The sequence below is a fragment of the Artibeus jamaicensis genome, unplaced genomic scaffold (genome assembly GCF_021234435.1).
Source record: "Artibeus jamaicensis isolate MK-2021 breed Jamaican fruit bat unplaced genomic scaffold, CSHL_Jam_final contig_477, whole genome shotgun sequence".
Taxonomy (NCBI): Eukaryota; Metazoa; Chordata; class Mammalia; order Chiroptera; family Phyllostomidae; genus Artibeus; species Artibeus jamaicensis.
In genome coordinates, this window is record NW_026521854.1 from 3,019,392 (window position 1) to 3,080,339 (window position 60,948).

The window sequence follows — 60,948 nt, forward strand, 5'->3', positions numbered from 1 at the left end:
AGGAGCCAGCAGTGAGATGGACCGTGTAGGTCCCTGAAGCGGGAAGTAGCAGAGGGGACCACCATTGTCCCTCTCTGACTCCATCCCCACATACACCATCACAACCCAGTGACCTGGGTGGCCCTACCCTGGTGAACACCTAAGGCTCCTCTCCTCATACATAACAGCCACGAACAGATCAAAACATGGCTCAAGAGGAACTCAGAGACCCAGAGCCGATAAATCTAAGTGAACAAGAAATTGCCAACCTATCAGATGCACAGTTCAAAACACCGGTGATCAGGATGCTCACAGAACTGGTTGATTTAGTCACAAATTAGAGGAACATATGAAGGCTAAACTAATTGAAATGAAGGGAAATGCACAGGAAACCAATAGTGATGGAAAGGAAACTGGGACTCAAATCAAGGGAGTGGACCAGAAGGAAGAAAAAATGACCAAACAGAAAAATATGCAGAAACAAGAATTCAAAAAAATGAGGAGAGAGTCTAAGGAACTTCCAGGACATCTACAAACGTTCCAATTCGAATTATAGAGGTTCCAGAAGGGGAAGAGGAAGAACAACAAGTGGTAAACTTATTTCAACAAATAATAAAGGAGAACTTCCCAAATCTGGCAGAAGCAATAGACTTTCAGGAAATCCAGGAAGCTCAGAGAGTCCCAAAGAAGTTGGACCCAAGAAGGAACACACCAAGGCACATCATAATTACATTAGCCAAAATTAAAATGAAGGAGAGAATCCTAGAAGCAGCAAGAGATAAGGGGACGGTCAACTACAAAGGAGTTCCCATCAGACTGTCAGCGGATTTCTCCAAAGAGACCTTAAAGGCAAGAAGGGGCTGGAAAGAAGTATTCCAAGTCATGAAAGGCAAGGACCTACATCCAAGATTTCTCTATCCAGCAAAACTTTCATTTAGAATGGAAGGGCAGATAAAGTACTTCTCAGATAAGGTCAAGTTCAAGGAGTTCATCATCACCAAGCCCTTATTATATGAAATGTTAAAGGGATTTATCTAATAAAAAGAAGATGAAAAACACATATAGTAAAATGAGAGCAAACTCACAATTGTTAACGACCATACCTAAAACAAAAACAAAGTAAGTAAACAGCTAGAACGAGAACAGAACCACAGAAATGGAGATCACAGGGAGGGTTAGCAACAGGGGAGTGGGAGGAGGAGAAGGGGGGAGAAGGTACAGAAAATAAGTAGCATAGATGGTAGGTAGAAAATAGATATGAAGGAGGGCAAGAATAGTGTGGGAAATATAGAATCTAAAGAACTTATGACACTGGGACATAAACTAAAGGGGGGGGAGAATGGTGGGGGAGGGGTGCACAGGGTGGAGGGGAATGAAGGGGGGAATAGAACAACTGTAATGGCATAATCAATAAAATATATATTTAAAAATATTTTTTTAAAAACAGGTATACCTAAAAAAATTGGAATAATGTGAAAATCTTAATGAATATACTTGTGGACACCCATAATGCCTTTTTTTTTGTAGCACTGGGCTTCTCAAGGTTTTTATGGGCAAGGCATTATATTATAGTAGGCACTTCCAGTAGTGAAGGCCCTTGACAATAGAAATACCTGAGGACTCAGCAATGTCTAAATATCAACGGCCTCGGGCCCACGACTGAACACCATGGCCTGGTAGCCAGTGAGCCCCAAGTGCTGGCCGCATCCTGTGCTCCTTTCTTCTCCAGCACTTCTAGTGATGGTACCCATGGTTTCCTCTGTGACCCTAATAATGAAGCTCCATGGACCATTCACAACCTTTAGGCAGGAGGCAGGGTCCCAGGGCCAGCTGTCCTGTGCCACTCCCTCTTGTGAGTCCCCTCAAGCTCATGATGTGAGTAACATCTGGGACATCACAGGTGATGGTACTGAGAAGGCAAGCATGCTGGGAGGAGCCATCAGGAGGAAAGAATGTTCTGAACGGAAAGATGGGACCAAATCCCGAGCCTGTTATTCATCGTGGTAGAAAGACTCCACACAAGAAGGAATGTGATGTTTTAAGGCTCATGGTGCCCCAGTGAGCTCCAGTGACCAAAAGCCCCATTCACAGTGAATTTTCTCAGAGTCTTACTCTCACGATTGGTCTGATCCAGCTTTCCATGTTGAAGAGATTATTCTTACTGATTGGACTTGGGTAGATAACTTTCATTTATCGATGCTATCTTGAATTTCCACCTTGACCTCTATAACATAACACTTTTGTTTTTAAGATCAGCAAGTTTCTAAAAGACAAGTTTGCAAAGGATATCTTACAGTGAATGCTAATACAAGGATATTTTTTGTGGGTAGAATGAAATAATTCCTTTTCTCTGGTCCATTTCACCACTGAGCACCCAGTGGCTAAGTCAGCATGCCCAGAGGCTCTAGCACTAGTCCTGCAGGTCACTAACTAGTCCTGTAGGTCACTAACTGGTTGGGCAGGTCACTAACCAGTTGGACACATCCTTTGATCTGCCTGGTCTGCAGTTTCCTCATCAGTAAAATAAAAGGGTTGGGCCAGAGGACCTGTGTAGCCTGGGATATGACTGTTCCTATGCAGCCTCCAACGCCATTCAGGTATGCTTGCATGCTTTTTATATAAGATGAGACAGAGTTTTCACAGGTCTTTCTGCCTACCTGCCATGAAGAATCACTCATTTTCCTTTACATCTCACTATGCTACAGTGAAGATAAAAACCTGGCAAGCTGGTACAGGAAAGTGATGGCTGCCAGTGTGTTTCCCATGGCTGCCATAGGTTTTTAATTGCTGCATCTCTGTGCAATGGTAACTGAGTGAGAACAGTTGATCTGTGTTGAACCCTGAGCCCAGCACAGGGCCCGAAACAAAATGGGCCCACTGCGAGCCTGCAGCCCGGGGAACACAATGGCAGCCACAACCTTATTTTCACATTGGACACAATGTGGCTTTTCTGTGGCATTTTCTACACTAGAGTCTGTGTCTCTATATACATGTCAATGTATTCAGATATATGTGTGAATGCTTCATTTTTGGTTCACAATAAGATTGAGAGGAAGGTACAGAGAGTTCCCATATACCCCCTGACCCTACCCAGGCACAGCCTCCCCCGTTATTAACACCCCCCACCAGAGTGGTGCACTTGTCACAACCGAAGAACCTGCAGTGACACAGCATCGTCACCAAGAGTCCATAGTGGACATTGAGGTTCACTCTTTTGTGGAATGAATTTCATGGGTTATAACAAATGTGTCCACCAACATAGTATCATTCAGGGTAGTGTCACTGGCCTCAAAGTCCTATCCATTCCTCCCCTCTAACTCCTGACAACCACCGATTGACTTGCTCTCCCCATATTTAGGCTCTCCCAGAATGCCATATAGTTGGAACCATACAGGATGTAACCCTGTCAGATTTCGGATTCACTTCTTTCACATAGTTCTATGCATTTAAGCTTTCTTTGGGTCTTTTCATGGCTTGACAGCTCATTTCTTTTTAGTGCTGAAATACATCCTATTGTCTGGATGTACACAGTTTATTTATATACTTGCCTACCATAGCAATTAGACAAGAAGAAATAAATGGCACCCAAATTGGAAAGGAAGAAGTAAAACTGTCTTTTTTACAGATGGCACAATACTGTATGTACAGAAGCCTAAAGACTCTACCAAGAAACTGCTAGAACTGACAAATGAGTCCAGAAAAGTAGCAAGATACAAAATTTTTAATATTCAGAAATTAATCGCATTTTTGTATGTCAATAATGAACTAACAAAAAGGAAAATTAAGAAAATAACCCCATTCACAATTGTTTCAAAAAGAATAAAATACCTAGGAATAAACCTAACCAATGATGTAAAACACCTGTACCTAGAAAATTATAAGACACTGAAGAAAGAGGTAGAAGAAGATACAAATAAGTGGAAGCACAGACCATGTTCATGCATAGGAATTAACATCATTAAAATGTCCATGCCACCCAAAGCAATCTACAGATTCAGTGCAATTCTTATCAAGATTCTAATGATGTATCTCACAGAACTACAACAAAGATGTCAAAAATTTGTATGGAACCACAAAAGGCCCCACATAGCAATAGCAATCCTGGGAAAAAAGAACAAAGTTGGAGGAATCGTGCTACTTTATATCAAACTATACCCCGGCCAGATGGAGGCATAGGTAGACACTCTTTGCCTCCTTACACAATCATAAGAAGGATCACAACTAACCTCCAAACAAAAAAACACCCAGAACTGCCAGAAAATCAAACTGTATGGAAGTCTGACAACCGGGGATTTAAAGAAGCCATATTCATCCAGGTGGGTAGGAGAGGCAGAGACAGGGAGCTGGGGTGGCAAGGATGTGAGTGGCAGTGGAGAGGTGGCAGCAGCGGCCATTGGAATGGGCAGTCCCATGTTCACATGTGGTGGATAAAAAATCAGGAAACCTGAGAAGAGAGCAATCCCAGTCACAGGCCAGACCATGCAGCCCAGGGTTCCAGTGCTGGGAAAATAAAGCCTCATAATTTCTGGCTGTAAAAACCAGTGGGGATTGGAGAAGTGGAAAAAACTGCTGGTCTCTCAGAAGAGTCTGTTTAAAGGGCCCATATGGTCCCAGAATGTATGCAAACCCACCCACTCAGGGAAACCACCACCAGGATAGCAACTAGAAGGGCACCAGTCACATACAGGAAATGGGTGAAGTGACTGGAAACGGGGCAAGTGCAAGCAAGCCACCAGTTGTCAGGCAGTGGCACTGTCCTCTCTCTGAGCCCTCTTCCCCACACAGAGCCACAAAGAAGTGAAGCAGGTTGCCCTGCCCTGTCAGATATCTAAGGCTTCACCCCATACAACTTAACACGTGCACCAAGACAGGAAGTCAAAGCAGCTCTACCTAATACACAGAAACAAACACAGGGAGGCTGCCAAATTGAGGAGACAAAAAAATATGGCCCAAATACAAGAACAGAACAAACCCCCAGAAAAGAACTAAATGAAACACAGATAGCCAACCTATCAGATGCAGAATTCAAAACACTGGTAATAAAGATGCTCAGAGAACTCAATGACTATGACAAAAGCATAAGGGAAGAAATGAAGGTTACACTAAATGAAATAAAGAAAAATCCACAAGGAACCAACAGTGAATGGAAGGAAGCCATGGTTCAAATCAATGATTTGATACATAGGGAAGAAATAAACAATCAACCAGAACAGAATGAAGAAACAACCATTGAAAAAAAAGGAGGGGGGGAGGGAGAACAAGAAATGGACATCTCCAAAAGTGCCAATATCTGAATCATAGGTGTGTCAGAAAGACAGGTAGAAGAGCAAGAAATTGAAAATTCATTTGGAAAACTAATGAAATAAAACTTCCCTAATTTGGTGAAGGACACAGACATACAAATCTAGGAAGTGCAGACAGTCCCAAACAAGTTTGACCCAAAGAGGACCACAGCAAGGCACCTCATAATTAAAATGCCAAAGGTTATAGAGAAAATATTAAAAGCAGAAAGAGAAAAGCAGACCATTACCTACAAAGGAGTTCCCATAAGACTGTCAGTTGATTTCTCAAAAGAAACTTTGCAGGCAAGAAAGGACTGGCAAGAAGTATTCCAAGTGATGAAAAGCAAGAACCTACAACCTAGATGACTCTATCCACCAAAGTTATAATGTAGAATTGAAGGGAAGATGAAGTGCTTCCCAGACAAGGTAAAGCTGAAGGAGTTCATGATCACCAAGCCCTTATTATGTGAAATGTTAAAGGGACTTACTTAGGAAAAAGAAGCTCAGAACTATGAACATTAAAATGCCAATAAATTCACAACTATCAACAATTGAATCTAAAAAACAAAAACAAACTAAGCAAACAACTAGAACAGGAACAGAATCATAGATATGGAGATCGCATGGAGGATTATCATGGGAGGAAGAAAGGGAGAGAATGGGGGAAAAGGTACAGGGATTAAGAAGCATAATTGGTAAGTACAAAATAGACAGGAGAATATTAAGAACAGTATAGGAAATGGAAAAGCCAAAGACCTTATATGTACAACCCATGGACATGAACTAAGGGGTGGGGGATGGTGGGAGGGAAGGGAGATACCTGGCAGAGGGGACAAGGGAGGAAAATTGGGGCAACTACAATAGTATAGTCAACAAAATATACTTTAAAAAAGAAAAATAAACTATACTATAAGGCCATAGTAATCAAAACAGCATGGTACTGGGACGAAAACAGACACATAAATCAATGGAACAGAATAGAGAGCTCAGAAATAAACCTACACCTTTAAAGTCAGTTAACATTCAACAGAGGAGGCAAACACATACAATGAACTATGGATAATTAATTCAATAAATGGTGTTGGGGAAATTGGACAAATAACATGCAGAAAAATAAAGCTAGATCACCTTTTTACACCACACAGAAGAATACATTTGAAATGGATCAAAAACTTAAATGTTAGACCCTAAACGATAATAATCCTAGAAGAAAAAAACATAGGCAGTAAAATCTTGGACACTGCTCATAGCACTATTTTTTTATCTGATATATATCCTCAGGCAAGGTAAACGAAAGAAAAAATAAACAAATGGGACTACATCAATCTCATTACTGTTTTATCATTTGCATTTCTCTGGTGGCATATGATGTGGAGCATCTTTCCACCTGCTTATTTGCCATCCTTATATCTTCTTGGTGAGGTATCTGTCAAGGCCTTTGGCCTGCTTTAAAGCCAGATTGTGTGCCCTAGTGTTGAGTTTTAAATGTTCGTTGTATATTTTGAATAACAGTACAGTATCTGATAGGGTTTTTGCAAATATTTTCTCCCAATCTGTGGCTTATCTTTTCATTCTCTTGACCATGTTCCTTGTAGAGCAGAAACGTTTTATTTTGACAAAGTCCTGCTTATCAACTATTTCTTTCATGGATTGTGCTTTTGGTGTTATATCTAAGAAGTCATTGCCAAAATCAAGGCCAGTCATGTAGATTTCAGCCATTGTTATCTTCTCATTTTATAGTTTTGCATGCTGCATTTAGGCCTGTGATCCATTTAGCGTTAATTTTTGTGAAGCGTGTAAGGTTAATGTCTAGATCATTTGGCATATGGGTGTCTAGTTGTTCCAACACCACTGTGTTGCTGATGCGAACACCAGCCCGCAGTGTCCGTGTCATTGAGGATGAAATGAGACATTCACATGGACTACCGAGTCCAGTGGAGGAAAAGGGGCAGCATGGCTTTTCTCTCAAGGAGAGCAAAAGCCACAGCCCTTGCTGTGACTGGCCTTTATTGGGTTTCTCAGCACATTACTGATGGTTCTCATTTACTGTGCACAGATTGCTTTAGTTGGTTACCTTTTTACAGAAAATATAGGAGCTGATGCTGCTAATCACATCACAGAAGAGGGATATTTGCAAATGAAAAGGACAAAAGTGGTTGAACTGGTTACACTCACCCTTGGAAGGTTAGCATGGATTTTAGGGAGTTACTTTGCAGTAAATGTTTGCCACTGGGGGCTGGGCCCACGTCACACAGAACAATGTCCCACATCTTCCCCCTTGTTTTTAGTTAGGACTGCTATAGATCCCACAAAGCTTGCTACTTGCTGGTCTCTCACACGACCCTGAGAGAATAATTCACAAATTCATCAAAGTACACAGCATTATTACAATCAGTAAGCAACCAGCAGTTCCAAAGACCCACATTCTTAGATTAAGCCCATCAGTCATTGTCAGGCAGTAATGATCAAACAGATAACATTCAAAGAACTCTTGAAGGCCTATTTTGAGTCAGGGTCAGATAGCTAAAGGGCCACAAAACTTTGGGAAAACAAATTCATTTCAGGCTTAGACCCTTATAATTTAAATTGAGGGTACTAGCAGAGTAGGTTTCATAGTATTTTATGCTTTCTCTTAGGCCTGATTGCCCCAGGGAACCAGCCCTTTCCAGCACAGGCCATACCCACCTCCACATTGTTTCAGGCTTAGGTTGAGCAGGAAGTAAGGCAGCCAAGAGATTAAGAGACTTTTTGCAGACAGAAAGAGGACTCAGGCTACATCAGAGCTGAGGGGTGAGGATCCATTACCCTCTTTTTCCAAACAGCCCCCCAAGTCACTCCCTGAAGGCTTCCATGTGATCGTGCATGTCCTAGGTCTCCCTTCCCTTGAGGGATCTTACTCGACACTGGCTAACCAACCAAGCATTGTGGGTCAGGCAGGGTGAAGTAAAGTGGGCAGAGGCAGCACTCCTGCCAAGAAGATAAGCTTTGGCTCCTGAGTGGCTCAGGTCCTCATGGCAGAGCAGACCCAAATGAAGCAGGTCCCTTAGGCTCTGCTCTTATTCAGCCTTAGTCATGGGGGATTACAGTTTCTGAAACCAGGCAGGGCAGTTCCCAACATCTGATCTCCCTCCTTCTTCTATTGTAAATGCAATTGTAGCTTTTAAGCCTGTGAAACCTACTATTTGCTGTTCCCCAATGCGATCTCAAGAAAACAACCTCCATATATACATCATAAAACACAAATAAAGATTAAGACATAGGAGCATCCAAGGGCTGCTAGGACCCAAACTTGTAAATTCAGTCCACTGAAACAGTTTTTAGGGTTCAACCATTGAACATTATGGGGCACCGAGGGGGTGTTGCCCTCTGCAGGAGGCGCTTGAGCCTCAGCCCCTGTCATTGGGGCAGGCCCATCCTCCTTTGTTGGAGGACCCAGGCCAGTGAGTGATGGTGTGAGTGTCCATTTTCCTTCTGGTTGTTCGAGGTAAGCTGGGCCATCTGGTCTGTCAGTTGATTGGTTCTTGGCTTCAGGTGGCAGAGCTTGGCATCTGTCCCACTCATGATAAGGCTTTACTCTTTTGGCTGGTAGCCAGACAGGACCTGTAGGGATGGAAACACACACATACCCTCTTCCCCAAGTTAAGAGGTCTAGAGGGCCCTGCCAAGAGCCATCTCCCAGCGAATCTCTCTATAAAACCTGAGGATAAGATGACTTTGGCTCCTTCTTCTGGTAAGGTTTCTCAATTGGAGTACAGAGTGATTCATCACAACTTAGAAAATTATACGTGAACATGGCTAATAAAATCAAATTCTTGGGGGAAAGAACTCATGACTCCCCCTTTTTGTGTTTTTTAAGACAATTTCTAAAAGCATGATGAGCCCATTCTACAATTGGCTGACCAGTTGGATTTTAAGGTATTCCTGCTTTATGTTGGATACTCCAACGCTGAAGAAAAATGTGAATAGAATGTGCAAGGTATCCAGGGCCATTGTCAGTTTTAGTTTGCTGAGGCCATCCTAAATGTCTAAAGGCCTCAAGTCAATAGGCTTGTATATTTTTAGCAGATTCTCCTGTTAAAGCAGATGTATGTAGGGCACCAGAGTAAGTATCAAATAGAAATATGAACATATTTGAATTTTCCAAAGAAAGTGTAATGAGTGACATCTGTTTGCCAAATTATTTGAGAACTTAGTCCTTGAGGATTAACTCCTGTAGATGGGGATGCCTTGCTAAAGACTTGGCAATCAGGACATTCCTTAATAATTTGCTTAGCTTGGAAAGACAGGCCCCCTGCTATTTCTGCAAGATGCAAGGAGTTTAAGCAGCAAGTTAATTGCCCTGTTGTTCTCAGGACCTGGTAGCTCGTAGATGCAGAGTTTTCAAGAAAAGTGGGAAAGATGGGGGAGAGGTGCACTGAAAAAATGTTTTAGACAAAAATGGTTGCGCACCAAGGGCCTTTTGTGACTCGACTGACTAACCGTTCCCTCTGGGAGAATAGCCAGTTCTTCTCCAAGGAAACGATCAGTGTTTACAGGTACTGAGTTAAAAAGTGGTACTTAGTCTTCGGCTAGTTCTCCCCAGGAGACAGTATACCTATATTTTATTTTCACAATAAAGATCATGGTTCTGGCATAAACAAGGAAGATTCTTAATATTTCTTTAACATGTCACACCCCCCATCCCACTTATAGCATGCTTTAGATTGACAAATTTATGAACACATTCACAACTTTCAGAAACAGTTTTTTCTCTACTGGCAAATACATTTACTTTTTGAAATTGGAGTTTTGACCTGCCCCGTTTCTGACCTGGGCTGGTTCCCCCCTCTGTAGGCAACCTGGTGGCCCCCCACTCCTGGGAGGACACCATATTGATGCCAAACTTAGTGCGGACACCCGACTGGCATAGCGCACTGCAGACCAGAACTCCTGGGCTCCAGCCATCCTCCTGCCTCAGCCTCCTGAGTAGCTGGGACTACAGGTACATGCCACCGTGCCTGGCTGGTCGCAACTGCCCTGGCTTGTCAGGGACTGCACCTGGTGCCAGGTGCAGGGAAGGGTCTCCACCGACACTCACCAGGAAGGAAGGAAGGCGAGGGAAACCAATCTCCCCTCCGAGCCACTGCCTGTCCCCAGCAGAGAGACCCAGCCCCCACTCGACTTGCCTGGAGCATGCACACGCAGGCAGCTGCAGCCGTGATGCCATCTCTCATGCACACCAGGGCCGCTGCCAAGCCCACCGGGTGGGCCAAGACTCAGGGCCCCTGGTGGGAATCACAAGAAGGGCCTAGCTAGTGCACATCGGTTTCCTCTCTTCCATACTTCCAAAATGGAAGGATCCCTAATCTAGGAGACATTCAGTGGCCCCAAAAGGCTGCTCGACCTAAAACATTGCTCTTGTTCTGTAGTAGCCTGCCCAGAAGGGGGACTGCAGCTGAGTCAATAAGATCAGGAAGAGTAAGTAACTAAGTAACTGGGAAGTAAGAACAAAAGAATTTTGTATTAACTCCTACCAGCAGTTCCGCTTTCTTGCTTTTGTAAACTGCTTCTTGCTTACTGCCAAAAGTACTGGTCTGAGTGACAGACCTCCCCCTCACCCTGTATAAGCAATTGCTCTCCACTGATCGGGGCCCAGAATTTGGAGACTGCCTCCTCTGGGTCCACATACGTAAATAAAGTTCTACTCCGTACGCCCGAAAGTGGCTGAATTGTTTTCTGTAACAGTTCCTTAGAGAGCCCGTTCCCCATGCTTGAGAATTAGCAGAAACCTTCAAACAAATTTTTTAACAAATGAACCGTTTCTGAAATTCTGCCTGCCACAAGCACAGCAATTACAAAACCAGTCTCAATTTTGCTTTCTCTCCACCTGCACCTTTAAATCCTTACTCAGGCAGAAGGGGGGCAAAATAAAAACTGAGGGGCCCACAAGAGGAGGCTTAAAAGAAAGAATTTGCTGAGATGCTTATAAATTGTCCTGTAACTAGTTGATGTTTTTAAAGCTGATTAAAGGGAAAATCTTTGCTCTTTCTACAAAGCCTAGACCTAGTTGGTGGTTGTGCCACGGGGATCGGCTTGTGGGTGTTTTTACAGTGTTACCTCGAACATCCTTGCAGCTCTTAACTGCTCAACCCTTGCCCACAAGGTTGCAGCAAAAGCTTGGGAGAGGGAGCAAGGGTCCTGTTTACTAAAGAAGGTACAGCTGCAAAATGGTGGCAAGAGAGGGCGACCCAAGAAGAAAGATCCTTTCCCCTGAAATCATACACACCCTACGACATTCCCGAACAGCACTTGGTGTCATCGGTCCTTACCTGGGCTGATGCATGCACCCAAACCAACTTGGTGTGTCATCCATAACAATGATGGCTCATGGCCTCTGGGTCCCTGTTTGTGGGTGCCAGCTGATGTGGACACCGGCCCACAGTGTCTGCGTCATTATGGATGACATGAGACATCACACGGACTACCGAGTCTGGTGGAAGAAAAGGGACAGCATGGCTTTTTCTCTCAAGGGGGACAAAAGCCAGGGCCCTTGCTGTGACTGGCCTTTATTGGGTTTCTCAGCACATTACATGATGGTCCTCATTTACTATGCACAGGATGCTTTAGGTGGTTACCTTTTACAGAAAACAAAGGAGCCAATGCTGCTAATCACATCACAGAAGAGGGATATTTTCTAATGAAAAGGGCAAAAGTGGTTGAACCGGTTACACTGGTCTTTGGAAGGTTTAGCATGGATTTTAGGAAGTTACTTTGCAGTAAATATTTGCCACTGTGGGCTGGGCCCACATCATGCACAATGGTCTCCTACACATTGCTGTCACTTTCTCCCTGTAGTTCTGTTGATATTTGCATCATCGCCCTTGGTGCTCCTATGTTGGGTGCATATGTTTTTACAAATGTATCATCTTGTTGGACTGGCTCCTCTATCATTATGTAATACCCTTCATTTTTTATCTCAGTCTGTTTAAAGTCTAGTTTTTTTCTGCTGTAAGTATAGCTACATCCACTTTATTTTCATTTCCATTTGCATAAAATTTTTTCATCCCTACACTTTCGATCTGTGTCCTTGAGTCTGCTGTGAGTCTGCACAGGCAGCGTCCCAGCTGTACACATGATGTTGTCTTACACTGTTGCTCTTCACTGCTTCACACACAAAACTACACTGGGCACTGGCATATGTACAGGAGCCTGTTACTAAATTCAGTGAACAATGAGCCCTTTAAGGTTTTGAGCAAGTGAGTAATGTTCCCGGATGGGGCCCGGGCCTGCCGAGGGCCAGCTGCACTATGTGGGTTCTTGGACTTTGTGTGGGAAGGATTCCACAACACGAGTCCTCCTTTGTGAGGGTGTGTTTATTCAAGTTGGGGACAGTGAGACAAGGAAGGGCTCAGCATGGAGGAAGCAACAGGAGAGCCCAGGCTGGGCTGCCTTAGCTCCCTGGGAAGTCAGAGAAGAGGGGGCTTTGGGGACAGGTTCAGGGGGTTGGCCCTGGACAAGCTGCCAGCTGCCCGTTGCCTTAGAGTTTGGGAGACACCAGCCCCTGGGAAAAGAAGTGGGGGAAGACAAGGGAATGGCACAGGCTGCTTCCCAGAGGGGGCGTGCAGGCTGGGTCCTTTGCCTCGAGGCTTCTATCTCTTGCAGGTGGGAATCTCAGGGGAGGCCTCAGGAGACACTTCAGTGGAATATTTGCCAATCGTCCAGGTGTGCCCCTTTAGGGTCATGGTCTCCTCTGATTGGTAAGTGATGAGGCAGGTAGTGTTTAGTCATTGCAGTTGGTTCTGGCTTCATCCACCTGGTTTTGCCGCTTTTCTGAGCCTGAAGTTGAAACACAACTGAGGCCCAGATGTTGTCTCCAGGGAGGAAAGTCTGGGGAAGAGAGGTCACTCTGGGAGCCAGACCCTTGTTTTCCCAGTTTTGACCCCTGCCGGGCACTGGGACATTCGCCTGGTGACCATCAGCACCTGGCTGTAAACTGCTTGACCATCATGTTCAGCCATCTGTCTGTCTCAGTTTCCCTGTTCCACTCACCAGAGAAGTTTTCGAGCTTCTCACTGTCCTGTCTCAGTAAGATGGTGAGTCGGCCTCTGGAAGCAAGAGCAGGAGTCTCTCGGGTTGGTAGTGGTGCCGGGAGGGACAAGCGTCGAGATCTGGGAGATGTCCAGCAGGTGCCTGGACATTTAGGTCTGGAGCTCAGGAGAGAAGTTGGGGTGCTCCGGCCACATGCAGGAATTGTCTTTCCATGGGGCCAGCTGAAGGTGCAAAGACAGATCAGCACTAGAGCTGAGGAGGCAGCAGGGCCAAAGGTGGCAGCTCCCGGAGCAGCCAGCCATCCTGAAGCGGCCCAGAGGAACTGAAGCTGGTGGGGGGAGCCAAAGGAGGGCAGGGAAGTGGAAGCGAAGAGAGGGGAGTGGAAGTGGGAGCTATTAGCCAAGGGCTCAGAGTTCCAGTAAGGTGCACGCCCAAGGAGAGGCCATTGGGTTTAGAAACAAGGCACCGCTTCTCCGCCTCCACCTGCTATTCCCCCACCAGGCCTTCTTCCTGAGGCCACCACTGCCATCAGACAGATGGCCGTCACCTGCTCTACTGTCACACCCAGTCCCTGTTGATTCCACCTGTGTGCTCATCTGTCACACATACTCTGTTCCGGTCTCCCTGCCTTTCCCTCAGTCGCCCTCCTTCTGGACACTTTCACCGTGACACCAAGGGTCTGGCCCCCTCCGTGTTCATTCTCCACTCCGCCCATCCACTTCTGCCAGATGATTCTTCCCGACGCTGAGCGCCTTCCACTATGTGCTCTGTTAAAGACCCTTAATGACTCCCCATTACCTACCAGTTAAAGGTCAACCTCCTTACAATGGCAGTCTGGCAAGGGGACCCAACACCCCTTCGTTTTCCTGTCGGGAGTACTGGCCCACCTCTCCTCCCTCCCAGTGGCTGTCTCTTCTATTGGGTTGGCCAAAAATTTTGTTTCTTTTTTTCTATAAGTGGCTCTGGTAGCACTTAGTTGTCTCTAACTTCAGTCGAAACAATTTTGTTAGATTGTGTTGTGACAGCTGTCATGATCAATGTGCATTAAAAAAACTTATCAAAGTTGGAGAGTTTTTGTGTAGCCAAATTGAATATTAAAGATGGAAGAAAATAAGCAACATTTTTGACATATTATCCTTTGTTATTTCAAGAAAGATAAAAATGCAACTGAAATGCAAAAAAAGATTTATGCAGTGAATGGGGAAGGTGCTGTGACTGATTGAATATGTCCAAAGCGGCTTACAGAGTTGTGTGCTGGAGATTTCTCTCCGGATGATGCTTCGCAGGTGGGTAGACCCACTGAAGTTAATAGTGACCAAATCAAGACATTACTGAGAACAGTCAATGTTGTACCACGCAGGAGGTAGTGGCCACACTCAAAATACCCAAATCAATCAAGTTATTGGTGAAAAGGAAAAATGTGTTATTTTATGGAACAGACCATATAGACTTTTTGGTAGATCCAATACAACGCTGGGCTTGGAAAAGAGCCCTGATTACAGCATTTGTCTGCTTCAGGGGTATAGACTCCTACGTTTGCTGACTTCCAGCTAGCAACGTGATGTTGCCAAATGCAGATACGCATGCGAAGCTCCAGGGGGGGTTCCCAGGGGGTGGAGGGGCTGTACCAGTTCACCTCCAGAGTCATGAGCCATGGGATGAGATGGATGACCTGGCTAGTGGCATCATGTTACTCTTTGATTTCTACAAAGACTAACTGGAACTTTAAGAAAACACAAGCAGCACAGAGTCTGTGGGAAGGGCTAGGGCCTATGGAAGTCCCGCAGGCAATCTAAGGAGCACGCAACAACTCTACGGATGGAACTTTGTGACAGGGTCGGTCACAAAGGGGCTAATTGGTAAGTACATGAGAAGCAGGTATGAGGGCGGTGTGCACCAGGGCGTGCACATCACGCATTGCAGTGCGCCAGACTCAGGCGCCCATGCTGGAAAGAACAGCCGCTACTCTCCCTGGCACGAGGCGCAAAGCCAGGAGGCTCCAAGCCAGGAGGCTCCTGGGCGCTGTCTTGGCGCAGCGTGACCTCTCCAGGCTGGCTGCCAGGGCGCTCGGCTTCCATTTGAAAAGAGGACAGAAAGCAACCTTTCTGTCAATATCACAGATCCTGGTCCTTCCTGTGTGAGCCTGGAAGAGGCACAAGCCCCAAGAACCGGGTTTTTCTCTCCATCCTTCCTCTTCCTTCAGCATTCCCACCACAGAGCCCCACCACAGAGCCCCACCTCATCAAAGACCAAGGCTTTGTCTCTAGCTCTGTGTCACGGCTGGAGCAGCTCGTCAGAAATACCCCCACAAAACGCACACTTCTCCCTTCAAGGAACTGGCAACAGCTGAGAGGTGGAATCAGCGATTACTACTACAGGCCTTTAAGAAACTAGACTTGCTTTGTCCTGGTACATGGTGCACCCAGCGGGAAGCAGCAGTACATTAGCATTTAACAGGCGCAATCAGCCCCAAAGCTACCAGCACTACAATGTGTTGCAGATGCAGCCTTCAGGGATTTTGGAGGACAGGGCTTAGAATAAGAGGCCCTGGCTAAAAAAAAAAAAAGAAAAGAAACAGAAACCATATAAAAGGATATAGGCCAGCACAACACAAAATTTTGCAAACAGTACTGGGTTGAACATTTATCCCTTTGGAAAAGGAAATCAACCTTTTATTCAAAAATAAAATTCTGACCTACAAGGGGCTGAATCTCAAACCATGGTCTAAGCGGAAGAGCTTTCACAGGGGTGTGCACAGACAGGGGTGCACGCGGCCACGTGCGTGTACACGCAGGGCGGCAGGGCTGGCCAACCTGTGGCCCGGGATGGTGATGGATACGGCCCAACATGAAACCGTAAATTTACTTAAAACCTTTTTTTTTCTCATCAGTTTTCTTTAGTGTTTGTGCATTTAGTGTGTAGCCTAACACAACTCTTCTTCCAGTGTGGCCCAGAGATGCCAAAAGGTCGGCCCCCCCAGAGTGAGGACTGTACTCAGTCGCGTTGCTCGGCTGCAGACATCACCCCAGAGACACTGACCGCCGAGAGCACTCCATGGTGCTGTGAAGCTGGCCATCACTGGGACTGGGGAGAACACATTCCTGTTCAGCACTTCACAAGGACGGAGTGAAAATCCACAACTGCACTGCAGTCTGCACAAGGCAACAGTACACACTTCAGAGCAGGGCTCAGGGCAAGTGGGGGGAATTAATTCCCCCCCAACAAACGACCACTTGTATTTTAGCCTTTTATTTTAGCGTTCCTTCAGCCTCAGGGAGACCCTGTGGGGAAGGCAGGGCAGGCAGCCTCCCCAGCTTCCCAGACCAGCCGCTGCACCGCGAGAGGGACGTCAGGACCGGACCTGCAACTCTGAGCCCAGGACTCTGAAATCCACCCTCTACCTCCACTTCTTGCATCTGCCCACCCCAAGGAGTTTTCCCAGAGCAGCCGGCAGCTTTTCTATCAAAAACAAAATCCTGTAAGAAATAAACATTTTGCAACAAAGTATCAAGCTGAAGCAGACAAAAAGGAGTGGTTGGATAATTATTTTAGAATCCAATCTGTGGTTTTTCCATCCGCGGAACCTAACACTAACACTGACCATCTTTAAAGAGATGTAAACACTTCCCAAGGCGGCGTGGTCCCCGAGGGCTTTTGTATCCGAGTGAGACAGATGCTTGCTGCTACTGGTTCCACCACTGTAGGTGTTAACTCCGAGGTGGGACAGGCCGGCATCTGAGCCCCTGGCCCAGGAGAAAGGGCCCACTCTCCTGTCCCTGATGAGAGGCCCAGGACTGGGTGCAGGGTCCCAAGATGCCAACTGTCCCAGTGCCACCGGAGTTTTTCCCAGGGTTCCAGGAGCCAGGGCTGAACCTCAGAGAGACCCCCCGAGGAGTGTGCCTCCCCGTACACGCTGGGCTCCGAGAGGGAGTCCTCAGACCTTCCCCTCACAGCCTGGGAGCCCATGGAGTTTTCTCTGTGATCACGTGGCTCTTTCATAAGGCAGCCAGGCCTCAGGCTCTCAGCTGACCCAGACCCACGAGGCTGAAGATGCCCCAGGGGCATCCTGACTTGGGGACCGGGGCCCTCAGCAGCTGGGCCCTGGCTAGAGGGCTGGAACTGTCGCTGTGTGGGGAGAGGCTCTGTGGCAGGGGACAGACAAATGCCTAGATACACTGGCTGGGTTTTTAAAAATCTCTAAAACTGACAGGGAAACAGATCAGGAGTTCAGTCTGAACACACACACACAAGAGCCACTGAAGGGCCTGAGTCAGAAGGTAGAGGCAGCGAGAAGTCCTAGGGGAACAGGACTCATCCTGCCAAAGCAGCCAGATGCGGCCATTTCCAGGGCTTCTGAGAGCTGGCCCCGGAGGCTGCGTTCACGCCGGCAGGGAAGGAGACCGCCTCAGCAGGTGTAAGGCCACTGTCCTCCAGGGTGGTGCCTGTCACCAGCGTGTGTGCGTGCACACTGCAACAGAAAGCATCCCAGAGCCAGGACTCTGGTCCTGGAATTTTAAGGAAAGACAAAAGCTAAAGGCACATGAAGGTGACTGTATGTATAAAAGAAAGCAGCCGGAAGATACATATTATTTTGATTGTTTTTCAAGGTAAGCCCCCCCCCCCGTAAAAAGAAAAATTCAAAATATAAACTTATATTTATTGTTTTACATTCATTATTTTACATTCAAGTGAAACTTCCATTTGGGGGCTCACCACTTTGTAGGCCACTTTCAGCGATTACTTCGGTGCCTTTTGCCTTAATCCAGCAGGAGAGTTCAGCCCTCCATGTTTAAAAACAGCTCTGCGGTCCTGGCTGTCACACTGAGTCACACACACGCACAGGCACACACACACCCCAAAAACCTTCTATATAGAAAAATAAAGAATAAACGCCATCCATTTTATACTGCGTACTGGAACTTTTACATACGTAATTTTCTTTTTGCTTTAATGTTCTCAGTCACTGCACATCTTCTTCCCTCCCCGTGACCTGCGACTCGAGGGGAGGGGCAGGCCACGCCGAAGCAGAAAAGCTGCACTCCCCCGAGGGGAGGCAGTGCCCCCTTCTGAAGCCTCGCCCCACCTGCCACCACCTCGGGTGTCCCCACAAAGGGCCTGCGTGTAAGCGGCTGTCTCATCCGCCCCTCACTCAGGCACCAGGGAGCAGAAGGCCCACCCTGAAAACACCCTGCAAAAATGCTTTCGGGCGAGGGCCAGGCGGTGCAAGCAGGTGGGGAGAACCTTTTAAAAACACAAGATTCTGGACTCAGGGCCTTCGACCTGCTCCTTTAGTACGGCGCTCGACTCTCCAGCTTGCGCTTGGTGAGGAAGTATTTGAAAAACTCGTAGACGGACCAGGAGATGGCCGTGGAAGGCATCTGGTACAGCACTCGGGCCTGCATGCCCTTGAAGTAGCCGGGCAGGCCATTGAGCTGGTACACCGTCCGGAAAGCGTTGGCCATGCCCGACAGCCGGCCGCTGATGTTGGCCAGGTTCAGGGCCATGTTCTCCTGAGTGTTGAGAAGGGTCTTACAGACGTCCAAGGGAGTGGTGGCGGCCGCGGCCAGGGCCCCGGCCAGCCCGCCTGAGATGATGTGGGACTGCGGGTTGTAGCGTCGGTGAGGGTTGACCTGCTCCTGCAGGAACTCGTAGGTGATGAAGTGGATGGACTGGAAGGGAATGTTCATGGTCAGCTGCGTGGTGTAACTCCGGTAGAAGGCCCTCAAGCCCTCAGTCCTCCAAACTGTCCGGATGCAGCCGAGGGCCGACCGGTGTGGCGAGTTGTACATCTGCATGCGCTGCTTCACAACTGTTGGCGGGCCGCAGGGTGCAACCGAAGGCAGGCAGTCAAGGGGCAGGTGGTTGGTTTGGCCCCACCCCGTCGGAGTGAAATGGGCAGCCAAGCCATAAAGAGAAACAAGCAAGTTTAGACAGGCTGGTGACAGGTCCCAGAGCCAGCACACTCACAGCCCCGGCCTGAGACCACACAGGGCCAGCTCCAGGCAAGCCCGACCCCACATCAGAAGGGCTCTTCCCTACCGTTTTTCCAGCCTGAATCTCGTTTACGGTGGTCCCGAAACCAGGCCGCCACTTCCGATTCCCTGACCTGAACTTGGGGTTCCAGCTGCCTGGGGCATCGTACCCACCACAAACCTCAACCCCGCCCCAACCCCTCCTCTGTCCTAACACAGCTCCTGGTCACACGTCCTGTCTTGTCTGTTCTGGTCTCTGCCCCTGACAGTGTCATTAGCTTCTGTATCACAGTGCTCTTTGCCGGAGACACTAGAACTGAGTCACCTCCAGTGAAAACGCCCACTTTGTTAACACAAAAGTAACTATGGACCAGAGACCATGAGGCAAATGAAGGCCAACTGTGGTCCCCCACGCGCTGCCAAAACGAACCAATACAGCGTGTTTTTCTTTATTGTTAAAGAAATGAAGTCCTTAACTCAATATAATGTCAAGGAGAGGAGGTGGGAGTTAAACTTACTTCTCCTTTAAAATATGGAAGCAAAATTCTCGCCTGGATGACCTGGACTAAGTGGTCACTGACCAGGCCAGGGCCTGCATGAGTCACGTAAACACACTCACAGAGGAACCTGCCTCCCCACTGGCCCGTCACATCCCTGAAGGACAGGGCAAGTCCCCTGTCTACTAGGGCATGGGAGGCAGCTGGGCACCTGTAAGCAATTTTCACCTTAAGACAGAAACAGAAAAGCTTATAAGACTAAAAGTGCTGACATTTTTACTTCTGCTTCTCCCTTCTGGAAAGGGGCCATTTTAGGGGGGCAGGTGGAGAGAGCCCCTCCTCTCCAGAGACTACCCCCGCCGAAAGCCTGCCCAGGACCAGGTCCCAGAACTCTCAAGGTCCAGACCAGGCGGCCAAGGGCCTGGGGACACAGCAAGGCCGCCGGCGGCTGTCCTACTGCTCCCCAAATCCAAAAGGAACAAAAAGGATAACGTGCGAGGAGAAGGCTAAAACCAATCAGCCAAATGTTCCTTCACGAAGCAGAGGAGGATCCTAACAGTCTCGTCTCTAGGTTTGCCAGTGTTTGAAATTCACCGTAATAATCTCAAATTTCTGTTTAAAAAAGCAAACTGAATTTTGCCAGGACCCCCTAAATCTGTCTAGGGTTGAGAAAGGCTGACCAGGGCCAGAGGCGTGTGCGCGCCTGCACGTGCACAAAGATTTCAACGAGCGCAAAAGAATCCCCAGGAGCGCTCATTAACACAAACTCCAGGTCCCCACCCCCACTGGCGGATTTAGGCAGTCTGGGGTGGGACCTGAAAATCGGTCCCCTAACGTGCTCCCCGGAACGATGGCGGCTGCGACTCCCGGGCCGCACCATGCACGGCCCTGTTGAAGAGAACAGGGCCGCCCAAAGCTCAAAAGCTCGGGCCCCTTCTCAAAGCCTTTAATAAAGTGTGGTTAAAATAAATTCTCCTGCTTATTCTGCCCGGGGGCCAGGAATCCGCTCACCCGACCTCCTGTCCCCCACCCCCACCCCCACCCCTCCTGCCCCCTGACATCCCTCCTGCCACTCCCTGGGACCTTGGAACATTACCTTCTGCTGGATTCATTACTGCATCGTGGAGCAAAGTGGCCAGACTCCCAGCTACCCCTGCAAAACAAACTCCAGAAAATTACCTTCTGGGACCAGGCGCTCCGAGAAATCTCCTGGAACCTGAAAATCAGAACCCTGGCCACACCTTTCTAACAAGCAAAATTTGCAACTGACTCCATCTAGGGGAGCGTGGACTTTGCAAACCACTAAAGGGATCCCCTAAAGGGATCATGGAAATACTAGATAAAAGCGGGGAGGGAAGCACAGGTGCCGGTACCCATGTTTTCTCCTCGCAGAAACCTCATTTTCTCTCTGGCAGCCAATCCTAGGTCAAGGTTAGCCCTGCTCACCCCGGAGGCACACCCTGTGGCTTTTCCCACCCTCTGGGTGTTCATTCTAGCTCGTCCCTCGCTTCTGTCCAGAGACGGACTCACTCAGCGGTTACGCTGGCGCCTTCAGAGGGAATGACACCGTGTATACGGCCAAGAGGAAGAAAAGAAATCTTTAAGAAACTTCTTTAATAAAACCTAGGCACTTTGAAGCAAACGGGCATGGGAAGAGAGTGCCAGAACAACCTGCACATGGTAGATTTTCAGGGTTAATTTGCAAAGATGACTTGTCTGAGAGATGGCGGCCCAATCATCTGGCTTCAAGAACCAGGAATTTCAAAAGCCTGATTCAGCCTGGAAAAAACCCACAGAGGGTTTTTTCCCTCCGTGGATCACGTGCCCAGTAATTCAAGTAACCGCTAGAAGGAGAAAAGAACGAGGAGCAGCGGCTTCCAAAATATACCCCCCCAACACACACACACACTTGTGATTGTCCCCAGAAAGGTCAAAGTGCCACCACACTGCATGCCATGGTGAAGCAGTCACGGTGCAGGGCAGAGCTGGGTATAAACCAGGTGCCATCAAACCGCAGTCAAAGGGTCCCCAACCCAGGACCTAAACCATTCCACAGGCAGTTTCTGCCAACAGACAGCCATGGGCTCATGGGTGGCTTCACAGGGGCTCTTAGCGACCATCTCATTAAGTGCAACTAACGCCCAATTTTTTAAAAGCAAAACAAATGTCTGTAAATCAGCCAGGTACACTTATTATTTCCCAGGTTGGCTGATGGGAGGAATGCGTTTGCTTCTGAGCAGAACAGGAAGAGAAGGGGAAGAAAATTATTACTGGTCATATCCACCTCTCCGTGGCTAAATGACTAATTTTCTTCAAATAAGAACACTGTATCATCCCACCCATGGTCCCATTTCACACTCAAATGGAGACCAACAGAAGCCCAACCCCACAGGAGAAGCCTTAAAATAACTGCTCAGCTAGACCCGGGAAGACATGCCTGGGTCGGAGCTGCTCGCCAAACTCCAGCCCCCACCCACCTCCCTCAGAACCACCAGAGAAAACCCTTTCAGCCCTTGATCGCAGAGAGATGCAACTCAAACAAACAGAGGAGCGTGGGGCGAAATTCCCATATCCCCAGAAGCTTAAAGGCGGGAAAGGTCGTCTGCGCTGGAGCAAATCCTTTGTCAGCCATAAAACTTCTTGACCTTTTAAAGCTTAGTTAGATCTTGACGTTGTAGAGACCTGTTGAACCAGTTTTTAAATAGTCTCAAAGAAGCTGTCCAGATAACTTTTTTTTTTTTTTTGGAATCCAGCATTCAAAAGTTTTCGTTTCTATTCAGGGTGTTTTTTTCCTAGATATGATCATTATTAATGGCTTTAGAATGTTTTTTAAAAAAAAAGCAAAAAGAAAAAAAAGAAACGAAAAACCCACACAACAGTGAACACTGAAACCCCTCTGTCACCAGTCTCCCCCGGCTTCAGAAAGCGAAGCTGGGGGACGGAAAAGGCGTGTGTGTGAGTGAGTGTGTTTGGGTGTGTGCACACACGACTCTAGACTTCTTTATTCGTAAGCAAGCATGGCGGAGACGAGGCAGCAGACTGCTGGGTCACAGGGAGAAGACCCTGGGGAAGGGTCGGCTGAGGACAGAGCTCTCTAACTCCAGACAAACGCTTGCTAATACCGTTGGCTAGGTGGCTGTTTCCTTGGTGGTGGAAAACGGCACTTAAAGTCCTTTTCATGTTCTCATAGCAGGCAAAATACAGGGCGTGGGCCGGCCCTGCGCCCATCATCATCACGTTGAGGCCACGCAGGGGCCTCCAGAAGCCTTCAGTCCGAACGATTTTCTTCAGGGCTCCGTGGACGCTCGTGTACTGGGCTTTGGGATCTGGGTTCAAACTCTGCATTCGTGTCTGCAGGGGGGGCGAGAGAACAAGAAACACGTGGGTGTTAATGAGGGCACTGAGGAGGGCAGACCCAGAGAGAGTGAGAGAAAACAGTCCATTTTCACAGTTTCACAGAATTTCTTGGTGAAGAAAACACTGAGTCCTTCCCGATCGCTCACTCCTTCCTGGGGCCTCTCTCCTGGACACAAACACACCCACAGGGATTTTGTTACACCTAGCAAAGGGGGGAAAGAGGAGGGGCAAGGGGCTGGGTTTGGAGGAGGAAGACCTCACAGGGGCCCGTGTGGCTCAGCTGGTTGGAGCAAGACTGAAAGGTCATGGGTTTGACTGCCAGTCTGGGTACATGCCCAGGCTGTGGGTTCCATCCTGGTCAGGGTGCGTATGAGAAGTCGACCAATCCATATTTCTTTCTTTCTCTCTAAAAAGCAATGGGGAAAAAAATGTCCTCAGGTGACTGCTGATGAGCCCCTTACCCCTTCTAGGCTTCGAGATCCTCAATTTAAAAAGAAGTCACAGGGGTGTAAAGTGCAGCATAAAGAACAGAGCCAATAATACTATAATAAAACTATATATATTATGCCAGGTGGGTAACTGGAAATATCGGGGGGACCACTTCATAAATTATATGTGTCTAGCCCTACGCTGTACACCTGAAACTATATAATACTGGATGTCAACTGGAATGGATAAATTTTTTTCTAAAAGACAGAGTTTTCATGGGCATCAAATAAAACAGTGCATATGAAAATCCCCAATAAACTCAGAGACCTAATCAACTGTAAGAACCTCGCACTATTATCACCCCCCCAGGGCTGCCACTCTGGTTCTGCGGCCTCCCTCACAGATCTGGGACTCCAAGCTCGGGAAGCGCCTGCTCAGCGACCCTGAGATCTCCCCACAACGCTTGTGCTTGGGGCTGGCATGTTCGCTGTAAGTATTTTTGCCATGAACATCTTTGTCACCAGCACAACTAACTGGCCATGAGGCAATTTTGCCATAAAAGCTAAAACTAACAAAAAATAAAGCAGGGACATTAACATGAACACAATGAAACATGAAAAATTAAAAAGACTATTGCAAACACTGAAAACACAAGTGTCTTTGAAGTCTTTAGTATGGTATGTTTATTGACTGGTTGATTCATCTCCTCATTCAGCATTATGCTTTTTCTTTCTCACTACAATTTCTTCCTTCATCGAGGCACATATGCGTTTCCGCAGAATCGATAATGTTCTTGGAGACTGTTGTGAATGAGGCAGCAACCTCTGATATTTGCACAGCTTGATAAACTGTTGGTGTTGAGGGGTGGGAGGGCTGAACATGGCCCCTGAAGTGTCTTGTGAACTGATACGTCATCATTTTTTAGAACAGGATGTGATCTGGCTTTACACATAATTTTGGAATCTGCTCTGGCACGTGCCAGTCACCATCCTGTGCCATCGCCCACTATTTTAAGACCACCACATCTACTGGTCACTGTATAAACCATAAGGAGGGCTGAGATTTATGTAATCTGAAATTGGGAGTAACTCGGAGAACTTCGTAGACGGAAAAGTGAAACCACACTCACAAGTAGCTTAATTACAGGCATGAAGTCTGACTCATTGTTAACCGTACTGTCAACTAGGTGTGCCAGTGAAAATGTTTATGGCAAAAATACCTGGAACCACCCTCAAATACTTTTTACACTTTTGTCTTCACAAGGCAGCATCTAAATATAAACAGCCCTGTTCTTAATTTTTCCATATGCAGCCTTGACTCCCTGCGGCAGAGACCCGGCTCTCCCCACCTCCGTGAGTGTAACCACGCTTCCCAGGTGCTGGAGTCCACGTGACACTTAATCTCACATGTTGCCCTGGTGAGGCCACGCTACTATGCACACAGGCTCCAAGTGTGGTCAAACGCTAGGGGTCGCTGGGAAGGTTACTGTTTAGACTTTGGGTAAAGCGGGTTCCCCTCCACAGGGCAGGCGGGCCACCCCTGAAAGCCTGAAGGGGAGAACACTGAGGTGCCTCCCCACCACGCCCCCGAAAGGAAGAAAGAATTCTGCCTCTAGGCAGCCCCTGCACTTGAGCAGCAACACCAGCCCTTCCCTGGGTCTCCGGCCAGCCTGCCCTGCAGGTTTTGGACCTGCCAGTCTCCACCGTCACTAAATAAAGGCCCGTCCGGGTTCCTGTACTTTTAAATTATGACCTCCATCCAGCCTGTGCAGTGAGAAAGGCGCCCAGGTTGTGTGAGGAGGGGTCAGGGAGGGGGGACATGGGGAGGGCAGAGTATGTGGAGGGGCACGTGGTGCCAAGCCAGTGTCATCCACCTGAATTCTAGCTTTAGCACTTTGAGTAGGTTCCTTAATCAGGGCAGGCGGGGTGGGGGGGAGAGTGGTGTGAAGTAATCCCCAGAGAGCCGTTGGCAGGCTGCAGTAACGATGGGAAACACCTGCTATGGACAGGCAGCCAACAATGACCAAACTCCCTCCCTCTACATACGCAAAAGCCTCAGGAGGCTCTCTCTCTTATAGAGCTGCTCCCGTAAACTCACAAGAAAAAGCTGACTGATTTCTCACCTCCCCTTTTTACACTTAGGAGTGAGGCAGATGGAGGAGATGTTACTGAAGCAAAGCGCACCACCCTCCTACGGGGAAGAGGGTATGGTATCTCAGCACGCTCGGGGGACTCCTCCATCCTCGGCAGTGGGCAGACCGTGTTTAATGACACACACCTAAAACAGAGGCCAGAGGCCCGTGAGTGCGGAGGACCCAGTCAAGGCCCACCTGGGCCCATCACAGCCGTGGTGGCCGGGTTTGGGGGCAGAGCCTCTTTAGTCTGCGGTACCTTCATTTCTCCCACCTGCCTGCAGGGAGCACCCGCTCAGGGTCGGACACCAGGACACAGACAGGAGAAGTGGATGGGGACAGAGGAGAATGACACAGGCCATCCAGAGTGCCAAGAAGGAGCTCAGAGGAACGACTGGGAGGGACCAAGCTGCACCATTACGATCACAGTAGCCTTTCAGCAGAGAGGCCAAGAGGGGCCGGAGGCAGCTGGGTGAGGAGTGAGGCACAAGAGGCCAGAGCCAGAAAGGAAACCATCAGCTCAGTTTCTTGTTTTCCCTTCCATGACTCTGCCAATACAACGTACAACTGAGAGCTGGGCACTTTGTATCCACCTGTGGACCTGAGCAGAAGAAAACACGAGGGGTAGATGGAGAAAACCCAAGTGTTCACCAGTGGATGGAGGAATGAATAGCAAAGCATGGTCCATCCACACAACGGAGGTCCATCCGGCCTTACAAAGGAAGGGCATTCTGTCACCTACTCAGTGACATGACGCTCAGTGAAAAGGGGCAAATACTGTCCGATTCCACTTACTCGAGTGCAGTGAAACTCACAGAGACAGCAGAAGGGCAGGTGCCAGGGGCTGAGGAGACGGGGAGAGGGCAGTTTAAAGGGGGCAAAGGTGTGGCTTTGCTGCTGGCAGAGTTCTACAGACGGATGGTGGTGATGGGAGCACAACACGGCGAACGGGCTCAGGGACACCGAACTGCACACTTCACACGGTTAGGATGGTACCTGTGATGGAATGTGCATTGTACCACAATGTTCATTAAAAGCCAGGGAGAAGGTAGAGAAGAGGAAAAATAAAATAAATGAAGTAGGATCCACAGAGAGAGGGCAGAGCTGGGAAAGAAACGATAACAAACAAACAAACAAACAGTCCTGGGTTTCAGTTCCTGCCCAAGAGCTAGCTGCACAGCTCTGCCACTTCCCTATAATAAATTCCCCCTCTCTTGCATGTTAACTCCCCTCTTAAAAAGTCGCAGTGCACATGGGTGCAGTAAAGGCTCCCACAGGCCCTTCAGGAAAGCAGCCCATTGAACTCGGTTTAACAAGGCCCTTCTTAAATGTTTGTGTCTTTAGCAATGGAAGCCCTGGCTCATTGAATAACCAGTTCCACCTTGCAGAATGTACTTGAGAAAACACAGCTGTAGCCAACGGTGGGCCAGGGAAGCAGGAAGTGCAGCGCTCAGCTACAGGTGTCATGAGAAGGACCCCCGCAGCCCCCGCAGAGCAGTCCGCAGGAGCAAGAGCAGCGGGAGGACGAGGCCTGAGAAGGCGGTGGACAGAGGCAGTGGGAGCCCTTGCTGCGTTGTCATGTCACCCCACACAGGTTGCATAACTGCTGCCCGCCCTCAAAAGGGATGGAGGAAGGTGCCCTGGCCCAGAAACCAGGAAGACCCAGGTCTGTGGCTGCATCTGCCACTCACTGTGGGACCTCACTGAGCAGGTCCCTTCCGGCTCCAGAACAGTGACGCCACGCCACCCATACAAACTCTGTATCTGCACTGAACTGGCCGGGATAGAGTAGGGTTGGCAAGCCAGTCCTCAGACTCTCTCCTAGGAAGACCAAACACAACCAGCCAGCCTTGCTGGCCCGTCCGGGTATTGAGGGGAGGAGGGGGAGAGGATGGAAAATGTGCATGCTGTCCCAGGTGAGCTTGCAGGATCAAATGACGGGAGCCCAGAGGGCCTTGGGCACAAAGCACATCTAGCTCAGTGCCTACCTTTTCAGATGGGGCACTGGGGCCCGAGCAGGAAAGCCACTTGCCCGAGATCATACGGATAAGGAGGCACGGATCTGGGATCTGGGATCTAGGATCTGGGCCAGGACCAGAGCAGAAAAGCAAAGGGAGCAAGCTGAGCCTGGCAGGGAGACCTCAGACCTCCTCTGATGGCACCCTGGCCGAACCAGCCCCGCCCCAACTCTGCAACCTAACTCCACCACAGTCTAACCCCACCCCCACCTGGACAAGGCTGGGGATTCCCAACCGTCCTTTCTGAAACTTCTCAACATAACAAACAAATAAACTTCCACCAAGATGGAGGCCTTCTCACACCAATTTTAAAAACAACAAAGTTTTAGCAACAAAAACGCAGCCAAACCACAGAAAATTGAACTAAACAGAAGTCTGACAACAACGAACCCTTCAGCCAAACCGGTAACAGGGGCAGAGCCAGCACCAGAGCGGGGTCGGGCAGGAAAGATCCACTGGACCGACCTGGGCACGCGACCCAGGTGCACCAGCAGCCGTGGGTGAATCCCAGGTGTGGAGAAGCGAGCAGACCCACTGAGGGCTGACTCCAGTCACACATTCGTGCACAGATAAACCGGTGAAGGAGCGTAGCGGTGAGACAGACCGTGCAGGCCCCAGTGGCAGGAAGCTGCAGAGGGGGCTGCCATTGTCCCTCTCTGACCCCGCCCCCACATACAGCATCACAAACCAGCCACCTGTGTGGCCCCACCCTGGTGAACAATCTAAGGTTCCACTCCTCATATGTAATAGACATGAACAGATCAAAACATGGCTCAAGAACAACTCAGAGCCCCAGAGCCAATAACTCTAAGTGATGAAGAAATAGCCAAACTTTCAGATGCACAGTTCAAAACACCAGTGATCAGGATGCTCACAGAACTGGTTGATTTTAGTCACAAATTAGAGGAACATATGAAGGCTACACTAATTGAAATGAAGGGAAATGCACAGGAAAGCAATAGCGATAGAAAGGAAACTGGGACTCAAATCAAAGGAATGGACCAGAAAGAGGGAAAAAAATGACCAAACAGAAAAGGATAAAGAAACAAGAATTCAAAAAAATGAGGAGAGGCTTAGGAACCTCCAGGACATCTTTATACATTCCAACATCTGAATTATAGGGGTACCAGAAGGGGAAGAGGAACAGCTACAAGTGGAAAACTTATTTGAACAAATAATTAAGGAGAACTTCCCCAATCTGTCAAAGGATATAGACTTCCAGGAAATCCAGGAAGCTCAGAGAGTCCCAAAGAAGTTGGACCCAAGAAGGAACACACCAAAGCACATCATAATTACATTAGCCAAGAGTAAAATGAAGGAGAGAATCCCAGAAGCAGCAAGAGATAAGTGGACAGTCACCTACAAAGGAGTTCCCATCAGACTGTCAGCAGATTTCTCAAAAGAGACCTTACAGGCAAGAAGGGGCTAGAAAGAAGTATTCCAAGTCATGAAATCCAAAGACCTACAACCAAGATTGATCTATCCAGTAAAGCTTTCATTTAGAATGGAAGGGCAGAGAAAGTGCTTCTCAGATAAGATCAAATTCAAGGAGTTCATCATCACCAAGCCATTATTATATGAAATGTTAAAGGGACTTATCTAAGAAGAAGAAGATAAAAAAGATGAATAGTGAAAGGACAGCAAACTCACAGTTATTAAGAACCACACCTAAAACAAAAGCAAACTAAGAGGACAGCTAGATCAGGAGCAGAGCCACAGAAATGGAGATCACATGGAAGGTTAGCAACAGGGGAGTGGGAGGAGGAGAAGGGGGAGAAGGTACAGAAAATAAGTAGCATAGACAGTAGATAGAAAATAGATAGGGGGGAGGGCAAGAATAGTAGGGGATACATAGAATCTAAAGAACTTAAGACAGGTGGGCATAAACTAAAGGGGGGAATGGTGGGGGAGGGGGTGTGCAGGGTGGAGGGGAATGAAGGGGGAACTAGAACAACTGTAATGGCATAATCAATAAAATATTTTTTTAAAAAAACAATAGTATAAAAGACTTCCCGTGCCCAAAGTACAATCCAGGTGGCACTTCAAGGACAAGGAGAAGGCAGCGCAAAATCTGCCCACTGACCCATTCAAAAGCATCTGTGTAGGGCCTACTCTGGGGCAGATAAACAGGGAGCTCGGGCTGGAGTGAGGCTTCCAGGTCCCCTGTGAACAAGCGAATACCCGGTGCAGCCAGAGGCGCAGCTTCCCCCACCCACCCCCACCCCCTGCAGCCCAGAAGGCTGGCCAGCAGTTCTGTTCCAGACTTTCTCCCAGAGAGAGGAAAGACGGTCCAGGCTCCTAGACAGTGCTACAAAGATGCCAAATAATGTTAGCACCTGCCACCCAGTATCTTGATTTCAGAATCAGAAATCAAGTTGATAAGCTTAATTCTACCCTGTCCGCCAGCTGTTGCCAAGCAGCACGGAGTCACTAAGTCAAACCACAGTAAATGTCTAAGCCAGACAGCAGGGCCCCACCCAGGGTCACTGCCTCTCCTGAGCCCTGCAGCTGGAGCTCTCCCGGGGCCCATCCACCACGGCACTGTGTGCCCGTTGCACTGGGGTCTGCTGATGCGCCCCAGCCCCACCCACGACCACCCAGGGCAGGCAGCGCAGGGCCAGAGAGCCCATTCCGACGAGGCCTCACTCGATGAGACACCACCCACAGATTACAGCTAAGCTGGGAGGAAGAGGCATTTTTGGCACAGTGCTTTGTGGGAGAAGACCGTTTTCTGGAAGAAAGCCACGGGCCTCACTGAGGGCTTGGAGAGCCTGTCTCAGGCCCCAGAATCCTTGGAGGCACAAAACCACATCAAGGAGAACCAGGCACAGAAAAACTTCCAGCACTCAAGTTCAAAACCACCTGCGCTGACTCGGAACCTGCATCCGATAACACTCATTACAGAAGATGGACTCCTCGTGGTCCTTCCAACAGTCATGGCCTGGCCCTTGAAGACACAGGCAGAAGTCACCCAACACAAGGCATCCAGCCTCATCCCCACACACACACAGCAGCCAGGAAGGAAGGGCGCCATGCAAGAAGTCCTCGAAGGGGGGCCGGCGCTCCCAGCACACTGCAGCACCACCAAGGGTATTCACAAGTTTAAATGTGCCAGTCACGTCTCTTTACATCTCCCAAACTGGCAACAATGTGCACGAAGAGAATACACTTTGCCTTTCTCTTCCTTTAACCAAAAGGAAAACCTGATCCTCTTGAAGTTTCAGAATCAGCAAGAGAAAAATGATTCCTCAAAAACAGTCCTTACCCCCCAGTAAAAGGGAGGTGCTGGGGGATGATTATGGCAGGTATGCAGGGCAGCTCCAGGCCTAGGCGTGTGGGACGCCCCTGCTGAGCCATGCTCTTAGAGTAAGCAAAGGGCCAACTCAACAAAGGATCAGCTGAAGGGCTGTACAGAGAAAGGACGAGAGGTAGCAGGTAAATAGTACCAGCGCCAATTTCCTCCACTCTTCTAGGGGTCCCGGAAACCGCTGAGTTTTCAGGTCACCCTGATGCTGGGAGGGTGGGAGGGAGTGGCTCACACAAAAGAGAACAGACCATCAAGGTGTCTCAGCCTTTTCACCTGTGTCCCCCACAGGGCCAGACGTCAGAAGTCACTATTGGAGAAGCCCACTCCAAGACACATCATTATTAAAATGCCAAAGGTTAAAGATAAAGAGAGAATCTTAAAAGCAGCAAGAGAAAAGCAGTTCATTACCTACAAGGGAGCTCCCATAAGGCTGTCAGCTGATTTCTCAAAAGGAACTTTGCAGGCTAGAAGGGATTGGCAAGAAGTATTCAAAGCCATGAAAATCAGAGACTTACAACCAAGATCGCTGTACCCAGAAAAGCTATCATTTAGAATCAAAGGACAGATAAAGAGCTTCCCAGACAAGAAAAAACTAAAGGAGTTCATCATCACCAAACCATTATTATATAAAACGTTAAAGGGACTTGTCTAAGAAAAACAAGATCAAAACTATGAACAATAAAATGGCAATAAATATATACCTGTCAACAACTGAATCTAAATAACAAAATAAGCAAACAAACAAAAAAAACCAGAGACAGAATCATGGATACTGAGAGCATTTTGATGGTTGCCAGATGGGAGTGGGGTGTGGGGGATGGGTGAAGAGGAAAGGGGATTAAGAAGTACAAACTGGTAGTCACAGAATAGCTATGGGGGTGTACAGCACAGTACAGGAAAGGGGGAAGCCAAAGAACTTATACACATGACCCATGGACACGAACAACGGTGGGGGGACTGCCTGAGTGGAGGGTGCTGGGTGGAGGGGAGCACGGGGGCAAAATCAGGACAACTGTAATAGCATAATCAATGAAAGATAATAAAACAAAAAAAGAAGTCACACTGACCCTTCTGAACAGACCAGCCACACTCTCACATTCCTGTCACCCGCGGTCTCTGAGGTCGGGCCTGGACGGCACAGGGTTCACACCTGTCATGAACACTCTCCACACACAACCCTGAAACCTTCACGGCCCATTAGGAGCAGGCATCAGGGAACACTGCTGTTTCTAGTGACAAAATGACAAAGCGAAGAGCCTTCATCATGAATTTGGCAGAAGACACAGAGTCCATCCAACACAACCAGAATCAAGTTCCTCGACCCCCTGCCCCAGGAAAGAAGCCACAACAGCACCAAACACCACTCCTGGGAAGAGGCCTCAGTGGGAGGAGTCAGACCCCAGACCACAGGCAAGCCGGGAGGGTGGCAGAGGAGGGGCATTGGAGCTGCCCCAGACAAAGGGAAGACATTGCAATAGATAAGGAATGGAGCTATTGTTTATACCACTGGGTTTTTTTCACTGTGTACGTGTGTGACTTTGGAGCCCCCCAAAAGGCAAAGAGAGCACAGAGAAGAAGGGAGCAACTCCGGCCGAGGGGGGATGTGAATGTGCTGATGGGTATGAAAACAGGGCAGAGTGTTTCGGGAGGTGTGTGGGGCGCAGAGGTGAGGCACGGATGGACGGGGAGCCCTGGACTCCAGAGGGTGGCTGAGCATGAGATGATCAATAAAAGTCTTCTGGGAGAAAGGCAGGTTGGGGCTGGACTACGGGAGGCGCTGCACAACTTGCTAAGGAGTTTGGAATTTACTTAATGGTCAAGTGTTTTCCGTGGTTACCTAATGCACAGGACGCCGGGAGCCCAGAAGAGCTGAGCAGGGAGCACGACCAATGGGCTCCCTGCGTCAGGGAGAAGGGAGCCGGCCTCCACCCTCCACCGCACAAGCCCTCCCCACAGGTCTCTTCAGAGCTGTGGCTGCCTGCAAGGCCACTGTGACGCCCTGGAGGTCTCCATCGCCACCCTTGGGCAGCAGCTCACCACCCTGCCTGCGGTTGAACCGTTTCCACATTCTTTATCCTAGGAGCTAAACCTGGTCACTCCTCCCCTTCTCTAGAAAATTCTACAGCAGAAGGAGGGAAGGATGAAAGACTGTGCCTGGCTCAGGCCCAATGTACCCAGGACACACTCAGTGTGAGGCCCACCCAGAGGATTAAACTCTTTCAGCTCTATAGGTGGGCAAATTCCCGAGCTCCCCAGTCACAGAGATACGTGACATGGGTGAGATGGGTGACCTCACTGCGAGACCGAAGGACAGGCGGAGCTGGGCTGGAGGCGTAACAGAACCTTGCAAGAGCAGCGGGGACCTTGGTCCTAGGGTCTAGTCCCACAGACTGGCAACTCACAGACTGTGTGACCTTAGGCAAGCCAACCTGCTCCTTGGAGCTCCAATGCTTCTATTCACAAAACATCTATAATTAAAATAATCACATAAGCAGCTAACTATCCCCATTTACCAACAAGGAAACTGAAGCATAGAGGGGATAAGCAACTTGCCCCAAGGTCACCAAGTGCAGACAGAATTTAGAAGCTGGGCATCTGGCTCCAGAGCCAGGCCCTAAAGCACAAGGCAACACAGCCCCTCACCAAAGGGTGGACTGGAAGGGGTCACAGGAGATCTCCAACCTCTTCTACGACCCACTAAGGCACTTGCACACCACCCCCTGCATACTTTCTGAAGAGGGAGTAGGCTGGACTATATCAAAGTCAGCTAGACTCCCAAGTTGATTAGCTCCTGATGGGGCCTGTCTACCTGGCCCCTTCCAGCAGTGTGCACTTAACTTAGTGACAGTCACAGGCACAGTGCCATGGAGGTCACAGCTTCACTGCTTCCCGACCCTAGTCATCAGCCTGGCCACTGGTCCCAGATGAAACTGGCTGATTCAACACACATCCGTTCTCTCTCCTTGAAAAGTGCACGAACCATCTGCCCACCCAGAGTGAACCATTTGCCCATCGATGCAGGCCTGGCACTCCATCAGTACTCAAAGGCTAAGACCGAATATTTCAACAGCCAGACTGGCTCGAATTCACTGCTAGTGACCTGGCCTTCCCGGGCCTCCGGACGCAGCAGCCTCGTCCACGGCATTGGCTTCTAAACACCCCACCAACAGGTGAGGGCACGATGTCAGAGGCAGAACTGAAAAGATCTCCTTCTCAAAAGCACTGCATTTTCCTGGCATATAGGTAAACTCGCGACAGCATCATCACGCCACATGGAAGAACAAGCTTTCATACAAGAGTCTACAAAGAAGTGCCCTAGAAGAATATGAAGCCACCCCGAGCACCAGGATACTTCCAGATGAAGAATAGAGTCCGGGAATGTTCCAATCCTCCACACGACAGCTGTTCCCTGCTCCCTACTGCACCCCGGCAACTCTGCCCCCATCTAACTTGCATGTGGGGCTTCCTGTGGGCTTCCGTTTGCTTTCAGAGTTCTGCCACCCTCCTAGCCTCTTAGCCCCTGCTTTGCTTTGCTTTGCTAGTGAGCAGTTAGGTGCCCTGTCCACGTTCCCAGAGCGGGTCACCACTGAGCCAGGATCCTAGAGCGCTGCAACTCCCAGACCCTGCCCACTGGACTGTCCTTCAACCACAGTTTGCTGAATATCCCAGCCACGGATCTCTAAGAAACCTCATTCCCACCTACCCACCCGATGCTCAGACAGTCCCCTGGGCTCCGAAGTCCATCCATTCACTCAACAATTACTTATTGACTTTCTGCTTCATGGCTGAGGCCGCTTTAGGACCTGGACATGAAGGTGGCCTCGGTCCTCAACCACCTCATGTTTTGCAGCTGGGTGCATGTGGAGAAGTCACTAGGTGAACTGTGGCTCCCTCACCTGTGAAAACTCTCATCTCATGTGCTAACTTCGGTGAATGAATGACAAAGCAGACCAACCACCCAGCCACGTCAAGCAGCTGGTACAATACAGTATAGTATAGTACAGCAAGTGCTCCACAGACGTTTATCATCATCGTGATTATTTCCAGACAGGCTCCTGTATGTCCTCTAAACCACCACCTATGTTAATACAAATGGCTCTGAAATACTGAGAACCACCACCAAAACCAGCTTGCTGTTGCCTAGCAAGTGTGGGCTTTTCCCCCTGCTTGCTGATAAATGGCCATGCGACACAAAGGATCTCATTACAGGTTTGAACTGAATCGCTAGATTGCAAACAGGACGGGCGCTAAACCCCACAGTGGCCCCCAGGGTTCCAGAGGCAGCTACCAGCCACAGGGCGCTGCTCCTACTCCTACCTTTGCACCTTTGCACGTTAGCAGGCCTGTTGTTGGACCTCTTGGAGCCTGTCTCTTTATCAGTAAATGCATAATTGCACCTATTTCCTCAAGGCTCCACTTAGGAGGATTAAAGGAAACAATGAATGAAAAGCCCCTTGCCTGGGAGCTGGCACACGCCTGCTGTTGCTTTTATTTATGGTTTGGTGGGGGGGTTTGCATAAACAATGACCTCCTATGATGTGTCAGGCTGACTCTAATTCCTTCATAAAACCCCTTCCCCGGGGACCAGGCCTGCTTGGGAGCGAGCCCCCAGCAACCGGCACACCGAGACTTTGGACGACTACAGCCACTGCCACCACCTCTTGAGCAGCCCCTTTTGACAGGAGGGACACTGAGGCCCGGGAAAGGGAGCGGACTTGCCCACAGCAGCCCCACAAAGGACTCTGTCCCCCCATCCCTTCCCAGAGTCACCTCTCTTCCCTCCGTTGTCTAAATGAGTGCGCCAGCTGCTTACCTTGAACCTGCTTGTGTAACAAAGGAAACTGAGACAGCTAGAGAGGTCGGGGGAAAAAGTCACCTGTGCCAAGGTCACACAGGCACAAGGGGCCCAAGATGACAGTGCTGCAGAAGCTCGCTCACCTGGTCTGACTGCTCAGCGCCAAGGGCAGTTCTGCAGACACTGAACTGGTGCCAGGCTGAGGCCGGACAGGGACCTAAATACCAAGGTTCCCTGATACAGCTGACTGGCGTCCGTTCCCATGAGGTCCCGCTGTTCAAGGGCTCACTGGCCTCTAAACTGTCAGAAACAGCCAGATGGGGCTGAACGCAGCCTGGGCACGCGGAGCCCTCCGCTCCCTTCCCCACGCTCCCCTCACCCGGCAGGACTGGATGTTTCCAAGAAGCGTGGCTCACTTTCCCGACAGGGACGATCCCCCGAAATGTGCACCGAAATGTATGCGAGCACGACAGAATGGACAGCCCTGTTCTAAGTGCCAGAGACCCGACCTGCCGTCAACTCTGCCTCCGAATCCCCGCGGAATTCCAAGCAGCCCTTCCACCTGGCCGGGCATCAACAGGAATGTCCACTGGTAGGTATACGCATGAGGGCAGGGGACTTCTGTTTCGTTCCCCCATATGGGACAATTGTCAATATTTGTTGAACAAATAAATGGAGTTAATAGGCTGTCTCTAAGAAAGTCCTTATTGGCTTCTAGCATTCTAAATCTATGAAACCAGTAAAGAAGCCTTCGAAAAAAGTGTGTGCAGGTATGTTTTATTTGGAGGGAACTAGATCTATATATCCACACATCAGCTTTAAAACACCTGCATAAAAATACCCCCTCTTTTAGAAAAAATTGGAACCCTTGTGCACTGTTGGTGGGAAGGTCAAAGGGCGCAACCCCTACAGAAAACAGTATGGACGGTCCTTGAAAAATTAAACGGAGAATTACCATAGGACCCAGCAACCCCACTTCTGGCTACACATGGAAAAGAACTGGAAGTGGGGACTCAGAGACAGCGGCACACCCATGTTTACAGCAGAGGGATTCACAACAGTCAAAAGGTGAAGGCAACCCAAGTGTCCATCCGCGGGCGAATGCACAAAATGGGGTAGATACGTACAGTGCAGTATTATTCAGCCTCAAAAAGGAAGTCTGACACCTACTTAGGCCCACGCCAGCCATGATCCAAAAAGCCGGGCATTATATGATTCTACTTATTCACAGAAAGTTAGAATGGGGGGGGGGGTGGGGCACCAGGGTCAGGGGCAGCGGGGAAGGGGACTGTTGTTAATGGGCAGAGTTTCAGGTTGAGAAGATAAAAAACGTTCTGGAGATTGGCTGCCCAACCATGTAAATGTGCTTATTAACAGTACTTAACTGCATACTTGAAAGAGGTGAAGAGAGTAAACCCTCAAACAATCCTAAAGCTAAGCAGCAGTGCCTTCCACATGCATTTCATAGTCTGAAACCCTGTCACAATCAAATAACTTCCTCGGTGTCCTTTATCTCCTCAGCGTGTGCCTGTTTTCGGCGAAGGCAGCTGGGGGGGCGGGGGTGGCCCCAAATGCGCCACGCGATCCCCTGGACACAGCAATATTTCTGGCTGCAGATCCTTCCTCGGAAGGAAGCACCTGGAAGGTCAGCCCGGGGGCTCTTGGTTGGAAAGTCACACTTGAACGGGAAGCAGAAATGCTTAAGATGCAGACTTTGAATCCTTGCCCTTTCCCACATACTGGCCCCGCACCCCTACGATACTCGCTGCTGTGCCACCCCAGAGGTATTTTCCCAGAACCGGGACTCCAGCTGCTCAGGCGGGGAGGTAGCTGCCCAAAACCAGCCAAGTGGGAGAGGCCACCAGAGCCAGGGAGCAGAGGAGCCCGAGCGCCAGGGGTGACAGCGCCCCTGGAACCTACGCAGACAGGCCCAGGGAGCTGGGCCACTCAGAGGGCCCAGGCACGGCTGGTTCTCAAGTCAAGTGTGGTCCTGCCGGCTTCTGCAAGCCTGGCGCCCGCACCCTGCACAGGGCCACACCTTCTGAGGCAGGCCCCACTATTAGCCTATTATCCACAGGAAAAGGACTTTTCAAAGCAGCCCTGTCGCCAGCCTTCTATTGCTCATTCCTCTACTCGTAATTACATCGGGTAATGTGTCTGCAGGCCTGTCTCCCATTAAAGTCTGAGAAACACACAGAAAAGGGCGGCCTTGCCCATCAGTGGTCTCAGTCCCTGCACGGCGCCCGAGCTCACACAGGCATTGCAACAACGGTCCAGGGCTCGGACACGCTCTAAACTTCTCCCACAGGCATTTACAAAGCCGGCCCTGGGAGCCCCTTCTCCAAACGGCTCTCCGCCTGGCACAGATCCGACTTCTGAAGTCTGGTGCGCCTGCGCATTTTCTGGGGTCTACCACCCGGGTACAGCCAGGGACGTAAGCCCCATCAGGGCCGGCTCCAGCGCTCAGGGAACACTAGTGCACTCAGGGGATGTCCAGGCAAATCTCCCAGACGTTTCCAAAGCCGGATTCCCCATGCACACGACTGGACGATGTGCGCGGAGGGCCTGGTCACAGCGGGAGGGACATTCTCCTGCTTTGTTCACACACCTTTCCTATCAGACAATGACAGGAAAGACGATAGAACACCAGAAACCCCAGGCCCGATATTCCCAGGGTCTGTGGGGAAAGACCCCAAAAGGAAGCATGTAAAGAGTCACTTTTTCAGACTCTGGGGTCCACTTGCCTGTACAAATGTTTCCAGGTACAAATTATTTCACAAGCTTTCTGGGGAGTCGTTTTTTAAGTTTTACTGGAAGCCAACAGGAAGGGCAGGAGCCCTCAATCCTGAGCGAGATCTCATGCTGACTCAAACCCTTGACCTGGAAACAGGAGCTGGGGTGTACGATCTAAACCGCAGCCACCTGATGACGGATTTCGGAAGAGAGGGTGCCCGGACGCAGGGGGGCGCTACAGCTCAGTAGCCTGAAGTCGGTAAAGCAGGGTCATTCCACCCGAAGTTCTCCCGACTCCGTAAGGTGTCAGCACATCTTCAGGGGTGCTGGGAGTGAGCAGAGTGAGCCCAGGTCCTTGCCTACGAGGAGTCTTTAATCTAGTTGGGGTGGAATGAGCAAACCAAAAATCATACAAATAAATAATGGAGAACTCTAAATGACCTGAAGCAAAGCAGGTGGAGGGGCTGCAACAGCAACGGCAGGGGACCTGGCTAGGTCAGATTCGGGGAGGGGCCCGGAAGTGACTTTGAAATGGAGACCTGCAGGCTGGGGGCAGCAGGGCAGGTGAAGCGTGGGAGCCAAGGGGCTCCTGGGGGCACAGGTAGGGCACGTGGGATGCGGACAGAGGCCTGAGGAGGCTGGTGTCTCTGGCAGCCTGCTGAGTCCCAGGAGGTGAGCTTGGGAAGGGCCGAAGGACATGGAGACCACGCTGAGCCCTAAAGACCGTGGCCTTTGAACCGTGTGTCTGTCTGTCTGTCTGGTCCTGGCCTCCCACCTTGGATTCGTGAACGGAGAAGGAAGGTGGGAAGCAATGAGGGGAGGGACCAAGAGGTTTCTCACTGTGAAACCTAAGGGAGCAAAAACCGAGGGAGCGATGGTGTTCCTGTCACCAGGAGGGGAGATGCTGCTGCTGCAAGCCTCCCCCCGCCTGTCACTCCCACCACCGCTTCCCCAAAACTCTGGGGCACCCGGCCCAACCCCATCTGTGCTGCAGCGGCAACACTGGGTGTCCGACCTTGGCCATGCCGGCTGACCCCCTCGATGACTCAGCTTCCTGGAAGAACACTTGTAAAAGGTCCTCCGTCAGGAAGGAGTCAGAGAGCTATAAACAGGGCCTTCCAGAAGCATCTGCTCCCAGCTCCCGTAGATTCCAGGGTGGGGCTCTGGCCAGTCAGCATTTCTGGAATTGCCTGAATGAATGGTCTGCAGCCTTTAAGTGCTGCGGTTGAAGGTTTCAAAAACTTAAACAAATGGCTATTTCCAGTCAGGCACTTTGAGGTGCAGGGTCCCAAATGGTGTATCAGCAGCTGGGTCCTCTCCCTGCTCCTCAGCCCCAGGTAGAGTTGCAGGCAGGGGTCTGCCCAGCTTCCTCCCAGGGAAAAAAGGTGCCTATAAGTCTGTACTACACACTCAAAGTTGTAATTATTTCTAGAAGAGCTCCATTTGTCCCCTAAACCAAAATCGAAAGAGGGTGTCTCAGCTCTGCCCGGGTGGCTCAGTTGGTTGGAGCACTGTCCCATACACCAAAGGGCTGCAGGTTCGATGCCCGGTCAGCACTCATAGCTAGGTTGGGGTTTCAATCCCTGGTCAGAGTGTGTACGGGAGGCAATCTATGGATGCTTCTCTCTCACATTCACGTTTCTCTTCTCTCTCCCCTCCTCTCTCTCTCTCTAAAAAAAATCAATAAATATATCCTCAAGTGAGAATTAAAAAGAAGAAGAAGAAGGCGCCCCAAAGGTATACTCCACGGGGAAATAGGGAGCGAACAGTGCAGAACTGGAAACTTCCTGGGAGACCGTTCCTTCCTGGGAGTTTGAGTTCAATGTTGCCATTCCACAGATGCAGAACCCGAGCCTCAGGCCAGCCTAGTGCTCCTCCCAGGGCCGCTCGGCCGCCAGGTCTCTGGGCCTCTGAACCTGACTACAATTCACCCTTCAGTGGAAACCAAGTGTGATGCACGAGTTCACACAGAAACGGTCGCTCTGGCCTTGCTTCTCCAAGTCCCCCTCCCGGCCCTCCGCACCCGGGAACCCTGCGCTGCGGTTCTTAGGCCGACAAAGCCTCTTCCCGTCCCCTTCAACTCTGGCTGCTCAGAGATCAGGTATCTGTTTTCAGTTTAAAGCGGCTTCTGGTAATGGCCCAGCTTGTGGTAACTTTCCGTTTTTAGGATCTGAAAGAGAATTTCAGAAACTGTCTTATGATTGGATTATCAGAAAATACGAAAGACCCTTGGAAGAGACACTCCAGGGAGGTTTATTAAAGCTAACTCTTTCCCAATCCCAGGAGAAGCGTCCCTGGCCAGCCCCCTCTCCAAAGCCCTGGTGAACAGCACTAATTCCAAGGATAAGTGGACCCTGGGGCCACCTAGGACTGTACCAGCTCCCACCCCATCACAACAGACCGGGTATCAACCTTCTTCTCCACCTTCCTCCAAAACCGGAAAGACTCGTTTTAGAAGCAAATAAGGAGCGAACAGCCATTTTAACTTGTCCATGTATTTCTGGTTGTTACTCTGTTGTTTTTACGTTTCTGCAGCTGGTATTCTCGAAGCTGTCCTGGCTAACTAGGCACCTTCCGTCATTTCCAAAGCCAGGCTAGTTGGCCTGTCACCCTTCCTGGCCTGCGTAATACGTGATGTGCATTAACTCAGTGATTGAGAAGTCCGGATACAAGGGGAAAAATTTAAACCCAATTACAGTACAGGAGAGCCCTCTAGTCTCACACACACATTAGGTGTTTAACCCTTTCATTGACAACCCCTCTCCCCTAACGGGGCGTTTTCTGTGGTTCACTTAAACCAGATCAAATCTTTCTCTTCTGTTCTGTCCGGGTAACAGCTCAGTATTGTCTGACGACACTGGAAAAGGCCCACACACGTCCTCCCCAAAGCACCCGGCAAACAGATTTAGTAACGAGGACCTCCTGTGCCCCTGAGCCCGCCGACACAGACGCGGAGGGCTGGCCCGGGGTCAGCCCGTTCTCGCCCATGTCACCAGACTGGCCTTTGGGAGGAGCGGGACTCAGTTTCCCCAAGCTGTAAGATCCAGGAGCACCTGTCTGAACCCAGGACTGATATAGGAGCCAGGAGGAAAATCTACAAAAGCCCAGTTTCAGGCCCTTTATCTCAATCGGTGGAGACCGATGGATAAGCTCAGGGGGCCGAGGCCTCTCCCTTTCATAGGAGGGTCCACCAGAGACAGAGCTGAGCGTCCAGAACAGTGCCACGGCTCCAGCTCCACCCCTGTCCTTGGGAAAGCACAGTGATCACCTACGCAGTCCGTCAGCTCTCCTGCTTGTCACCCTGTAAACTGATGTGGGGGGGGTAAAGGTCATGCAGTCAGCACCTGAACCTCCACAAATCACACAGCTGCACTTCCGGCGGGCATGCGCCACTCACGTCAACCGTTAATAGGGACAAATTATGAGCAGAAAGGCCTTTGACACAACAGCTCTCTCCCCTTTCTCTTCACCCCACTTTCCTCTGGTCTTGGGCTCAGCGGTGAGTGTCCCCACCCAGGGCAGAGGCCAGGCTTGTCTGGGAGCCAACACACAGTGGTCTGGTGGCCAAACAGGGAGTTCAGGACGGGGAGAGAAGGAGAGATGCCAGAAAAGGAGGGCAGGTCCCCCCGGAGGCCCCGGTGCGGTGACCCCAAACCACAGAACTTTCTCAACTGATTCTGTGGTCAGAAGACTCAGAGCAAAACCCCAAAACTAGACTGTTGTGGGGTGCGGGTATCCTGATGATTGGGGTCAGGCCGTGGCATTCTGGGGGACAGAGAGAATCACTCAGCTTTGTATGAACATCCACGTCCCCCTCCATCCAGATGTGGACGGTGGGATGTCATTTCCCCGAGGAGCCCTTCCTGGACCCCTTCCTGAGGTTCTGGTCCTGTGGGGACAGGCTCGTCGCTGCCCTCCCCGCCAGATGGACACCTCCGTGGGAAGAGGCCTCAGAGGCGCTGACTGCCTGGCTCCCTAGTGCCGGCTACAAGTTGTCCCACCACTTCACCCCACTCCTTGGTTAACTGAGTCATTCAGTGAAGACCAGGGGATGAAGTTGCATTTCTGCAAACACCTTTTAACTCTGCCTGAGTAGAGAGATTTCTCTGAATCAGGCCAACACAAGCCCACATCCAGCAAACGAGCCGTGGAGACAGTGACTAAGGAAAGGCGGGCTTCCTTCTTCTGTTAAAACACACGCCGGGCTTGCCCCCGCCCTCACACACCCGCACAAACAGGGCCATCTCTGTCCTTTGGAGAGGCTTCCCCACCTCTCCAGCCTGACTTCCCGGATCTGACCATCAGCCGGCCAACCGGCTCCCTTAATCCAGGATCTGGCCGCACCGGTCATCTGCGGGACACCCTCTATTCCAGGGGAGTGGAACAGCGAGAGTCCCAGGCAGTGCCTGGCTGGCGAGCTTCCCGTGGGTGGCCATGTCCCCCCTGCACTTTCCTCTCAGGCTGCCAGGCCCGGGCCAAGGCCAGGCGCCAGCAAACATCTCAATGTGGGCGGCATGAGGAAAGGAAGACCAGGGACCCCAGGACAAAGGCATCTGTGTCCTACCACCTTCCCCTCATACTTTGCTACGTCAGCATTATGAGCAAACAAGGAAAACAGAGACGGGCAGGACCAAGGTGGGACTGTCCCCAGCCTCGTGTGCCTGGTACTCAAAGGGGCAGACTCATTCGACAAGTATAGGTGAACATACAATAATAACCCTACCGGAGGCGCCTGGGCCCTAACTGCTCTGGGCACACTGCCGTCCTCCTGACGGTGGCCCAGTCCTTCACCAGCCTCATCACAGCGGCTGTGTCCACTCCTCCCATTGCTGTCCCACACTGCCAACTGTCAATGGACTTCTGAGCATGCTCGCAGCGTAACTTGCTGATTACCCAACATATGGGAGGCACTGTGTAAGGACAGAGGGCGAGTGCCCAAGGCCACACAGCTGCAGTGACTCCTCCGGTCCCTGGAAGGGGAGCCTCTATTTTCCATTCCAATGAGCTATCCTCATCCCTCTAACAGGATCCAATTGGATAAAAAATACCACGGCCTGGCACCTAACCAAAGCTTTATAATTTTGAAGTTGTGTTCACTGCAAACCTGGCTGCATTTTCTTCCTAGATGTAGTAAGTGGGCCTGAAAGAGGGGCAAGACAGGCACTGTTACGCTTCCCTACTGAAGAAGAGAAAACTGCAGCCCAGCAGACCAAGCTCTGATTTACTGCTCTTCCCAGCAGGTTATTTTATGCTGTGATCTGGAAAGAAATTTTCAGGCCAGTCCAAACTCAAATCATTACACTGAGTCCAAAACTGAACCCTAAAAAAATGAGGAGGTGCAATAGCAGAGAAGCCCAGCAAAGCCAAAAATACTCTATGGCAGTAACCACTTGTCATCATCCCTTTGCCCTCCATACTGGAGTATTTGACCAAGAAACTCCTGCTGATACGTTAGAGCCCTAGGTTCCATGCCCTGCTCTGATTTCTGACTGGCACTCCCTCCACTCCAGACCCTCCCTTCCAAGAATGCAAGGTGGGGCCCCATGCTCTCCTCTCTCAGAACCCAGCTCCAGGGTTCTGCCTTCATTAACATCTGACTTCGCACCCCAACACCTCATTTGCTTGCTCCTACCCAATTCCCTTCTTCCATTCTTCCCTTTCAGCTCTGGTGTAGCAGAAAGAGGCTTGAGTTGGCCAATGCATGTTATTTTGCTGAAGCTGTTTTCCCGTCTATGAAATGAGACAGCCTCTTCCCACCTTCAAAGGAGAAGAGGATAAAATGACAGAACATAGGTTGAAACAATCCAAAAAGTTGCAATACACAATTGCAACAGCAACATTCATGCTTACCCAGGCATTCAAGTAATACCACTTCCAGAAATGATGATAGAAGCTAATACTGAGTGCTTATCATGTACCTGACACTATTCTTTACTCCCTAGGTGTGTCATAATTAATTCCCATAGCAGCAGGTGGGTACTGTTATTATCCCTGTTTCACAGGTGAGAAAAATAAGGTACAGAGAGGTTTTGGCAACCTGGCCAGGCGCTACCCCAGGCAGCCTGGCCTCAGAAGTTGCACAGCTGCCCCGAACCATTCTGAGTTGCTGAGCATGCTGCCTCTGTCATCCGCTAGGCATCGGAAAGCTGATGAAAGCCACCCACAAACGTGATCCCACCTGGGCTTGTCAACAGCCCCATCAAGCAGGCAAACAGATGACAGTATTGTAGGAGACTGACAGTCATCTATCAGACACAGAGACACCGGCCCAGAGGAGTAGCTCACCCAAGCTTTCAAAGCTGGTTAATGGGGGGACCTGGACTTAAATTCCTGGGCCTTTTGCTCCCTCTGCCCAGTCTGGAGACCTTTCTAGAGGCTACCACACCAGCACCAGCCTGATCCGCACATGGCCCCCCCACACCAACCCCTGTCCCCCAGGGCAGCCTTCACAGCCACACCACAGGGCAAAAGCTGCGGCTGCCGGGGGTGGGAGGGCAGGGGGGCAGGGCTGTCAGGTCAGGGGCTTCTGGCAGCCAGACCCCAGAGGCCGCAGATTTCTGAGCCTCCCACCGGGTGTGCCTGATGGGTGCAGAGGCTGGTGGCCCCAGAGGAAGTCCTCTCAGTGACACAAAGCAGGCCCCCAACCTGACCCATGATGGCCAGACGTTTCCTAAACCTATTGTGCAGCAATTGCTTCAACAGAGCTGCTGCTGGGATTTCTCTCTATTTCAACATGTTTTGTTTTCTCTTCCGAGAGAAAGTATGAATGTGAAACCACAACACCTTGTAGTAACCAGACAACGGCCCTTCCTGCCTGTCTGGGATTACGGGTAGGGTCAGAGATGTTTGCAAAGTCATCCTCTATGAACCAACTTTGGCTTCCAGAGTGACTAACAACCTCAGGAGTGAGGAAGGGGTGGGCAGCTGTAGAACTGAGAGCCCCTGTCTGTGCCGGGACGGGGCAGGGCAGGGCGGGGTGGGGGGGGGGAGGTTGGCGACCAAAGACTGTCCAGTCGAGAACCCCTGAGGGATGGGGTTCCAGCAGGCTCCAGACCTGACGGCAGCCCGAGCACCCCAGGGTCCAGACAGCTCCGGCCTTGCACCCGCTGAAAAGTAAATACCAAGTTGTGCCTTTCTTTTCTTTTAAAGGACCTAGTTCTCTCACCTAAGCTCAGGGTCTAATTACAGGGAGCACACCCTGGGAGCAGGGACTTACTTGTGTTGCGGGCGTCTAGCACGAAGCCCAGCAGGAGGGGACTCAGTGCCTGTGCGGGGAACGCAGTGGGTGGACTCACTCTCTCATCAGGACACAACTTGGGGGTTCGACCACGAAAAAGGGACAAACTGAAGGGCAGAAAAATCCTTTTGTGGCCAAGACACATCATGGAATCAACAAAAACAACACAACAAGTAAAAATGAGCATTCGTTTAACAGCAGTTTTAAAGCATTTTTCTTCACATCTCCGGAAAACAACTCAGCCCTACCCACAGAATACCTTCCTGTGACTGGCTCTGGGGACCGGCTGTGTCCGAGAGTGGGTGGGGGGACATCTGTGGCAGTTCAGGACTTACGCCGAAGGCAGCAGGGACAGCGGGGGAGCAGCAGGCAGGGAGACTGAGCCCCACTGTGAACTGCAGACCCGGGGCTGCTCCCTGCCCCCAGGCTATGCTACACCCTGAAGAAGGGGCTGGATTTTCCTGGAACGGGACCCCAGGTTGATAACGAACACCATGAGCTGGCACCTACCTACAGCCTGACGCTTTTTAAAGGCGGAAAGTTGTGTTCCCGGCGGACCTGGTGCAGCTCCGTCCTGCATGCAGTAAGTGGGCAGGACTGGCACCAGCGCTCTGACCTTGAGGTTCGCCCTTTTCCATCTCACGGCACACGCACGCTAACCTCTAAAATCTTGCAGCACCCCAAAACAATTGTATATTTTTGGCTGATCTGACCAAAACATGGGTATAATTCTGATTCATTCACACCAGATGGCTATGGTTCTCTTGGCTGTTGTCATTTTTTTATTTGACACTCTAAGGGGAAGAGGTCAGGGCCCCTGACTAAATAGTCAGGTACTGCATGTTTGGAAACTTCTTGTAGCACATTGGCTAAAACTCGCCGCTCCAGCCTGTTTGAGGAGAGGAAACCTCAGCTGCCAGGAAGCTGGAGGGCTCTGGGGCCGCAGTGAGCGGGCCCGCTCTGGCACCATCTGTGGTGCCTGAGCGACCAAACACTTTACTGAGCAACTGCGGTGCCCGCGGCCGTTTCTGGCGAGGGAAATGCCCCAGGGAGAACAAGACTGCAAACACTCCTTCTGCCCACTGACAGCTTACTGGGGAAGGAGGGGAGCGACACCATAAACAACATCAGTAACATTACAGACACCAACAAAACAGGTAAACAAAATCAATAACGCAAGCATAAGTGAAATTTAAACCAACAATACTAATAATGACTGTCAGTGAATGGCGCCATCCTCCAGAAGGCGGTAAGTGCGGTGGAGGACGACAAAGCCGCGCCAGGCCGCCGGCAGCAGGGGTGGGGGCAGGCGTGCTGCGGCGAAGCTGGGCAGTCGCGGAGGCAGCAGTGGGGACAGGGAGAAAACAACAAATTCAAAAGGTGTTACAGAGGCAGCCAGGTCCGGGAGGCACGTGGGGAGGGGAGGGGGAGGGCGGGGAGAAACTGAAGACGCCCGCCCACCAAGTGTCCGAGGCGGCCCGGGCCCGGCGCAGGCCCAGCGCAGGTCAGGGTGTCCACACCGGACGGGTCGAGTGGCAGTAAAGTGGACACGTCCGCCAGGCAACCGGATACCCAGCTCCCACAGAGACTGGACCAGACGCCCGTCTGCGAGTTATCAGGACCCAGGCGAAAACTGAGACGTGTGTCCTGGGGAAGAAAAGAGGGTGGAGGGCAGCGCTCTGAGGAGGCCCAGAGGCTGCAAAGGGACCCAGAGTCCAGGGGAAGCAGAGAGGCGCAGGGCCCCGAGGCTCCCCTCACAGAGAGGTGTCTGGGCCAGCGCAGCAGAGGGGCCAGGAGAACAATGACTAAGCTCATCTTGGAGATGTGGAGCGGTGGGCACACAGGCCAGGGGCCTGGGGGCGACAAGGGAGGGAGACCCAGTGTCGATCTTTCTGTAACATCTATTATTTTGATGACAAAAAATAAAATAAAAAGAGCAATAAGCTTTTGTCTGTTTCCAGGAAGAAAGAGGGTGGCCCTTGGGGCACGTGGGGCCAAGGTGAGCTGCCTGTGGTTTGTTTGTCCATTTCAGATGGGACACATAAATGACTTGGACCAAGATTAATGATTTTAAGGAGGAACCAGTGGGGCAGGGCGAGGCAAAAGATACTGGAAGCGGGTGCCTCAAGAGAGAGAGAGACGACCAAAACCGCTACCTCCGTGGGCATTTATGGAGAAGGTGTGCACCCAGACTCTGCGTGTGTTGCCTCATTTAGTTCTCCCAACAACCCTGCCGGGCGGGCGTTGGCATCAATGCGTTCGCTTTTCACACAAGAAAACTGAGCTCCCATGCACTGCCCTTCCCTACCCCCAACGTCATGCAAGAGGAAGAAAGCACCATCTTACCTTCTATAGGAGGAGGGGTGGGGGTCAGAGGGCAGTGACAGGAAGATGACTCTGTTGCGTCTCCCGGTTCATTTATTAACTAGGAAGCAAGATGCCACACAGCCAAGGCTGAAAAAAGTGGAGGGGGTGGGGCTTCAAAAGCAAGAACAAGGTCTGAGGCCGCTGTGGGGGAGGACGGAAGCTTGACTAGAACCCCTGGAGGGCCGGACAGAGGGCCTGAGGCCCGGGCACACGGTCACTGACAGTCTGTTCCGGGTTGGGGTCTGGGCCGGCCGATGTTGGAAAAAGCAAAGAGAGAATCGGCGGGCCCGTGGGAGCAGTGATGGGCCAGAGCCCAGGCCCGATGAGGCTGACAGGACAGGGTGGGAGGGAGAACCCAGCCCAGGGTAACAGCAAGAAGGCTGTGACCCGGCTTTGAGGTGTCCGAATTCAAGATTTTAGAGGCGGGAAGGCTCTGGGTTAGCACAGGCCCAGGAGTTAAAGAATGTCCACCTGAGGGGTGGGGAGATCAGAAGGGTCTGAATGAGTTGGGGTGACCGAGAGGAAATGACCGGACGAGTGGGGAAGCACTCTGCACCACACCACGGTGCGCAGAGAATGGAGAGAGACTGCACCACATGGGTGACAAGGGCGATGACGCCACCCTGAGAGCATTCGCTGAAGGCAGGCACTGTGCTAAAAGCTTTGAGGATGCAGCCCTCACAGCCACTCTGGGACATCGCCGCCCTCTTTCCCCCTTTTTACAGCTGGGGAAACCAGGTGAGGAGACCTAAGTGGGAACTGGGACCCGGTCCGGGCCGTGTGGCTCAGGGTCCACGCTTGGACCATTCAACCTCCTGCCTCTCGGCCGGAGGACTCAGGCCACACTCTCAGGTGGGTGGGTGACAGGAAAGTGAAAGTGGATGGCAGGAGCCCCAAAGGCAAAGGACAGGTTCATAGGAGGATGGTGGAGTAACAGAGAGAAGGGAGTGGTCCCACTCCCACCCTGTCGTGGACCAAAAGGCTCCTGAGTTGATGGGAACCCCCCCCCTTGGACTTTCATCCGAGGGGGAGACAGAAGGACCACTCAGAGCAGTGGGTGGGGACCTCGTTTCCAGGGAGTTCTTGGTAAAGGGAGGTGCAGTGGGAAACAAGGGAAGGAGAAAGCATCGGAAAGGACAGGAAAGCAAGAAAACTAGTACCTGCACTTCACAGATAAGGAAATTAAAACTCAGAAAAGCTGAGTGTCCTACCCAACCAGGAAGTCAAAGACTGGGCTCTGAATCTCTCCAAGGTAGTTCTCCGATGGTGAGAAATTCCAACCCAGAAGGCATTAGAGGAAAGGATTACAGTTAAACCAGACAAAGTGATAGGCACATCCCTTCTATGAAAAGTGCACGCTGTGAACATTCAAAGTGGGGGAGGGGAGGGGAAGAGAAGGGGGAGGCACAGGGAAGGGGGGGGGAAGGTGGACTCCGGGTGAGGCAGAGCTCCCCAGCCTCCCAGAGCTCCAGCAAATATGCCTGTGGCCAGCACCCAGGGGACCAGATTCCAACTTGTGGAAGATGAAAAACAAGCACAAAGAAGATTCTTTGAGAGGGAAAGGTTGGGTATTAGGGGAGCTAGGAAAAGACACAGAAGAAAGTTCTAGGGTTTAGAGTTCAAAAGAGACTTTTCAAAGGCTTCCTTCAACACAAGCAAGCCAGTTCATCCAGGGAGCTAGGGAAAGGCAACCTCCTGAAGGTGGAAGGGAATCAAGACCCAAGCCCGTCCTAATGAGGACGTGGGCCACAGCCCTCAGGAAGGAGTCGGCCACAGGGAGCAAAACCACACCCAGATGGAACCCGAGGGAGGGAGTACTGCACAGAGCTCTGCTGGCCTTCCACGCAGCAACCCCCAACGCCCACCTGCACACCCCTGCGGGGTCGCCGGCACCTAGATCCCCCATTAAGCTCCACATGACTCTCTATAGAGGAGCAGATGTCACCTGAGGCCACGTTCACCACCCACTGTAATGCTAAGGATGTCCCTCCAAGCCCTCTGCCCAGCCTATCCCTCCCCCACTTCCCGGCAGAGGAGGCCGGCCGCAGGCAGAAGAGTGGCCTCGTGGGGCCAAGTGCTGACCCTGGGGCCGGGTGAGATCCCCACTCCTTCAGCGGCAGCCATGCAGGCCTGAGGTGCCACTCTGGGAGCCAGCACCCAGCCTGGAACTTCAGGACACACGTACTAAGGCTGACACTCAACAGTGCTCCTTTTCTGACTCCACCCCCTGCCCCCAAAATCCACCTTTTAGAAAAGCACCTCCCAGTGAAGAAGAAAAGAAAGGAGAGGAGGAATCTGAAGGAGACAAGACAAGGGAGGAGAGACTGCAAAATCCCTATAATTTGATCCGAAGAAGCAGAAGAATGTGGGATCTCACACCCTTTTGAAGTTCAGTGGGATCCGCCACACTGTACTTAGTTTCAAAAGCAATGAAACGGGTAGGACAGGACTCTGGAAGCCGCCTTCCCCTCGCTGAGCAATGACACCTAGTCAACCTGCACAACTCGGGCCACAGGGCGCAGACTCAGAAGCTGAGGAACGCTGGGCCATCCTAACACCTGCCTGGCGCAGTGCTGCTCAGAGCTCACTCAGAGCTCAGCAGGGCCGGCTGCAACCTGCCCCCACTGTGGGGCCAACCCAAGGCTTCCAAAAGTCTCAGCACCTCGAGGAGGGAATGCTGTCAGCCATCCACCTGCACCCTAGCTGGGAAGGAGGGCTCTTCCTAGCAGAGTTCAGGGCAGCCGTTTCCCTGACAAGCAAAGCAAGAGAAGGGCTGTGAAAGGGTCAGCGGATGTTCCCTCGCTTCAAATCTTTCCTGTTTCCTGTGGGCCCTGCTCTCACCACCGCGAGGGATTCAGCATGGCCTACACGGTGTGCCTAATCTGGCTGGAATTTCCTCCTCCACCCACCTGGCATTCTCCCCACAGTCTTGAGCACTCCGGACCAGAGGTTCTCACATCCACCCCAAGTGCCGGTCTACCTGCCCCTCTGGAGCACCAGGAAGAAGGTCATGGAAAACCTGCTGCAAACCCCCCATAGAAAGGAGCAAGGACTTGCCAACCGTTTGGCAGAAGCCCTAGGGAGGCCCCACGCTCTGTCCCTCGTCCCACTGCGGGGGCTCAGTACCAACAGAAGAAAACCTGCAGCCACAGGTCCCAGGGGCCTGGCCCTTCACCAATCACTGAACATTCACATCCCACCACCATGAAACCAGGTGAGGGAGGGAGACACAGGAAGGGGCAGCACAGGCAGATGACAGCAGGAGCTCGAGATATTGCTGATCGTCAGGTTCAGTACAGTTCACACTTTTTTGGCCATGATCCCAGCCAAAAGAGCTCTCTCCACAGCCACGCAGGGACACGCATACACACAAAACCCAAGCAGAACTTCGTGGAGCAACACTTTCCCCTACTGCACGCCAGACACTGCATCCTGCAATCTCACGGACCCGTCTTTTTTAAAGGATCCTACTCATGGGTCATGACCCCCGCTCTGAAAAACACAGGTTCTGCAAGTGACATCGGGAGTGGGGCGGGACTTTATTATCATTTGAAGCATTAGCAAAGCTAGCTTCCTTCACTTATGACCATAAAACCAAGCAGCTTGCTTACCATCTGCAGCCCCCCTACCTAGAATAAAAAATCCAAAAAAGAGGGCCCACCCAACACTCTCACTTAACAAACAACATCCAAGTCAAAAAATGTGTGCCTTAGCACAATTAAAGAAAACTTTTTCTTCCAAGGCACACTTTACATTGATGAGACTTCAGCTGACAAAATTATTTAAAATTTCAAATAACATACAAGAGGACAATGGGTGTTCTGTGCTCACAGAAAGGGGGGCAGGTTAAAAAGGGGGAGAAGTAGCGAACTGGTCCACGGCCTCCACTTTATTTACCGGTGGCAAAACTAAGGGACAGAACAAGTGCCTAAGGCATGAAGCAAGTTAGGGGCAGGGCTTAAAACCCAAACCAGGGCCCCTGAGTCAATTACTCACACTCTCCATCATCCAAAACATTTAAAAACACAGTCGAGGTCTCTCCCAGTAAAGCTCTGCCCCAGCTGAAGCATGGATGAGTCCCTGGTGCCTCGGGCTGGGCACAGACAAGCACGCAGACCTGGGCAGACCTGGGCACTCTGCTGCAGCCCTGCCGGCGTCCTGTAAGGGTCTCACAGGCTCAACTCTGTGTGCCTTTCATCTCAGCTGAAAAAATGCAAAAGAATAAGCCTTCCTACCCCTTCTGAAAAATGTAGTGAAAAAAGAGGGGTGCTTTAAAACCAAGCCTGCATGCTTAAAAACAGAAGCAGCCCTGTGGGTCATTATCCAGAGTCAGAGTTAGAATCCCAAAACCCAGAAGACCTTACGCATCCGCTGACCCAAGGCTTCATTTTTCCAGTTAAGCCCCATAAGGTGACAGCCAGACCAGCTCCTTCTGCCACATAATATGTTAACCTGTCTGCTGGAGAAAATAGCCACAGAAAGTAACACTAAGTACACAGTGACATCTGAATGAGAAATGAGGGGCAGCGAGGCAACCGAACACAGATCACACAATTCAAACACATGAGATGAATACCTCCTTAGAGTATCCAAGGGAGCCCAAAAGGCATGACTAATTTTTACTAGTCCTCAAGAGAAGCTCAAATGATGCTCTGAACCAAACTCGTAGCACAGAGGCCAAGGGCCTCAGAAGGGGCATAGCTCCTTCATGGAACACTCACTGCCCCCACCTAATAGGTCCACTGCCTGCTCAGATGACATCTCCCTGCTCCTAACTTTCTCTGGACTCTGACCAAGGCACTTGAGACAGGGGCTTCAAATAGGGGGAATTTCACTACACAGGAGGGATTCTTTCCAATAAAAATGCAACCTGGTATCTGTCCAGGGTGTTTCCTGGAGGAGCCCTGAAACACTGAGAGACGAGATCCGCCCCATCCCCTCCTAACCCTGGCAGGCAAGGACCATTCCTTTAATTCCCCACGGGGACAATAAGGGTCAGAAGGGGTGAGGCTCAGAGCCAGCAGCACGCCCGTACCTTCTCTCACTGGGCAGGTGCCTCTCCAGCCACGGACTGCCAGCTCTGAGAGCTGCCAGGGCAGGGAGATCCTCTGAGTTGGACATTCTGGCCTTCAGGCAGCTCATGTGGGGCCAACCTTAGTCATCTGAGACAGCTGGGGGTGGGGGGGTGGGGGCGGGTGGCTTTGTAGGACCTGCCTTTCACCATAACGGCCACCTAGAGAGGCTCCCGGGGTTGCAATCAGAGGAGACAGCTGGAGCACGAGCCTGGGAAGCTTAATTCATGCACCTCTCTGAGCCCCGGTTTCTTCACCTGTTCATTGCCAGGGTTGCTATAAGAATTAGATGAGCTATGCCCACACAAAAGCAATGTGTCAATAGTAGTAGTACTTCCCTGCACTAACTAGTCTATACTTTGGGCACTCTGTGTCCTGTACAGGATGACAAGAGGGCAGCTGTCTGTCAGACAGACAGTCTCTATCCAGCTAAAGCTGCCTCCTTGTAGAGACGCATTAAAAAACAAAACAAAACAAAACACTACCTGGGGAAGCAGTTGGCGAACTGAGTGTCTGTTACACAACCCACAGTCAGAGCTGTACAGCAGCGCACACTCTCCCTGCTCGCCCATCTCCCTGCTCCAAAAAGAGGTCTCACTGCCTCTCTACTGTTCGGTTGCCCAAACTCCAGGGAAAGGGATGCAGTGCCCTAAGGAAAGGTGATCACACAGGGTGCCGCCAAACAAGCACCCTCGAGGGAGCTGCCAACACCCTGGAAAACCCCTGCCACTCCAGCGACCACCAAAACACCCCAGGAGCAAAAGCTACACGCCAGGGCCGGAGGACACGCGGCCCGTCAAGGGCCACGTTTCTAAGCGGGAGCGTGGTTAGCGCTCCCCGGCGGCCAGCTCCCTCCGAAACAGCGCACGTGTGAGAACCCGCGCCACCCATCACTGGCGGCGAACTCCTCTCGCTGTGCCTTGGGCACCGGGCGCACCAGCAGGAGCCGTGATGAGCCTGGACGCAAAACCCTCGGATCGCGTGTGCTGGCGGGGTAAGACTGTGCAAAGCTGCACCGATCGCCTCCCTCGGGAACCATGCACGCACGCGCGCTCTCCTCTCTGCTCGCTCCGTCGCTAAAGTCTCCTCGCACCTCACCTTCACTGAGTCTACCGGGTACATGACCGTGTGCTCCAGGATCCCGGCCATCGCTCCGGCTGTCATGTGGGTGGATAAGGAGGCGCTGGTCGGCAGGTTCTCATAGTCCTCCGACCCGGCGTCCTTGCTGCCGCCGCCGCCATCTCGGCTGTCCCCATCCATCCTGCGCCCCACAGTCTGGCTCCCCACGCTGCCGCAGCGCAGCTCCATTCGCCGGCTCTGCGGGCCGCGGGAGGCTGCAGGAGGTGGGCAGGGAGGGGGAGGGGGCGAAAAACTTCACTTCTTAAAGTGTGAACCACCTCCCGGGTACTGGGGCGCCTGACGCCATGGCGGGCTGGGGTGGAGCGGAGGGACCTGAGACACCAATCACTGGAAAAGAAGAGGCTGGCCGCGACCGCGCCATTGGTGTGGGAGCCGGTGGGGACCCGCCTCCCTGTGTGACGTCACTGTCCAGTGCAAATTTCCAAGCAACCGGACGGGGGCGAGAAGAAACGCTGGGGTGTCCCGGGAAGTTGTAACACCTCTAGGGTGGTGCTGCCTCTCCTGGAGCAGGCTAGGGGCGGTCCCTGGAGAGGATCGGCCGGGCCACAGAGGGAGTATGCATAGGGCTGGAGAAAGGGGGGGCAGCGGCTCAGGGGAAATAGGTCCCCAGAGCCCAGGGGTTTGCGAACAGTATTGCTGAGCAAGCGCTGGCATTCCTAAGGCCTGGGGGTGGGGAGGAAGTTACTGCAAATGTCACCATGGAGCAGTTATGGTGGCGGGATGGAGGTGGAGGAAGAGGTAGTGTCGCACGTGGGAGGGGAGTTCTAGAAGTGAGGACAAGCTGCGCCATAGCCCTGCAGCGCTGGTTGGCAGGGGGGGATACCAATCTATTTGAAATTTTTTTCTCTCACCTCAAACACACAGTTCCTCCCCTTGGAGGAACAAATTTAGCCTCTTTGTGAGAGGCAGTCCACCCTGCCTTGGACTGACCAGGACCGTAAGTTGTAACCAAGATGGAGGCCTTCTGGGCAGGCACCTTCGGACCATTTTTCTCAGAGCTGATGTGCGTGGAAGGTCTTCAGAGGCTTGTTCCCCAGTTAGGGCTGCAAAGTGGTGGAGAATAACACCTTGCAGTCTTGCATCTATCTGCCTGTCTTCTAAGACTCTGGTCTTCAAGTTCTTAAACTTATCCCAAGCTGGCTTCTTTATTTTAACCTATTTAGTACTGTCTTGCTCCATCTGGGGGAAGGGGAAGGAACCAGAAAATAAGGGACTGATCTGTTTCTTGAAGTCGCCATGAAAGCATAGTATTTGCAAGCCTGAACATACACACGTGTTCTGGGACTGAAGATTTGGCCCTAGCTGATTGACTTCTACCACACCAGACACCTTATCCAGAGACAGCTTCTGGTCGGGAAAGCTGGGCCCCAAGATATGAAAGGGAGGAGCCCCTGAGAATGCTGTGTCCAAACTTTGTCCTCACTCTGGTCCCAAGGATCAGTTTACAACAACCCTGGGAGCACTTGGGAATTTGAGGTACAGTGATGTGAACAATAGAGGCTTCAAGGCCAGGGGCTCCCATTGCCCCATTTTTGGTAGCTGCCAATAGTGGCTTACAACATGAGTGTGAGGATGTGATAGATAGAAACAAGCTTTGTGTTTAGTGTTTGCTAGAGAAGAATGTCCTTGCTTTTGCCAAAAGTGTCTCTCTTTTTTAAATGGTAGCGGCATGGTTTGGTAAGCTGTACCTCAGTACGAGTGCTGGGGCCTGCCCATAATGCTCTCTCTCTCGATGTACAAAGCCTGGCTAATCTGCCAGTCCTTTTGGAGCAATGACACCAGGAAATTGACAGCTAAGTGGCTGGGTTACACAAGCTCATCATCTGTCATCTTCACGTGGCCAACAGCCACTGCCAGGCTCAGCAGTCTCTTCATGTGGAACTTGATCGTGGATTTCACTCCATCACTTTGTCCACCATGTTCCCACTTTGGGTCAGCTGGAAAGGGAACCTGCCAGCCTCGTTCAGACCTGGGCCCAGGATTCCTAGGAACTGCTTGATCAGAAACTCTGAAGCTGAAAAGGCATCATACTTCCTGGTCAGCTTCTGGACCAGTTTCTTATTCTTGCTGAGTTTCTTCAGCCCCTTGATGTCCACATGGGAGATGCCCACGTGGGGGATATTCACGGCCTTAGTCTCATCACAGTGCTGCTGGTCCCCCAGAATGCAGCCGAGGACTTGAGGTGGGGAGTGGACTAAGCTGACAGTACCTGGGAAGTGTTTGTCCTTCTGAGGGTCACAGTTCTTTCAAGCTGATCTGCAGCTCCACCATCACCCAAAACTTGCAGCCACTTGTGCTGGTTCCTATGCAGGACTTCTAGCACTGCCTTGTGCAGGGTGTGCAGGGTGTCGTGAGAGACTTTGCTTCTCCTGGTTCCTCACACCACAAAAACCAGAAAAGAGCCCATAGGAGATTTTTAAGAAACATCAAGCCCTGGCTGGTGTGGCTCAGTGGATTAAGCACCGGCCTGAGAACCAGGGGGTTCTGTTCGTAGTCAAGGCACATGCCTAGGTTTGCAGGTCAGGTCCTGGGCAGTGGGGTGCTAGAGGTGACCACACACTGATGAAAGAAAAAGAAAGAAAGAAAGAAAGGAAGGAAGGAAGGAAGGAAGGAAGGAAGGAAGGAAGGAAGGAAGGAAGGAAGGAAGGAAGGGAAAAAGCTGTTGATACTCATTTAAAAGTAGATACCCTTTAACCAGTACATTCTAACCCATTATCCTGCTTTCAGAAATGTGACACAAAACTCTGAAAATTCATGAAGCTATTCTTCAAAGCAGTATTTATAGTCATAAGTAATTGGAAGTGACCTATATGTTCAACTAGAGAGAAATGGCTAAGTAAATGATGACTCATGTGTTAGAGAAATATTACAGGGCCATTAAAAATTGTGGTTACATTTTGCAACATGGGAAATGGTGAGGATGCATGTCAGGTTAAAAAAAACCAAGATCTTATAAAAGTTACATTTATAAAAATGTAAATATGTGCATCAAAAGAGAAGTGGTTACAACCATAGTGATGTAGGGTTGCAAGTAACTATTTTCACTATTTTTTCATACTTAAAGGATACTTTCATTATTTTCATAATTAAAAAATGAAAACGAATGATTCTTTTTAGGATATAATCTCCCAATGGATGGGAAAACCTCTGAACTTTGCCATGGTGATATTAGTGGAGAGAGGTCACCTTGCAGGGGGTTAAGAGAACTCCTAGCAAATAAGAACACGCCCATAATCTTCCAGGGAATAAGATTTTTTTAATTTTATAAATAAATTTTATAAATGTTTAAATTTTTCAAATAAATGTTAATCCAGAACTATTTAGAAAACCTTTGGAATATTTTTTATAAGCAATATTTTCTCACCACAAATGGTAGGTTTAGTGGTTTGGCACTCAGCATCCATCCTAAACCCCTCCTTGTACAGCAGTGCCCAGAACATTTTAATCTACATTTCTCAGACTCCTCTGCAGCCGGGAGTCTAGAGTGACTTCTATTCTGCCAACTAGATGGACTGGGAAGATTTGGGAGGTAGAAGGGAGATAGAGGCCACCTTCCTGTTGCTTTGCTATTCTGCTGCCTAGCAATGTCCTAGACACGTCCTTGCAATAGGAGCAGCCGGGGTGGGCAGTGGCTTCCCTATTGCATCAGCACTGCGGGATCTGGTCAGCATGCTCTCGGCAAAGGGGCCATGGGGGCGGCAGCGGTGATGGTAGCAACCTCCTGATCCCTGCACCGTAGCTTCAGTAGATGGCCTTCCTCACCTGGGTGGTGGAGGTTCCCTTGGGAGGGCAGGTTGACCCTGTGGATCTGAGAGGCAGCCCCAGGGGCCCAGCAGAGGATCAGTTCCCCGTCCACACCAACGATCTTGTGCATAGTAGACAAAGCCTGCTTAGAGATGGGTGACGTCCCAGACACTGTAACCCCGGGCTCCCGCCACACTGCCAACAAGGAGGTAGCACACAGCAGCGATCCTCTCCTATGTGCGGGGCCAGGAGTCTCAGAAGGACTTGCCGGTTCCACTGGAGTCTTACGTCAAGTCCCTGAACGTTGGCATTGTGAAGATGTCATTATCCTGCCCTGGCCTAACCGGGAGCCAAGTTCCACTTCGAAAGGGGAAGCCCCGGAGGGTGTCGGGTGAAGCACACTGGCCTCTGAGTCACAACCCTTAAGGCCCAGCTGCTACCATTCACTACTGTGTGCTTCTGGCCCATTTGGTAAGCATGCTTTCTTGTCTGATGACCTCGGGCACTGATACTTAACATGTGGCAAATAAAAATATAGAAAAAAGTAGGATAAAATCTCATGGTGCAGTGTATATCATTTGGAGGTATTGGGAGGAAACAAGGAAGAAAGGAATTATGGGTACAGAGGGAAGAGGCCCAGTCCTTCCCCAATCCTATTTTTAATTTTTTTCAGAGTAATTGCTCTAGAGTAGACATCTACCTGGCTATGCAGATATCTTCATACCCTGCCCAGAACTTAACTGGCGCTTTGTCTCCTGCTGGGGCCCCAGCATTCCTCTGTGGGAGCAGCGTGGCATCCTGGAGCACCGAGTGGTAAGGCCCCAGGGTGGGGGTGTGGCTCTCTGTCTTTGTTTTCCTCCACAGACGCCACCCACAAACCCAGAATTTTAAGTCTAGTTTCTGTTGGGTGGGAGGGCCTCGAGGGCCTCTGGACTTGCAAGTCTCCCCTCATATACAGTCCTGTCTTCCCAGAATTCCTTGGTTTTCCAAGGACAGCACTGTTTTTTCTAAAAGCTTATCTTTGCGTTTCCCACTGAGGAGAAAAGAAACAGAGATGAACAGAGAAGAAACAGCTAGCCCCACTCCAGAGTCCCAGGGCAAGTACAGAAGGGGTAGGAGGTAGCCGTAGCTCACTTCACCAGGTGTTCTTTACAGAGGGTGCTGAGGGGCCATGGCCAGAGCCAGAGCTGGGGGCTGAGAGAAGTGTTGGCCACTTCAGAATCCAATTGTCCTGTGGGACTTGGGCCGCGTGCGGCCCACTGCTGCCAGTCGGTCCATGGACTCCTGTGCCGTCCTCCTCAGGAGCTGCCCCTGTGCTTTCACGGGCGAGAACCAACGATTTCAGCTGTCCCCTCATCCCAGCAGCAGCCACCCTGTCTTGGCACTGCTCTCGTGTCCACTCTCATTCAAGAGTCTGCCCCTACCGGGCAGTTGAAGGCCCCAGAGGTGGACAGAGGGGGTGGCAGAGGAGCGCTGGGGCCTCAGTGAAGGTGACGCATTGGCCAAATTCTGCGTGCGGGTGGGCCTTGGGCCATCCTGAGCCACCCACCCCAAGAGCTTACCTCTGTCAGCTTCTGCTCCCCTCACCTTTCCCCACAAATATACTCAGATCTCTAATACAGAACCCTTCTTCCCTGCTGCACTCCTTAAGCTGTGGGCCCACTTCTCTCTTGGTCTGGGAGTCCCTGAAAGAACCCTCTCCCCTTGCCAGTCTGTCCTGACTCACACCGGGCTCACTCACGGAGACTCAGTCTGGCAGGTTCTCACTCCTGCTCTTTTTAAAAGGAGCTCGTGACAAGGTCCCATGGCATGAATGCTCAACCAGCTCGATCCCCCAGTGGGCCCACATGACCCCTGCCTCCTCAGGAATCCCTCTCCGTCCTGCTCTTCCTGCCCTTCCCACAGGCCCCTCCACCTCCTCCTCCGCCTCTCCTTCCGCTGCACGCCCTGTTCTCAGAGCGCCTCTCCTCACTTCTCCTTGGGCCTCTGTCCCACTCCCATGTCCCTGTGAACGACCACCCCTGGTTCTGTTTTAAATCCTGACCCCTCCTCTGCATCCCAGCCCCACACTTTCATGGGCCTCCCGGACAGCTCTGCCCGACTGCTGCAGCTGAACCAAGAGCTCAGAAAGTGCATCAGTGTCCAAGGGCTGCCATCGCAAAAGACCACAGACCGGCTGTCCTGAAATAAGACATACTCTCTTGTGGTTCTTCCGTTGCCTCTTTCTACCTTCTGGCACCTCTGGGCGATTCTTGGCATCCTCGGCTTGCAGGGGCACCACTCGGATCTTTGCTCCTGCTGTCACATGGCCTTCCCCTGTGTGTCTCTGGGTCTCTGTCCAGACTTCCCTCTTCTCATAAGAACACGTGTCACATTAGATTAGGGCCCCACACTATGCCAGTGACCTTCCCTTAACTTATTATGTCGGCAAAGACCCTATTTCCAAATAAGGTCACGTTCACAGGTTTCTTGCAGTTGTGAATTTGGAGGGACTCTCTAACTCAGTCCCATGAGGCAGAGAAGGCAAAACTGTAAACAAGAGGGCAGGAGGCCTAATACCTCTGTCCCGGGCAACGTCTCTGCCTGGTTCTCCCTGCCAAGGGAGGGCTCAGGTCCAGTGGTGTACAGGGACCCTACAGCTCTATCTTTCTGGTCGAAAACTGAATTCATGCCATCTTTCCTTGTAATTGGCCATTTCTTCCAATGACATTCTTTTCTGTTATCTGGCAACCAGCTGGCAAGCTCAGAGTCACTGCTGCTTCTCAGACCCTGTTAGCCATGGGGGCTGATTTGGCCCCCAAGGCAGCACCACTTATGGCTGTGGGAATGACATAATTTATCCCAACGGGGGTGCTTTTTA

At 50.8% G+C, this 60,948-nt stretch overlaps 1 protein-coding gene and 1 pseudogene across 4 annotated transcripts; both read right to left on the reverse strand.

Annotated features, from left to right (window-relative positions):
- Positions 1–17,932: 17,932 nt before the first annotated feature.
- On the reverse strand, positions 17,933–54,655 carry SLC25A37 (solute carrier family 25 member 37). Of its 4 annotated transcripts, none has more exons than XM_037152677.2 (4): positions 54,303–54,655; positions 22,881–23,109; positions 20,855–20,911; positions 17,933–19,098 (listed from the first exon to the last, which is right to left on the reverse strand). In XM_037152677.2, the coding sequence occupies exons 1-4, from the start codon at positions 54,510–54,512 to the stop codon at positions 18,578–18,580; spliced, it is 1,017 nt and encodes a 338-aa protein (XP_037008572.1). In that variant the 5' UTR covers positions 54,513–54,655; the 3' UTR covers positions 17,933–18,577. The 4 variants fall into 4 exon arrangements, with proteins under 4 accessions (XP_037008572.1, XP_037008574.1, XP_037008573.1 ...); XM_037152679.2 differs by lacking the exon at positions 54,303–54,655 and adding an exon at positions 48,112–48,176; XM_037152678.2 differs by lacking the exon at positions 54,303–54,655 and adding an exon at positions 46,276–46,462.
- Positions 54,656–56,033: 1,378 nt separating this feature from the next.
- LOC119054744 (60S ribosomal protein L10a-like) lies at positions 56,034–58,218 on the reverse strand (annotated as a pseudogene).
- Positions 58,219–60,948: the final 2,730 nt, after the last annotated feature.

Excerpts from the sequence above, each read along its gene's own strand:
- SLC25A37 (XM_037152677.2), bottom strand. The coding sequence starts at position 54,512 with ATGGAGCTGCGCTGCGGCAGCGTGGGGAGCCAGACTGTGGGGCGCAGG. Across the intron at positions 20,912-22,880 it reads AAACAGCCACCTAGCCAACG|GGGTAGCTGGGAGTCTGGCC; the intron begins GTATTAGCAAGC and ends TTTGTTTTGCAG. Across the intron at positions 19,099-20,854 it reads AGTAATGAATCCAGCAGAAG|TTGTGAAGCAGCGCATGCAG; the intron begins GTAATGTTCCAA and ends GCCCGCCAACAG.